General features: G+C 47.0%; 4 protein-coding genes and 1 long non-coding RNA gene across 8 annotated transcripts in view; 2 read left to right on the top strand and 3 right to left on the bottom strand.

Annotated features, from left to right (window-relative positions):
• LOC129381739 (uncharacterized) overlaps window positions 1-3,953 on the bottom strand; it is a 57,926-nt gene extending 53,973 nt beyond the window's left edge. Inside the window, exons 1-2 of one of the 3 annotated variants that reach the window (XR_008609861.2) lie at window positions 2,874-3,953; window positions 2,694-2,763 (exon numbers count right to left, since the gene is read on the bottom strand). This is a non-coding gene — a long non-coding RNA (uncharacterized lncRNA). The remainder of the gene's footprint in view (window positions 1-2,693; window positions 2,764-2,873) is intronic. The other 2 variants (XR_008609860.2, XR_008609859.2) reach the window with 2 other exon arrangements.
• A 2,419-nt stretch (window positions 3,954-6,372) lies between these two features.
• LOC126517795 (uncharacterized) lies at window positions 6,373-26,033 on the bottom strand. The gene is made up of 7 exons (XM_050167591.3): window positions 25,198-26,033; window positions 20,590-20,795; window positions 16,804-17,154; window positions 13,869-13,953; window positions 12,867-12,931; window positions 12,050-12,397; window positions 6,373-7,573 (listed from the first exon to the last, which is right to left on the bottom strand). Exons 1-7 carry the CDS (start codon window positions 25,574-25,576, stop codon window positions 7,406-7,408), a joined length of 1,602 nt encoding a protein of 533 aa, XP_050023548.2. The 5' UTR covers window positions 25,577-26,033; the 3' UTR covers window positions 6,373-7,405.
• Window positions 26,034-31,472: 5,439 nt separating this feature from the next.
• LOC126517358 (uncharacterized) lies at window positions 31,473-34,191 on the bottom strand. The gene is made up of 2 exons (XM_050167063.3): window positions 32,707-34,191; window positions 31,473-32,199 (listed from the first exon to the last, which is right to left on the bottom strand). The coding sequence occupies exons 1-2, from the start codon at window positions 34,093-34,095 to the stop codon at window positions 31,900-31,902; spliced, it is 1,689 nt and encodes a 562-aa protein (XP_050023020.2). The 5' UTR covers window positions 34,096-34,191; the 3' UTR covers window positions 31,473-31,899.
• Window positions 34,192-40,031: 5,840 nt separating this feature from the next.
• On the top strand, window positions 40,032-50,448 carry LOC126518105 (uncharacterized). 2 transcript variants are annotated; one of them, XM_055064837.2, is made up of 6 exons: window positions 40,032-40,294; window positions 40,736-40,901; window positions 43,905-44,127; window positions 45,898-46,198; window positions 46,749-47,029; window positions 50,289-50,448. In XM_055064837.2, exons 1-5 carry the CDS (start codon window positions 40,127-40,129, stop codon window positions 47,022-47,024), a joined length of 1,134 nt encoding a protein of 377 aa, XP_054920812.2. In that variant the 5' UTR covers window positions 40,032-40,126; the 3' UTR covers window positions 47,025-47,029; window positions 50,289-50,448. The 2 variants fall into 2 exon arrangements, with proteins under 2 accessions (XP_054920812.2, XP_050023918.2); XM_050167961.3 differs by lacking the exon at window positions 50,289-50,448 and adding an exon at window positions 47,741-48,355.
• Window positions 50,449-50,508: 60 nt separating this feature from the next.
• LOC126518305 (neprilysin-1-like) lies at window positions 50,509-67,533 on the top strand. The gene is made up of 6 exons (XM_050168149.3): window positions 50,509-50,797; window positions 53,453-53,836; window positions 54,389-55,524; window positions 57,325-57,536; window positions 61,866-62,218; window positions 66,774-67,533. Exons 1-6 carry the CDS (start codon window positions 50,528-50,530, stop codon window positions 67,077-67,079), a joined length of 2,661 nt encoding a protein of 886 aa, XP_050024106.3. The 5' UTR covers window positions 50,509-50,527; the 3' UTR covers window positions 67,080-67,533.
• The last annotated feature ends 2,999 nt before the right edge of the window (window positions 67,534-70,532 follow it).

The raw sequence follows: 70,532 nt of genomic DNA, 5'->3' as shown, positions 1-70,532 counted from the left end.
GTGCCATGCTTGAGGTTGATCATCATCATTGTCATGTACTCGTCCTTCCTTTTTTGTGCCACCGATACTGTTTTCAAGAGTATCACAGAGTACCACATGCTACAGTACCACATGTCCTGGCTTCCACAATAAAGGCACAGAAGCCACCACTCTCAGACTCCATGTGAAGTGCGAAACATTACAGTAATTATTCAGTGCTGTCACTCTGTAATGGTGCAGAGTGGAATTTATAAAAGAAAGCATTCATTAACTGCATTTTGCAATTCTGAAAACTTGCCTGTGAAAATGTGGTTGCAAAGAAAACGCATTTTTGTTTGTTCAATTAACTGCAGTCTATGTGATCTACCGGAGAGAAATGAACATTGTTTGACTAGCTGATCTCCTGTTTTGAAATAGCCTTCAGTGCCCTCTGAAGGGCTTCAGCATCAATCCCCGCACTGTGTTGTTAACTTCTCATGTTGTAGTTTTTTCTTAATGTGAATGTACAACTTGTAAAAAAAAAAAAAAATGCAGGGCCATAATGCAGAACAGATAATTTGTTTGTTCAAGACTGCATTTTCTTCAAATGACCATCTAAAAAAATTATGGAGAATGGGACATTACGGCGCACAAGCACCCCATCTTGGTGCTTACCAACTTTCTAGTGAAAAAAGTATTTTTGAGGAACTTCCTCGAAATGTAAATAGGTTGCTTTATGGTGGCCCTCGAGTACTTAGAGCCTGCGAGAGTGAATGTTACTAGTTCAAATGTGTGGCCATTGCATAATTGCATCATAGTGTCTGTAATTATAAGTGTCAAAGCTACCTGTTCACGAGGTTTTGCACAAAAAGTACCACTGTTGAGGAACCAAAAAAAAAAATAATAATAATAACTGCCTAATAGCTAATGCAGTGGGTAGCACTACAGTGAAAGTAACATTAATGCAGTCTCGATTCGAATCCCAGTGGTGGCCGTAGGGGACAAGTTCTTTTTCTTTGTGCTAAGGCAATGTGAAGATGGGGATGACGATCCTGACTACGAAAAAATGAAGGTCAATGACGACAGCGGTCATCTTCAGCTTAAGGGACTGCACAGACAGACATTGGAAACCAGCAATTAAGTGCTACCACACCAAAATTGCAGCTTATGCATGGACGGACAGACATGGGAAACCAGCAACTAAGTGCTATCACACAAAAATTGAAGCTTATGCTGCCTGTGCTAACTGATGCCCCGCTTCAAAAACTATTACACAAAATGCATGCCTACGTGCAGGGTCCGTCTGAAGAAATTCTCTTGCTTAATATGACATTGACCAGCACCTTCAGAACTCCCTAAATCCTTTTAATAATTGGCTGAGCGCAAATTGATGGGTTAGTTGGTAGGACGAGGACACTACAAACATTAAAGATATGCGGATCCCACGCACTGTGGGAATCGATGTAAGCGAAGCTTTCCGTGCTGGATGCTTTAATTGACGATAATTAGCAGTGATGTTGACGGCTAAAGCTTAATTTCTTCAATGTTTAGGCTAACACCGAGAGCGGTGAGTTGATGTTAAACATTACCTTGCGTGCATCACTGCTGTCTGCATAGTACACAGAACACACAGGGAAAGGTGTGTGCTTGAGGCGTTGTTGTGCACCACAATTTATAACCTCCGAGAGGCTTGAGCTTGTCATTTCCTCATATGGCACATTGCATTGTGGCAGAAGTATTAAGCTTGAATTGGATCATGGGGCTGTACGTTCCAAAACCACACTCGGATTACGAGGCAAGCCGCAGTGGTGGACTCCCGATTAATTTTGAAACCGTGATGTTCTTTAGCGTGTCCCAAAATCTAAGTCCATGTGCATTTTCTATTTTGCCCCGTCGAAATGCAGTTGCTGTGATTGGGATAAAATCCACGACCTCTAGCAGTGCCATAGCCACAAAGCTAATGCAGCGGGCACAGAAGTGTTGATTTGACGATCGACCACTTCCGCAGTGTCTCCTAGACCCTGCGGTGCGCTTTAATTAATGCGGCTCTGCTTTTGCATGCCCTGCGTAAGTTGCCCGCTTGACGTATTTGCATGGCATTTATATTTAAAAATAGCAACGTACTGTACCATACCTTGAACTTAAGCTTATCCTGTTTCCCCGCAACTGCTGTAGTATAGTAATGGTGTTTTCTTGCCTTCTCAAGTCACCTCCCCTCCCTCTCTTATTTTGGAACTGCCCCTTCTCCCTCTCCTCTCTACAGTTCTATCTGCCTCCCCTCTGGCCTCGCAAGTTAGTAAAAAAGGAAGAGCTGCAGTTTCTGCAATGCTTCCGAGGGGAGTCACGGATAGTTACAGCTATCAAGCGGCTCATGTGGCGACGGCGAGGGAGCTCCAGAAGGCATTGTGCACATTCGACGGAGTGGGGTGAAAACGAGTTTCTCCCGTCACCTTTCCTCTCTTACTCGCGCCTGTCATCTCTGAGCACGCTCTGAATCACCTCCCGACGCGGTGTGCGCGACAGCAGCCCACAGCAGCAGTGGAAAGTCGAAGGAAGAGGCAAAGAAAGCTTCGCTTTGAAGCAGATGCCACGCTGCGAGTTAGTAGCAGGTTGAAGTTTAAATAACTGCTAATAAAGCGCAACTGAGCGCTCTCCAAGCGTTCGACGTTTGCGAAAATTCACGAGGACGGAAAATACCAGTGTGACAGGGGAACCAGGGGGAACACGATACATACTCGCCTCTGCCAGGGACCACGGACCAGATGACAACAATCGTCCACGCCATTCCACTACGCCAGCAACATCCTAGAAGCAACAAAAGTGAAGTTTGTGGACGGCGCCTCATCCCAGCTAGCCTAGAGAGCATGCTAGAGACAAACGCATACTAAACGAGCAAAGTAAGTCCACCATAGTACCTAGAAAAGTCAGATATTCACGGAGTAAAAGCATTTCTATATTGTAAAAGCCCCCAGATTCACGCTCTCGCACCCGCTTTGCCCGCTTGTACTCTGCGCCAAAACGTCGGACGCATAGAGTATGCATAGAGTTTCTTACATAACATAGTGAGCACCTCTATGGTCGGACAATTCCTCTAATAGATGTCTCGTCAAGAATGCAATTTTCACGATTGTAGCGTTACCTGTTGGCAAAAAAGTTAAATATTTGTCGATAACTTTTTGTTATTTAACTGCACGGTCCTAATTAACACGCTTAGTAAAAAATATTTCAATATTAACTCGCTTTCGGATTTAAAATACAGGTTTGTTGATCGTAGCGCTACTTATTTGTAATAAAATAAAGTGTTTATCAATACTTTTTGTTTTACTAAACTGCAGTTCTAATCAGCACGCTTAGTACTACATCTTACGATAATTTCGGGTCCAATACATAAACCCCATAAACCAAATAATTGTTGCGCCGTCTATTGACAAAAAAAAAAAAAAAAAACTTACCGATATATATTTGTAATTAAACCGCACGGTCCTAATTAAAAAATTTAGCAGAACCTTTTGCAACAAAAATTAAACTCACTTTTGAGTCCAGAACACAAATTTGCATAGAGTTAGTAGAACAGTAGTAACTCTATGCAAATTTGATTACTGTGGCGCTACCTGCTGGCAAAATTATAATGTATTTATGTATAATTTGTTCTTACTGAACAGCACGGTTTTAATTAATACACTTATTAGCATCTCTTACATAAATTGAACTTGCTTTCGGGTCTAAGATACGGGTGTGTTGATTGTGGCGCTACCTATTAATAACAAATTAAAGTAATTATCTATATTTTCTTGTTATTAAACTGCACAGTCCTAATCAACACGCTTAGTAATCCCTGTTTCAAAAACTTCAACTCGCTTTCAGGTTATGGATATGGTTTTGTTGATGCTAGTGCTATCTATTGGGTAAGCAATATACTATTTATTGGCACTTTTCTTTTTTCACAGGATTGCAAGCGGTGTTGCGGTTTGCGGTGTGGCGGTCGCATGGGCGTGTGGTCGTTTCATATGGCGTAGCCATACTAACTCTATGGGTAGGGTGGCTAGAATGGGGAGGTGTGAAGAGCGCGACGCCGCCACCATTGCCTAACGAGGCCCCGCTGCGCGTTTCTGCCACTGGGGGAAAAGTTGGCGCTCCCGTCGGGGGCGCCGCCAGCTAGTCAGCCTCGTAGGCCACGACGCTGCGCAAGATAGCCCTCGTGGTCTACGTAGTGCAGCTGTGTTAAGCTTTTACAGTGGTGCATGAGCTTTTACAGCTTGGCAGAGAAAGAGCAGCACGGGAAGAGATGTGTTCCCTTGACTTTTTTTTGGAGTCCCTGCTTGCGGAGTAGCAGCTGCTCCGAGAAAATTAAGAAACAGCTAGCCTAGGACGACACTGCACGACCTGCCGAAGCAGCAGAAGCGGCAATTGACAGTTGCCTTGGACCATGTGGACTATATGGAGTAGCACACTGATGCACGCCTGATTTATTACATTGCCAGCTACGTAGCCAGGGAGCGCATCATTTTAACTGATACAGGGATGCCTGCCTTGTGACAGAGAAAGTGTGCCCCACCAATTGCCAGCAAAAGCTTGCAAACAGTGGGACATGGGGAGGGGAGGTCTTCTGTGCCAATCAGTCTGCCTCTACAGCCTTATTCAGACCCTCGAGAACAGACTCGATCGTGCATTTTGCAATACACGACTACATGCAAAAGTGCTCAGGGATTTTTCTGGTTCTAGCAGCTAATGTACGTGCCACAGATTGGCTGCACCGAGCAGTCCACTACTGTAACAGGATCGGTGGCTAGGTTTTACTGCATCACGTGTTCGCTTTTTGCTCAGAGGGCTATCCAGTGCTACTCACATGAACCTCAATGGAATTATAAGCCACATGTATTGTAAAAAATGTGGTGCTCTGCAATGACTGTACTATTAGCAATTAACTCGACACTTGAAAGCAATATACTAAAGTGTCACTATAACGAAAGAAAGTAGTCACGCAAACCATTTTTATTTAGCGTAGCTGTGTGCTTATATTTGTTTAGTACAGTACAAATGTGGTGTATAACCATTTATTGCACAGCGCCATTCACAATGGCTTTATGATCGCTATGGTATACACGGAGGTTTTCGGTTTTGACAGTTGCAACATTCTTCGCCAACGTTAGGTCAACCCACGAGGCACGGATGGTGGTTGGTAGTTTCTTTTCTGTGTAACACTTTAATACAAACTCCTCGAAGACAAAGTCTACGAACCACTTGTTCTCCTGTTTCGAAACATCGACGTTAAAGACCCTCACGTTGACGAAAGGCGAAGTCTAATCTCTCGTCAACACTGTGAAGTGCGTTCGCATTAACGGCTCTACGTCGGCCTTGGAAGTGCCCAGCAAAATGTACTGTGAAGATGACGATTCTATCGCGGGTTTTCACGGCACACACATCACCGCAGTCGACCGGGTCAGACTTAAACGTGTACGTGGTCACACACGCTTCTTTTCTTGCGTAGATGGCGACTCTGGCAGAGCGGTTGTCACTTCGTTTCGCGGCTGTTATTCCAACGTAGCCAGTCACTTCGGCGACTATGTCCATCCATGTTTACGAGAGACACAGCATCTGAACCTCGTTGAGCACGAAGTCATGCATTATATCTTTGGAACGAAGACCAAGCGATCTCACGTTGAGAGAGGCAAGCGAGATCGAGTGCGGTTCCCGCAACATGGCAAGGCACGCCTTCGTGATGGTGGCCAGGTGATGGAGCCGAGTTTTCTGTGGACCACCAGGAGAAAATAACCGGTTGGTAGAGGTAAACAGCTTCGCTGAAAAAAAAAAAAGTAAAATCTGCTGCCCTAGCTGTGGCATGCTTGATTCTCTGCAGAGCTAAAGATCGTGGGCTTGATCCCGGCCGCAGCAGCCGCATTCGGATGGTGCCGAAATGCAAGGACCATGCACTTGGATTTAGGAGCTCATTAAAGAACCCCTGGTAGTCAAAATTAATCTAGAGCCCTCAACTACAATGTTCCTCCTCAACTACGATGTTCCTCGTGATCTGATTGTGGTTTTGGCACGTAAAACCTCAGAATCGCATCTCTAAATTATACAGTAAAGAGCACCGTGCACATTTCTTGTGGTTGTGCTCTTGTACAGCAGCTGCAGTGGTCACAGAAAATGTGACCCTGCGTATCTTGTGATGTCATGATGCATCTACCTCCTGGGTACCAAAACAGGTACAGAAACTGGTACCCATGAGGTGGACATGACGAGATGCACTGGATCACCCCTTGGGTACCCCAAGGTATTAAGAACAGTAGTCCTGGGCACCAAAATCGAAACCCATTTTATAGGAAACTAGTTGGGGCACTTTGGCAACCTGCAAGGTTTAGATCAACGGTTTAGGACCTTCAATTACTGCAAAAGAATGAGAAATAAAGAATGTTGGGTCGGTACTCCTTTAATGCTATCTGAATGAGGAGACGAAGATGAATGCTGAAACAGCCATCAAAAATGTGCTTCAATATTAAGAAAAAAAGAGAAAGAAGTGATGACTTGCATGGCAAGTACACGGTGCTATGTACATTTAGTCAATATCCAAAGTTGCCGCTTTCCGAAATTAAGTACGAGTCGGCTGCCACAAATTCGATTCAGTTTTACCCCACTTTATTTGATGTCACAGAGTGCCATGAGCACATAGAGGAGAACAACAATAACTGGCTTGATGCATCTGTGTTATCATGTACAAGTCTGTAGTTCAGTAGTAATGGGAATAAAGGATGTCCGATTTTCAAGATGCACGCAACTGGTGCATAAGAGCACCGGGTAGGGCAAAAATGAAGATTTGCAAACTCCCCTCATGGCGAACTTGACAGTGCACGAGCTAGTTCACACAAATAGTGAACAGGGAGTTAGGCAATGTGTCAGACATGCTGATTTTGTTACTGTGCTCACTCCACTGTGGCATGCATAGAAAAATGCGACAACTGGAACTCAACACTCCAGATGTTGCATGATGCAAAACCAATGTCTTAGCTTCATCATTTTCTGCTTGGGGCAACGGGAGAAAGCAACCCTGAAGTTCTGACAAGTCCCCTTTTGGCACCAAATAGACGATGCGTGAAATTTGTTAAGCAGGTTTTCCATGCACATAAGCTTACCCTAAGCAAGACGAATAGGTTCTCTTCTAGTAGCACTGTTGAAGATGAAAAGTGTGCTTTAAAAATCTCGGATGTTGCGAGAAATGGAGGGCTGCAGGGTTGGTGGCACAGGCTGACCACTTTGACTGCTCATTTACAATTCTAGTGCGAGAGCTCAGCCACCTTGGTTAGGTCAGACGTGATGTATGGAAGAACACACTTGCGGTTTTCGCATGTCATCTATATTGAGCTGTGCAAGAGGACAGTGCTGCAAAGGATGAAGGCAGCAGCCATCTCTGGTCTGCCGCCACCTCTGGGGTTGGCCAGAGAGAGCAGATTCAGAGGCCAGGCATGACGTAGGCGATGTTGTTGAGAATCCTGGTGAGTGTTTCCTTTGAACATCCGTTCATCTCCTTTCCGACAGCCGTCAGACAGAGGAGTGGGCCTAGGGCACAGAGCGTTGAGTCAAGCAGGACGGAGAGACTCCCCGACACTGCTATCTGGCCCTGCAAGAGATAGGAGCAGGGTGTGCTCGTCAAAGCTGAGTGCTCGCCAACGCTGAGTGCTATAGTTTGGTACAAGGTAAGGAGTAGCAAACATCCACAGTCAAATCCCATTTTTCCTCCAGTTTCTTCCTCCAGATTACATCGTATTACGCAAAGATAGAACCACTGGTAGAGGAGGTGGTGTAGACCATTTATTAGAAATCATCTTGAGTTCACCATATTACCAGATTTTTTGCCCCTGGAATCGGTCTGGTCTAAGATAAGGCTTCATGGTCTTGTTGTTGCTGTTGGTGCCATTTACCATGCTCCTCACACTGACAGTGATGCCTTCAGTGAAATGAATGATTATATCTATGAAAATAGACTTAACTGCAGTAAGTTGGTTATTTGTGGTGACTTTAATGTGCCTGGGATAGATTGGCTATCGCTCTCTCCAACTGGCCGTGATAAGGCATTATACGATTCGCTCATTAGCACAGCACATCTTTTTTACTCGACTCAAACCGTGACCACGCCCACCCGTGAAGCCTCTATCCTGAACCCTCATTTTCATAGACGCACAACTAGCACAAGATGGTTATAGCTGAAGTGTTGTCGATGGACTATCTGATCACAAAGCTGCTTTGATTACGCTTAATGTCGCATGTGCGCCTGAGGAGCCATCCTATAGAAACATTCTTGATTTTTCCTGTGCCGACAACTCTATTACTGACATGCTTGCTTCATCGTTTGACGACTTCTTATCAGGTAGCAATTCTTGCAATGTTGACAGACTGCTGGCAATGTTTTGTGGCACACTAAAGCATTGCATACATCATTACGTCCCCTACAAGTGTATAAAGCGCAACGGTTGAAAACCTTGGTACACGCGAGATATAGTCCAGCTCAATCGCCGCATTAAGAGGCACCGGAAGCCCCGTAGCTTTCCTTCTTCCGATGGGAACTGCCTACCGACGTCCCTAAAAGCTACACTAAAAGCTAAAATCACTGAGGCAAAACATTTTTACTTAAACAATACTCTCGTCACTTACATGAAATAAAATTCAGCCAAGTTTGGAAAACAGTTGTTACTCCGGATCAGAAGCCCTCTTCATTTATTCTCGATGGTGTGCCTTGCTCTGATTATTCCACCATTTCCCAGGCCCTCAGCAATCACTTCAAGTCCGTTTTCACTTCGGACGATGGAACCACTCCCCCTTTTAATACCACCACAATATTATCCCCCATAGTAGCTTTCGGTGTGCACAACCTATTGCTAAATTAAGACACGAGCGAAGGTTCAGATGGTATTCCAAATATGTTCTTAAAACGTTATTCCGAGTGGCGCTCGCGATACCTAACAGTAATCTTAAGCAGTCATTGGAAACATCAACTGTACCTCTACTCTGGAAAAATGCTCGAATCATTCCAGTTCATAAGGACGGCAACAGGTATATCATAACAAACTATAGGCCAATATGTTTGATATCATTCTGCAAAAATTGTTAGAGCATTAGTACTTAACCTAACATAACTTTCTATCTCAGGCACAACACGGCTTTCGGTCAGGCTTTTCTACCAAATTACAACTAATTGAATTCACTCACGACATTCCTTCGGCATTAAACATAAGAGGACAGCTAGATGCAATATTTATAGACTACTCAAAAGCAATTGATACAATATGTCACAATAACCTTCTCTACAAACTCGGATTAGTCATTAAACAAGATAAGCTACTTGCCTGGTTAACTGATTATTTACGTTCAAGGTCTCAGTACGTTGATTTTAATCATTCACAGTCAGCCACAATCTATGGAACTTTGGGGGTCCCACAAGGCTCAGTCCTGGGACCACTCTTGTTTCTTATTTATATTAACGATGTTGTTGAGGCCATTGCTGACTCTTCCATTAAAATAAGATTATATGCCGATGATTGCATGCTTTATACCAGTATGAACATGAACTAATCAACAGAAACTAGATGAGGCATTTTCACTCTTCTGTGACTAGAGCGAGAAATGGCAGATGGCTATTAATTTTAAGAAAACTGTATCAATTACTTTTACAAATAAGTTTTACATATAGTTACAACTGTAATATGCTGGCCAGTACTAGAGAATATAAATACCTAGGCGTAACCTTCACAATTAATTTGAGATGGCCCAGGCACATAGATATAATTTGCGCGAAAGCACAGCAAAAGTTAGGCTACTTAAGGCAAACTCTTAAGAGTGCGCCTAAGGAATGCAAACTGACCACCTACAAAAGCTTGGTAAGACCAATACTTGAATACGCATCCACTGTCTGGTCCCATAATATAGTCTGTGATGTAGACAAACTGAAATCAGGGCAAAAGAAAGCTGTTTGATTTATTTTTCGCTGCTATGATAGCCTTTTCTCACCTTCCTTTTATGCAGCCGAGCTATCACTGTCACCACTAGCAATCAGACGTACAACATATTCGCACGAGCGCATTATTCTCCTGCACAAAATAGTTAATCAACAATCCCACATTATATCCCCCACTGTTTTCACAAGTTGTACACCACCCTGTACCAGGCGGACCCATCCCTTGAACCTTGTTCCCCTTAAACCATCCCTTCCTTTCTTCCTTCTTCCCACACACCATTGAACTTTGGAATAACCTTGAAGCGTCCTTGCGTGAACTGCCCCTTGATCAATTTGTTACTCAACTACCCAATTATGCGTGTTAATCTTTCTTTGTTTTCAACAACTTTGTACCCACTCCTGCTATGTCATGCTTATGCAGGATGGCAGTATTTGTAAATAAATAAATAAATAAATAATAATAATAATGAGGTTGCACATCTGACACGAAAATGCATTTGTTATATCCAATATTCATTATATAAGAATACACGCTGACAGTGACAAAAAGCAAATGGGTCGGCGTAAAATAAATGCAAATGCACTAATGCCTCGAATGGACCAGCGAAGGTCCATTCGAGGCATTGGTGAAGAAAATCGACCCTGAGAAGGTTAAACAGTAGTGTCGTTCAAATCCCCATCTCAGTGCCCATTGAACATAATGCATTTTGTATCCGCATAAACCGTACCAGCTTATTGCGCACGTATCGGTAAACGTGTAGTGTTTCTACTTTTGGTTGCAGAATCATGGCGGTACGTCGGCCCAGCAGAGCAACGAGCCTCAGAGATCGGAATGGCCTCCAAGCGCAAACGCAGAGGGCGCTTGGAAGGGTGAAGCCACATCAACATCATTTTCGCATCATGCCAGAGTCGGAGAGCATTGTGGCATATGGTTGTGGTGTCGTGTAAGCTAGAACAAAAACCGGGTGCCCAGCATAGAAGAAAAGTTGGACATTATTCGTGTTGTCGAATGTGGCATGAAGTCGGTCCTGGCACACGAGAGGGATTTACCGTTGACTACGGTGTGTAGCATTTCGAATGCGAAGGAGAAGTTGTTCAGCAGTGCTGCTGCGACCGTGAAAATACATCGGCTACGAGGTTCGTCTTTTCGAGGTTCGACTTTTCGCCATAGTTGCCTCTGTTATTGCTAAAGTGTCGCCTAACGAAAGTGACGAGGACGACATAGAAACCGACAACACGGGCAATTCAGGCCCGACCGTGGCAGACGCAGCTCGTTACATCGGCCTCATGTGGGTGCTTGCCGAGAAGAGGGGGCTGGCAGAAAAGCTGGCTCGTAGATTGAGTGAGTTTGAGGTCGCCATCATCGCTGCTAGCCTGCCTCAGCATCAAACGAAAATACAACATACTTTTGTCGCACTAAGTGAATAAATACTGCATGTTTCCTGCCCTTTCATCGCACTCTCTTGTAGTTTCGTTTTGGCAGGTAAGTGGATGATCTCGTGCTATTTCGGTACTACCATTTAGTACATACGCTTTCCGGCCTCCGGCCAACTACAGTTTAACAAGGTTTCACTGTACAGGGTATGTGAGCAATGTTACATTGCTGCAAATGAACGTAGCTTCGTCTTTAATGTGCAACTGTGCGATCACTTTTTTGGCTTCTCATTCATCATTGGAATTTGATCACTTTCTGAATTGCCTATTGGTGTGCAGAGGATGACAATTTTTTTTTTGACTGAATTGATTTGATGAGTTGATATTGATGAATTGATTTTGATTGAATTTGAATGGATTTTTTCGCAACATAGGTGGCAGTAGATATGCTATCATCTTCACTTTTGTTTGGCAAGGCTTTCTGCATTACATATGGCTTTATTCATTTCATGTAAAGCTGGCCATCACTATACTTTTGACGACACTAGATAACAGTGAGCAGCGACTTCTTAAAATTATGTTATTGAAATAATTCATATGATTCAAAACTTAGCCACTGTGGTACCGTTTCTTCAAAAATAGAAGAGTCCTTATGGGGTCAAGCCTTTGACTAACAGGCATAGTCAGCTTAAAAACTTAAAGTGTAATAACTATTACTGCTAAAAAAAATTATGTACCAGAAGCAGGGACAAAAAGAGGCATTGTATGTACCTCATGCTCAGTCAGTCGTTGACCAATAGTGCTCAGTGACTCGCCCAGGAGCTTCAGATGAGCAGCTACGTCGACTGGGCCAATGCCAAGTGACCGTGGGCCCTCTCCTGTAGAGGCCATGGCCCTGGCATCTTCCTGAGCCGAAACCAGAGTCGTGGCCGGTGTCGCGGCTCCCGAGGGGGCAGCTTTCGTGGCTCCACCTGAAGCCCGTCCCTGTGAGGCGGCCGTGGTGGTTGTGGAAGGAGCGGTGGTCGTAGCAGGCGTTGATGTGGCTGTGTTCGAAGGCCGTCCGGTGCTGATCAGCATTGAACCTTTGGTGGCCGGAACTTTGGCCTTACGGCGCCATGCCTACAGTCCAATGGAGAAAGTGAATATACCCAGCGCTAACAAAGTCCAAAAATAGTTAACATGAAAGCAGGGGCTGTATTATGGGCCGTCATTTGTGGTATAAGTATTACTTTCAGCAGACACTAATTGCTCAAGCAAACATTTGAAGGAGTATTGACACAAAAATTCTTATCTGGCTTCTTGTGCTTTATTAGGTGGCTGCTGACTCTGTAACGATGATGTGGTACCGAAATTTCTAGAATGCATGACAAATAATGAATAATACAATCTTTTAATGTGACCAATTCGAAATGCATGTCAAAATTAGTGCAGCTTCATTGCATAAGGCACATTGAAAGGGGCCTCTCCTTAGTTCATAAAAATCGGAACCGGTGGTAACATGTGATCAACTGACAATATGGCCCCAGAAAACATTTAACTACTGAACAGACTAACACTTCCCATGTCCTGAAAAGAAGGGAAAGCTTACAATTTTCTCTTTCTCTGGTAGCATCTTCCAGGCTTCTCCCAGCTTCTTGCTTATAGAGACAAAATCTGGAACATGCCCAAGCACACATTCTTTAAGTAATGGCATGCTCTGCACAGCTTTCACAGAGTGCAACTTTATATTTATTCAATGGCATTATGTTCAGATGATCAAAGACTGCCATACTCCACTGTAATTGAGATCTACATAATGTGAAGCACTGTGCATAGCAGCACATGATGCCAGTGCATATTGAGCAGGTGGAACCTTAGCGGCCCAAGATGCGCTTGGAGTTTTCCTGTTGTCCACTGTTTCAAGACTTTGAACAAGCAAATTAATGGATCAGCGAACAAATGAGCAAACATTTACCTTGTCAAGCACTCTACTACCTCATTTAAACTGTCGGGTACATCAAAACGCACGTGCCGCAACATCAGAATATACGTGGCACCAGAGCGAAACTTCATGCTGACTTCGCGCTGCTATTCAAGACTGCGTGTTGACACTGTTCATGCTCAATGTGCTTGGCTGGTCCTCCCCTGCTCTCTCGTGAGCAGCCGCCAGCCGAAGTGTCAGCTACTTCCCCATCCTTGACTGCAGATGGCAATAGTTGAGCCTCAAAAACAAGGAGGTACAAAAAAACTGGCTTGACTCAGAGAAGAATGCTTCACATTAACGCTGAATGATGTCTATTTAGTGCTGCTTTAGCTTATTTCGCTGGGTGGTCCTTCATCATAAGCAACAGGTATTCTGTTTTAGTACTCAAATTGCAAACAATAAAGTAACATAACTTTGTTTTGCCATTTCTTCTTATCTTGTTTAATAACTACACACATATCGTAAGGCAGGCTGCATTAGAGTCAGCTATCCCAATGAAACTTAAGGCAATGCTCCACAGTGTCTGCCGTACATTTCTCATCCACCCCAACCATGTCATAGATAGGCGCTGAAAATAATTAGCGTTCGATGCCAAATATGCAAATGCAGGTAAATTGGCATGCATACCCAGGTCAGGGTTGTCACTGACGATCCTGCGACGATATTCCTGGCACCACAACATGTATGCAGTCATGGGCCTCGTCTTTGCTTTCTGCAAAAGGAAATCATAAGCAAATAAAAGCTCGACTACAGTAAAATCTCATTCATACATTTTAGAAAAAAAAGACATGGCAAAGAAACATACTATCTAGCAAAACACACGATCCAATGCCACTAAAGAATGTTGCAGTTTCACCCGAAGGGCAAGGTATTCAACTAATACACAGAGTAAGGCTCATAGTTTTATGGGCAGTGTAAATCGTAGTAGACATCCACTTACTAAATAAAGTGTGGTGTTACGCTCCTTAAGACCTTAAGACACATGAACAGAGTTCACTCATGACTGCGAGTAGTTGCCGTCACAACACTGGCACAGTAAGCAGGACGCACGCGTGCACTTTTTCCAAAACCAACGTTTCGTTCTATCCCTTGCCTCAATATTTCAACATTTTAAGGCTGGAAACAGAGACAAGAACAATGCGTGAAACAAGAGCACAATACAATGGGAATGCACTGATGATTCCCATGTTGTTCACAGAAGTGACTCATGTGCAGGGTGTGGTGACAACTTGCATGCTCACACCAGAATTGGCTGATATGTACGGCCGGTCACCCAAAAAGACTTAATTTATTAGGAGGGGAAGGTGTGTAGTGGGTGACAATGAGCATCTAAGTCAGTTGCCAGCACCATGCACAATGACGATGGCAGTGACAGGCTGTGCTGGAGAGCGCTCTCATCTGGGCACTGGAATTCGAGTGTTGAACACGAGAGAATAAGGACATGTCACTCTCCCTTGCAGGATTGTAGAGACCTAACATAGGTTGAGAGGACAGTGTGCTCCTGCAGCTGTCAAATGCTCCTTGTTGTTGCCAGTCCTGCATGAAGGCTTTTTTTTTTTTTTTCCTTTTTGACAGCAGAGAAGTCCAAGGTTGTAGGACTTCGGCATGGTTAGGCACAAAATGAACAACACAGGTGGCCATTCACAGTACATTTTGCAATCACATTGTGTTTGTGAGACTTTTCATCGCCGAAGCAGCTTGCACTTTTGTGTCATTTGGGCGTGGACAAGCCTACGACCCATAAATGTGAGCAGTGAACACATGAAAGAGGCACTTTTTGGCGTCTAGTGCCACTCCAGCATTGGTTAAGCACTGCAGTACAGATTGAAGTGTCCAATTGTGCTCATGCTCATCTGAGCCCCACAGATGAATATCATCCATGTGGCAAACAACTCTGTTGATTCCCTTGCAGTATTTTATACATTTCCCTTTAGAAATACTCTGGAGTGGATGCGATCCCAAATGGCAGATTATTGTATAGGAAACGTCCAAAGGGTGAGGTGAAAGTGATTAGCTTCTTGCTTTCATTACTAAGTGGATTTTGCCAAATGCAGAAGTGGCATAAAGTTTTGAAAATACCGTAACAATACCAAGGCACCATGGATCAGTCCCAGTGTGCGCTCAACAGAAGGTGTTGGGTGCCATTTCCTTATTACATGATGGGTAGGTTCTGTAAAATCCATACAGACTCTGGAATATTCTGTTTCGGGAACAACTACCATTGGAGCACACAACCCCGCGAGTTCATCAACTGGTGAAAAAATTAAATTATTGGGTTTTACGTGACAAAATTTTTCTATGGGGCTGTGGCCTAGTTAAGCCGTTCCGAAAAACAGCTTTTTGTCACAGTCGTTCTTCCTGTATCATTCACAGAATGAAAATAAAGGTTGATTGATTGATTGATTGAAAACCACCATTTGCTTATGAGGCATGTATTAGTGGGAGACTCCGGAATAATTTGGACTACCAAGGGTTCTTTAATGTGCACCTAAATCTAATACACTTTTTTTTTTTTTTCATTTCGCCCCCACTGGCCATGGCTGGGATTCGATCTCGCGACCTCCTGCTTAGCAGCCCAACACCATAGCCACTAAGCAACCATGGCGGGTCACCAACTGCTGAATCGACTCAGGTGCTTTGCAACCGCTGTAGCTCTAGTCTGGTCTTCTCGTAGAGAGGTATGGGAATGTCAAGTGACCTAATTTAGTCCAGCGGTTGTTTTCGAACCTAATTCCCTCAGCATAGCAGCCCAATGGTCTCCCAATGACCATGAAAGTGGTTAGACACGGACAAAATGGGTTAGGTTAGGAATACCAAGGAATACCAGCTGTGCGACTGCATGGCAAAGGTACACTCTATCTAAAATGTTCATTCTGTTCACTATTCTTTCTTTGTCTAACCTGTATCCGCACAGGTTTTCACATGATCAAATGTTTCCATATTTCGTGCACTTGGCATATAAATTTATTATTATCATTTTCACATGGATGCTTTTAAATGCGGTTCTCTGGACTCTATCCAAAATGTTCATTCTGTTCACTATTCTTTCTTTGTCTAACCTGCATACGAACAGGTTTTCACATGATCAAATGTTTCCATATTTTGTGCACTTGGCATATAAATTTACTATTATCATTTTCACATGGATGTTTTTAAATGCTGTTCTCTGGACAAATTCCACTGTGATGGCTCAATCATGTTTTATATCATAATGCTCAGTCACATTCCCTGTGCACTGTCACACACCAGTGGTTCGTTGGCCCCATCAAGATATTTGACAAGGTTTTCTTGCCAAGGAGGCAACCAACAAATTTATACACGTCCAAAAACTAAAATTGAACTGAAAATTGAAACTGGCCTGGCGGCTAAACTCAACAAGCATTGAGGCGAGGAAATGGGGGGGGGGAGAGTTCTTTAAAATTCGGGACAGAATAGAAGCGCGATTTTGAATACAACTGAAGGTGCTCGATCAAGCTGGTACGTTCATAAAAATGAAAGAAAAGAAATGTGCCACACTGTTTTCGTGCAAGTGCAAATTCGGTAAGCAAGAGTGCAGGCTCACCTCTTTGGCAGGTGCCTTCTTGGATGCCGCTGGTGCCTTAGGTGGGGCAGGTTTCTTGGTGCCCTTCTTGGGAACGGGCTCCTCGTACTCCGGATCATCGTTGTTCTTCTTGACTGGGCGGCTAGCCTTGGCCCTGGAGGTAGTGCTCGCTTTTCCCCTTGCAGATGGTGCTGTCCCGCCCCGCTTGGGGGGTGGCCGCCGCTCCTCTTCCGCAATCACCAGGTGGGAGTCCCGTGTGTCGTCGTCGTCATCATCATCGTCATCATCGTCGTCGTCATCGTCGTCATCATCATCGTCACTTTCCTCGACGTTGATCATGTCGGCCCTGGGTTCCAAGTGGTGCATGGCTCGCTGCATCATTAGAGAACAAATGCAGCAAGCTCAGTCAGCAGCAGTGAATGACTGAAAAAATATTTTGAATATTTTTGTTTCGTGGCTGCACTAGTTAGAAGGAGGACTCTGGGAAATAACAGCTTTACTTGTCTTCTAGTGAAAGAATCCAGGAGCATTCAGAGCTAAGGGAAGATGAAAACAAGTTAAATTACTTCTTTAGTTTTTCTTTACAAGACAAAGGGCGCATAATTAGAAAATGTGCAGATACGAAGGTCTTCCCTCACAATGGGCAACGTGTTCCTGTTTTTACAACTGGCCCACAAATTTAATCCAGGGGAAGCAAATGGTATGAAACCAAACGAAAGCAATGACGCTAAATCACGCCTTGTCGCACGTCATCATAACAAAGTCACATCTGGCACAAAAATACCTTTGTTACATATTCAACCCCTTTAATAAACATAGGCACAGACATCGATAAAGCAGATTTTAGATTTGCCGCATTTGCTTGATTCCAATGCTACTTCGATTGTAATGCACACCTAACTTTTCATGGCCAGAAATGGAAAACGCAATAAGCTTGACCATAATGCACAGCCCAATTTTTATACTTGAATTTGGAATACAAGCTAACCCTGAAACACAGAAAGCCATTGCAACATATGGCAGACAAAGTGGCTTGTTTCGAGTAGTGTACAAGGGGTCGACCAGCCCATGCGAGAGCGGCGGAACTGAATGTGCACCTGAGTCTGCATAAAGCGGAAGATCAAAGACTGAGATGAAGATGCGTTTCAGCCAACAATCCGGGAACCCACATTCCTTTTCCTCCTAATCCCTGACAGCAGCCTAGAGCCGTCCCCTTCCTTTAAATGCAGGCTTTATTCATTCTTTATTCATACTTCCAAAAATGCAAAGTTCAGTACGATCAATTGTTCCCAGATTTTCATGGCAAGACATAGAAAAAGCAACTTCTGTTTGCTTGGAAAATAACACTTCAAAAAACTATGAGGTCGCTGGATGTGCAATTTGGACACCACGGCCTAGGAGATTGGAAGGTGGGATAGGAGATCGGGGAGTGGGATTTCCACCACCTATTACAGTTTTGCTATCACACTCGTATCTAACACGTTTCACACTTTAGCGAAACTTTTTGGAAAAAAGTGTGTTAGGATTGAATAAGTACAGCACTTTGTTATGTCTGACAATTTGAACTGACAGCAGTGTTGCCAGTTCAGTGTCGGCATTTTCATCAAAGTGTCCAATACTTGCATACAACTTTTCTTGACTATGAAGCAAAAGCTATGGGGGTACATGCACTCGTATGCAATATAGTCCTAGAGAGTTTAGCACCAGTTTTGGTTTCGATTTCTTTGCCCTTGCACAGCTCCATTACTTTTGAAGGCAAACACAACTTGGCATGAATTTCTGAAGCTGGTTGATGTTTACAGACATCTCGTATGTATCGAGTTCTGAACAGCAACCAAGGCAGCTGGCATCGGAGCCTCGAAGCGGCCATATGACCTAGCACAAATGAGAATGTGCTACCGTTGCAGGCATCTGTAGAGCCAGCGCAGCATAAGTCAGCTTGCTAACTCGTTTGACACAGCAACGGTTGCGATATTCAAATAGGTTTGCCTGCTTTCTGCATAGACATTGCGCACACTTGTTTTGTGTGCTTCGACAGCCATTTGTTGCTGGAGTTGGTCTTCAGTCTCTGAGAGCTTACAGGCAGGACATGGAGCGACGAACACTCGCGCGTAAAATGTGCGACGGTATCACGTGCATGGTAATCAAAAAGGGCAAACTAAAAATACAGAAGTTGACAGTAGTGAAGCAGGAATAGATGGAAAGACGGGGAGGTTAGCCAGTTCTCAGACCGGCTAGCTACCCTGTGCTGGGGAAAGTGTGTAAGGGGAATAAAAGATAATAGAAAAGAGATGTTATAAAGAAAAGGAAAGATGAGCAAAAAAAAAATTAACGAGGAAAAAGGAAGGAAAGCAGAATACAGCACAGTTTAAAGTCTGTCTCTAAGACCAATTCTCCACAAGAAGTACAACAATGCTTTCAAAGCCTTCTGGGCTGAGGACGGTCTTGGCCGGTCTCCCAGGACCCATTACTCCAACAAAGGGCGTTTGTCAAGACTATCTAACACTTTTGAAAGTTCTTTCCTGGGTGCACTGATGCAGGGACACTCATAGAGAAGGTAGGCGATTGTTTGCTTGCATCTGTTGGCCATTCTAATCCAAGATGAGTAAGCATTTGTGAAGGCTATGCCAAGCCACAAGGGACACAAAAGCATCTTATCAGCTCTACATAGTCCTGACAGAAGATGTAGCCATATATTTGGATCCAACTTGTGGAGACAAGTGTTGGTAAATTGCGTAGAGTCCACTGTGCAAGTGTAAGTTCATGTGCGAGCGTCCGAAGCTCTGTAGCTGTGCCTGTTGTGGATAATGGTATAGCTACACAGTGGAGGCCATCATGAGCAGATTGGGCGGCCTCATCTGCACGGTTGTTTCCGCAGATAATGCAATGGCCTGGTATCCACTGATAAACTATGTTGTGTTTTTTCTCAATTGTGTGGTGAAAAGTTGACAGTCACTTTAGCATTTGCTAAAGAGGACAAAGGTGAAAGCCTGCCCATTCATGAGACATTACATTAATTTATATTTTCATTCCAATGTGGGGTTACTTCCTACGACTTGTTTTCTCACACCAAAGGTTGTGGGTATGAGTGGCCTAATTAACTATACTTTAATTACATGCCTCTTAATTAACTTTCATCCTAATTAACACCAAAGGTTGCAGGTGTGGCTACCACCAAAGCATGTAGGTTCAAGTGTCTTAATTAAGTATACCTTAATTAACCATGCCTCAATTAACGTCACCATAATTAACACCAAAGGTAATAGGTTTGACTCTTGTCCTTCACGATGTCAAGTAGAATCCAACTTGGAGATATGGCTGGATCGCTCGTGGTATCCCCATGTTGGGTTGAGGGTTCGAGTGCCTTAATCAGCTTCGGCTCCCACCAAAGGTCGTGGGTTCGACTCTCGATCTTCACGATGTCAACTGGAATCCAACTTGGAAATATTGCCGGTTCGCCCCTATCTCCAAGCGGGTTCGACTCCCACCAGAGGTCAAGGGTATGTGTGGCTTAAGTGACTCTTTCTTAATTAAATGTGGTTTGATTCACAGGGGTTCCGAAATCTTAGAAAAATTCTTTGTAAGGTACCTGTAGTATGCACAGAGGCCCAAAAGCCTGAGCACATCACATCTGTTGGCTGGTCGTGGAAATGCGACAATATGCAGTCTTCTGTGAGTCTGGTCAAATACCACAGTAACTAACAATGTCAAGGTTCAAATGTAAGTTCAGCCTGTCACCCCAGAATGCTATGCAATGAGTTCCTGCAAAACATAGAAATAAATAAAACAATTTGAGTGCATGCTCACCTGTCTAGCTTGCTGGCTGGCCTCAAAGTCGGTGTTACCAGCCGCCACGGCTTTGGCCTGGGGAAGCATTTGAAAAGTCGGCTTTTTGCCCTTCTGCTGCTGCATCTGAAGGTGTGGAAGTGGCCTACCATACTCCATCGAATCATCCGAATCTGAATCTTCCTCTGAACTGGTCTCACTGGACTCCGACGACGAACTCGATGAGTCTGGTGGAAAAGGGGAGGATCAGGGCCAGGTCAGAATCGCATAAGTCCAGAGAAATCCATTTGCTTTGGCACCGGTCATTAGGAAGCAATCAAGGGCTTGCTTCTACACCACCATACGGAGCATGTGGTTTAATGGTTAATGAAGCTTATCATTGCTTATAACCAGTAAATTTAGTCATACTATTTATTTTAGCTCAATGCTAAGGAGAAGGCAACTCACGTTCGCATCCTACAGTAACCTTCTTCAACCATCTTATTCTGCTGACAAGTCATTTGCAGCCATTGAGTTTTGGAACAAGATCCCATTAGGTATCAAGCAAATAATGATTTTTAGAATGTTGAGAATCTTTATTTCGCATTCAGTACTTATATATAACAAAGACAATTGATCATTCATTATTGCTTTTTAGACAAAAGCTTTTTTTCTATGTATGATGATGATGATGTGTGGAGTTTTATGGCGCAAGGGCCAGGTGTGGCCAAAGAGCGCCATGTCTGTGGTAATCAGTTTGCGGTGTAATTATGATTGCTATGAAGTTGGTGTGAGGTGGCTGTAAAGAGGCCTTAAAATATACGCTCTAAAGTGCGTAAAATCTGTATGATAAAATTATGGCGATGACGTATGACTTGTACTATGAAAATTTAGATGCATATAAAAAGAATGATACGATAGGTAAAATATATCACGATTATAAGAAATGCCAGAGCACTACTGCCTCCTTAGAGCCCTTGAAGCACAAGGGCCTGGAGGCATGTGCTACGCAAAACAATTATCGCAGTGGCATCCTCTCGAGAGAGGAGGCACTACGAATTCATGGGACTAATAACATGTAAGACGACATCTCTGAGGAAACCAAGCACTGAGTCTGTATTAAAAAGCGGTACTGGACCGAGAAACATTAGAGGATGAAGAGGAATGTGCTGTCGGTATGCTAATGAAAAATGTTTCTTTCTCTCAGATTCGGCTTCCCGACACTCCAGGAGGACGTGGAGTACGGTCAGCCTCTCCCCGCATCTACCACAGGTTGGAGGCTCACTTCCGGTCAGTAGAAAGTTATGGGTGCCATATGTGTGTCCTATTCTGAGACGACAGAATAGGACATCTGTTCGGCGCGATTTTGTAGTAGAGGGCCAGAATCCTAACTGTGGTTTTATCAGGTGGAGCTTATTATCCGTTTCCGCATCCCACATGTGTTGCCAGTGATCTCGCAGCCTCCTTCGCAAGAGAGGCCTCAGATCTGTGACAGGCACCGCAGCGGTAGGGTTAACCGCTTGCAATGTGATTGATGTGGCCATCTCGTCCGCCAGAACGTTACCTTCGATTCCCCTATGGCCAGGGACCCAGCATATTATGATATTCTGGTTAGATGAGTACGCTTTGCACAAGACCGAATATAATTCATTAAATACGGGATTTTTATGCTTGCTGAGTGACATTAAGGCCTTCACGACACTGAGAGAGTCTGTATAGATCGCCGCTTTTGGAAGTTTCGATTTTCTTATGTGCTTTACAGCAGAGAGTAATGCGTAGGCCTCGGCCGTAAAAATACTTGTTTCCGGATGCAGTACATCGGATTCCGAAAACGATGGGCCGACGGCTGCATAGGATACCCCGGCATTTGACTTCGAAGCGTCTGCGTAGAACTCTGCGCAGGAGTGCTTGTGCTGGAGTTCTAGGAAATGCATTCGGATTTCGGCCTCAGGAGCGTGCTTTGTAACTTTTATAAAGGATATGTCACATTGTATCACCTGCCACTCCCAAGGAGGTAAGAGCTTGGTTAGGTGCATTAAGCGATGCTCGAGGAGTGGGACATGCATTTCATCGCTAAGCTCCTTCACACGCAGCGAGAAAGGCTGTCTTATGGAGGGACGATTGCCGAAAAGTGTAGCGCACGTCATATCAGTAACGGTATCAAAACATGGATATTCAGGATTAGAGCGTACTTTAAGGAAATATGTATAGCTAATGTATGATCTCTGTAGGTGGAGAGACCATTCATTTGATTCTACATATAGACTTTGTATGGGACTCGTTCTGAAAGCGCCAGTGGCCAATCGGATTCCTAGATGGTGGACAGGATCTAGGATCTTTAGTGCGCTCGGGGCGGCAGAGTTATATACTACAGCACCATAATCCAATCGAGACCGAATTAGGCTCTTGTATAGGTTCATTAAGCACTTCCTATCACTACCCCATGTAGTCTGGGATAGAACTTTTTTACTAACACCTTAAAGGTTTTGTAATCCAAATGGTATCTTTAGTTTTTGTTGCGTTTACTATTATCCTTGTGCCCTTTGTTACTTGATTACTTGTATAATATGTATTTTACTGGTATTTTCCATATATTCATTTTGTTATTATTTTATCTTATATGTTATGCTGTACTGTTGCACCATAGTCTTAAACTAAGTTTTTGTATACTATAACAGGAGGTCTTCTGTATATTCGTATATCTGTCCATGTATTTGTACACACATTGTATGACTAAACGAATGATTAATTGATGCCACCTTGCAAATCTCATGCCACAAAAATTTTTCAAAACCTTTAAGTGGAGTTATTACACTGATATGTGGCTTTCTCTTTTTCCGCCTCTGCTAGCACACTGGAAGCTGCACAGAGAAGAAGCCGAAGGGGGCAAAGCCCCGCCAAAGAATTGAGTGTCCTGGTGGTGAAAAGGCTCATCGCAGCACCCCAAGGTAACCACCGTAGACTAAGCTACATGCCACGCCTATCTTGGAGGCTATGCGCAGCCAACGTAGCTAGTAGCTAATAGACAGGCAGTGCAAAGGTGAAATGATTTTTCTGTCTTTTTGAGATTGCTGGACATGCGTATGTTTCATTTATTTAGCTAAAGATGGGCAATTATGAAGCACTGGGAATGTTCCCACGGTTGTGAAATAAGCCAGTTGCTGTGGGTGGGTGTAGCTGCTTGCAGTGACGCTGTGTGACGACATTGCGGAAGTGAGATCAAGCAATTTTTTTGCTCTTTTCAACACGGAAGTGTGAATTTCCTGCTACATACGGTGCACTAATATTTGGCTCACATGTTCACAAGAGCCTCTTGTACAGATCGGCAACATTCTTTCACTATGTTTAAAAAGTGTTTCACGGAATGAAGTTAATTTTGACGCAATTTCTTCTTACTTGTGTATATGCACCTGATGAAGGCCGCTAAAATTGATGCGTTTCTCAATTGCCTTTTGGCATTGCATGACCAAAAGTTTAATGTTATGCGGGGTTATATATCCTTCAATTGTACTGTCATATTGCTACATTAAAGATGTTTTAAAATCAAGTAAAGCAGATCTTGCACTCCTTATTTACTTCAAAATGTCTTCCAGATTTGAAAACTAGAACAAAGAAAGCAAGCAAAATTACTGCAGCAGGTTGAACATCCTCGCACCAAGCAGGCGAACTGAATGCAAGCACGTGTCTGTCTTTGGTGATGACTGGCAAATGACATGCACGGTACCTTCAGTTATGCTTTGGGCATGCACTCTGCTGCTTGCGTTTCATTCGACGCAGATAGTACTTTGAATGCTACTGCGCTGCATGAATTTTGGAATACGACAGGCCAATGCAGACACATCAGGATTGAATTGCCGCCGGAATGCTTGCCCCCACTGGATCAGCCAATGCAGGCCCAATACACTGCAACAAGAGCTCCACGTACTTTCGTTGCAAACGGGGCCTGAATTTCCCTCCATCACTTCTGACGACACTTTCACTTTGGTGCAATGCAGTGTCTGGCACGATGACTCACTATAGTTGTAGCGGGCATCCTGTCAATTGGTTAGCAAATCAACACGCAGTGAAAGTGGCATCCCCAAAAGTGATTCATGGAGAATACAGCTGCAGCTCAATCAGGTGTTGACGACAAAATGGGACCAATATCAGGCAAGCAGACTGGAAATGCTCCAGCCAAGAAAATATATGTGACCAGGTGCTGGTGCATCCCTGCTACGTTGCAGTAATGTGACAACAGATATATAGTTTGCTGACGCTTGATCACAAGAGGAAAAGAGGCAAATGGGACACATTCACTTTGATCCTGATTTGCTCACTCTGCTTTCTCCTAAAGCGTCAGTTTCATGTAACGATCGCGTTAACCTGGTGCAGCATGCTAGGCGGGCGGCCCGTCATAATCTCTCCACATTTCGTAAAAAGGTTACCCCCTCTCTCTCTTTCTAGCAAAGACGTAACCCCCTTTTCATCTTGCCAAGAATCGTGTCCGCCCTTCACAGTGAAACGTGAGTGTCTGTGCTCGCATCCTAATCGCGGCCGGCGAGATTAACTTAAAAGAGGCTTTGATTAATTCATTCATGTGGTTTAACGTCCCAAAGCAATTGTGGGGCTCAAAGAGGCCACGATGAGGGTCGCGGCTAGCAGAAAACGTACCGTCCGCGACGTTGCTGGAGCCATACAACTGCTGGTGCTGAGCCACAGGCACCGCTTTAGGGGCCGTCGGAACGTTCAGGTAGCCGGACTCCTGGATGTTCTGCAAGTTCTTCAGGTGTATCACCCCGTCCACGGCCCTCGCCTTGACTGGACTCGCCGCCGATTGCGCCGCTTTGGTCGCCGCAGCCTTGGTGATCTTGATGGGAGCCACTTTCTTCTCCGGCGGCTCGACCAGCGGATCCGGCTCGTCAGACCGCGGCCTCTTCTTGCCCTTCGAAGGTGCGTCGTTCAGGTCGAACGCGTCCCAATCTTCCATTTCCATTAACTTGGCCGACTTCTTGCGAACACGACCCGATCTTGAGATGCCGCCGCTAGCCATGGTTTCGTCTTTTTCTTCCTTCCTCTGGAGGATGCTTGACGAACCGGCTAGTGGTCACCCGAGAAAAGTGAAAGTCGCCCTACACAAGCAATTTGAACAAGTTTGCGGAAACTGAGCCTCGTTTAATGATGTCGCCCGACGACGCTTTCAGGTTTTCTTCGAGAGAGTCCCAGACGGAGGGTGGAATGATTTTATGAGCTTCGATGCGACAGACTTGCGGACCAAACTCTTGTAGTGCGCGCCGCGCGCAGTACCTGATGAGTAGGTCGCCGCCACAATGACGCCATAGGCACTCGAGTCCCGCTAGCTGGATAGCTCGCTCACAGGACCTTTGAGCAGAGAAAAGTAGCGTCCGTGGAGCGGTAATCACAGCAGGATGTTAAAGATGAACTGCGCGACGACGCGCCAGGACGATTTGCGACGCTGAATTCTTGTCAAAACAATAACAAAAACAAAACCGCCATGCGCCGAACGACATGGCCGGAAAAATGAAGCTCGAAGTTTCGTATATGCGGAACGTGTACAAAATTTTTAAATCTAAAGCGTCGTTGCATTTCTTCACACTTTGCAGCTGAAATTTTAGTGCAAATACCTTAGTATTGCATTACAGACTTTTTGCGCTGTAGGACGAGACCTTCATTTGAGGGATCGCCAGCCATTTGTGCGCAGGCGCGAGTAAGAGCGGGCGCGAAAGAGAAAATCTGGGGGCTTTTTTGCTCCTTGAATTTGCGAGTCTATGCGACTCTGCCTAGGCGGTAGTGCTGAACTTAGCATCGTAAGTTGGCGGCTCGACGCAATTATATTTATTAAATGGTGTTGTTTGGTAATTAAAAGAACGTGTCACTATTTCGCATTATTGGCGGCTCCTCCAGGACACCAAAGCGGCAACGGGGACATCAAAGCTAGAAGCCGGACTGGTCCGTGGGTTAGGGCTCGCAGAGGCCTGCGCGTGCCAGGGGAGTATCGGCGGACAGCCAGTTTTTTATGCGAACATCCCCTGCACGCTTCGGCCTCCGCGGCCCCAACCCACGGGCCGCCCTGCTTCCAGCTTCGATCCCCCCGCTACCGCTTGGGTGCCCCGGAGATCCTGCGCCGCCAGCTTTAATATAACCTCAGGTGCTCTCCTGAGGCCTCGGTTTGCCGGTTACATGTACCCGCCTGGAGCAGTGCTTGTAAAAATGCAATCTATCGTCGCGACTAACAAAAGGACCCGCGACTTATACAACACAGTCAGAACCTTGCCCCTTCAGAGACAGTGATCACCAAATGGGGCGTCCGCGCCTACTGCCTCGCCGCGCGGGCAGTCAGCGGCAGAGCGTAAACTCGGTCCCCCTCCGCCATGCCGGCACGCCTAGGGACAAACGCACGCTACACGCGCAAAGAAACTTCTCCACCGTAGTGCCTAGGCAGAGTCACATATTCAAGGAACAAAGGCCCCCATATTTTCTCTCTCGCACCCGCTCTTACTCGCGCCTGCGCAGAAACGTCGAGCGCCGTCAAAAGCGCCACGCCCCGCTGTACTTACTAGCAATTGTAAAAACACGACCCGGTCAGCGCCAAGTTGTAATAGTCTTTGTTGTTGAAAAATTGCTGTGCTGTTTCGGTACAAAACGCGAACTGCAATTTCTTGCATCAATATTCGATCAGGTAACGTACTCAGAATCGCTAAAGGCGGCTAGCCACCAGCGTTAGTTGATGCTCTGTCTATGCGGAAGGTATGTCGGGAACCGACATTAGAAAGTGCCTCATTAGAAATTGAGTTCTCGATCGTATTGCTGTTCAGCCTCGATGTTAAATAAACTAATATTTTTGGAAACACACACGTACATGAATGAATTATGGGGTTTTACCTGCCAAAATCACGATTTGATCATGAGGCACGCTATAGTGGGGGGGGGGGGGGGGGGGGGGGGGGGGCTCCGGATTAATGCAGAGGACACAGGCGCTTTTGCATTTCGCCTCACCGAAATGCGGCCGCCGCGGCCGGGATTCGGTCCCGCGACGTCGTTTAAGAACAGCGCATGAACATCGCCGCTAAGTTGCCACGGCAGGTGCATATATATATATATATATATATTGCAGTGTAGGAATTATGCTGGCCCCGTAGGAATAACTTCATTAAAGAGCACGACGTATATTATTGCTTCTGCTGGTGGACCAGCTTTTGTGAAGGTTATACATTGAAGTACAATATATATATATATATATATATATATATATATATATATATATATATATATATATATATATATATATATATATATATATATATATATATATATGTATATGTGTGTGTGTGTGTATAGACACGTGTACTTGTCTTTATCGGGCGACACGTTTCACCGCCTAACAAATGTTATCGCAAAGCGCAGGACGCGTCTGCATGTTTCTGAAGTTTCTGGAGTGTTATCGGTGCTTCTATCCGCTGTCTGTTGTCGCCGAACCTTGTGTTACCCGATTTCATCGCGTGACGCGAATGGTGTGGAACTTTGTGGAAGACACGCGGGTCCCAGCGATTAGTCTGGAACTTTCGACGACTGCTGTATAAAAGCCGTCGCGCTTAATCCGCTGATCAGATTTTCGACGATCGCAGACTGTGTTCGCCGCTGTCACAGTTCTTTGAGTGTAGCCTGTCTTTGAGGGCACAAATTCGCCCAATAAAACGCTATAGTTTCGTCTTTCCCAGTTTGGCTGCTTTCTTCACCGTCACCACCACGTGACATATATATATATATATATATATATATATATATATATATATACGCACGTGTGTGTGTAGAAAGATTTGCGGCGATTTTTAAAAATAAATCAAGAAAATTGTCGCAAATATGCAACTTTCTTGCATAGAAATGGGCATTCTGCTCCAATGTACGGAATACCACTGCACGAGCCATTGGTAGTGCATAGATTTGACTCTGGCGAAGAACGGGACCAACGTTGTACCCGAGTCGATACCATAGCGGCCACAAGGCTATCGTCACCACCACCATCACGACCAAAACATAACGACCCCGCCGATCAAGGCATTCTGCGTGCGTACCTTTCGTCACGACGACCACCCATCAAGACAATGAAGTACCTTTGTTAAAAATTCCGTGTCACCTCTGTGTCGTGTGCTAAAGAGCTCCGCTGGTTGTCAACCTTCTCAGAGTGGAATGGCTCACGATTTTATTTTTCTGTTAAATTTGATTCCTGTGTCATTTAATTGAAGTTCTCAGCCAGGATAAAAAAACTGAACTCTGCGCCACTCGAAGACACACTTGCGTGCGTAATTACACGCACTTTCAGAGCGCTTGCACTCGTAATTTATTGTAAAGGCCTCAATTAAACCGCCCGCTTTGAACTTTGCCCACACACATATATATAGCTTATTACCTCGCCCTAATTGCTTTCACCAAACATAACCAAGGTGCCTCGATCGGTTATTTCCCCGAGGGCGCCGGAAGAACGTCAACATAACACATGGAAATACCGAAAAAAGGAAGAAGAGAGGATAGAATAGTTTAATTATGCCACAAACTTTAGAATTTGTAAACAGATTGTACTTCACATGGCCCTCATTTTAACTGAATACAATGTTTTTGTAACGCAAAGTTATCTTGGGACATGGGGGAAGTACAGCTGAAACGGCTGCGTGATCGATACGACCTAACGCTTGTTATGACGCATGAAAATAGGAGAAAAAAAAAACGAGGGTGCAATAATAATTTGCAACGCTTACGATTGAGCTGGGAACGCGAAAGTTTCGCCCCACATTACGCTTGACGTATTTCCTATTCAACGAATTTGAAGTTGGCGTCTAGGAGTGTGGAGTAGATTAGGACTCGGTGAAATATTGTGGATAATGGCGCAGCATGGCACTATGCAGCGCTGTAGTAAACAACATTTTACACAGGCTGTAATTAGCCTACACATATTAAACATTTATCGTTCGTCTCTCGTAACTTGCTTCTTATTTCAACGAAATATAAACACCGTTCCTCCCATAGTTCACTGAGGAGACCGGGGAACGATTACATGCCTCGTATAAAAACCTGCCGGATTTGGCCCTTCCAGGAATGTTGGGCAACTTTTTAAGTGTTTCTTATAACGCCTCACAACGCGGTAAAAAAAACGAGGTTTAGCAATGTTAATATAACCCTCTAAATGACATACACTACAAAATTTGTCTGTATACAGGGTGCTTCACGTAACTTGTGCGAAGGACTAAAAAAATAGTGGTTAGCCGAATCTGAATGAAGCCAAAGGCATACGGTTTGCCGTCGTGTGGCGCTCCTTAGAGAATTGTTTACATTCCGCTTAATTAGGTGATTAACGAAAATCAATTATGCGAAATTTTTAATATTCATTTTAGGGCCAAGTGCGTTGCGTTGTCGAGGGGTTTCAGAAACGGCCGATCCTTCTTTCTTTTCTTTTTTTGGGGGCAGCGCGCGCATGTTGCGTGTCGAGTATAAACCCCATGCAAAGAACAACGACAAGCGACGCGATGGCTGTCGCGTTCGCTCGTCGCCGACAAATCGTACCCCACACGAGCGACGTCTCCCCGGTGTTGCCTGTATGAGTGCAGAAAAAAAACTAGCGTGACGTGTGCTTTAGTAACTTACGTAGATGGTGTCTCACTGCAAGAAGCAGCATATAACATATTTCTGAAGGCCCTCCAGTAGGTTCCCATCCTTGCACTATAAAAATTAAATCGTTTGCTCGTTCCGTGCCACAGTCGGTACTTCAGTAATGCATGTACACCCGGCCACAAAAGTTTACGGACCACAGGATCTCAGAAAACGCTCAATTCCCGACCAGCTTGTAGCAATAGTCAGTAAAATTGTATGCGGCAATGTTGTTAGCATATTCTAGTAGAGGTCCTATATGCAAATACCAGGCTGCTTTGTGAGGTTACGGAGATATTCAGCTTTCTGTCAGATTTCATGGTCCGTAATATTTTGTGGCCGGCTGTACGTACGTAGTACATCCAGTTCCAGCAGTTCCAGCTTCGCGCTGTTGGCTAGTCGCTCATAGCACTTCCTGGCGACGAGCGACGAATTGTAGATTTGCAGCACCGAGCGGTCGTGCGACCAGATCGAGCGATCTGTTCAAGCGACGGCCCGATCCGTCGCTCGAAGCAGGCGCTGTCGCGCACGAAATCGCGCTCATGGGGTTTAGCCTTAAAGAAAGCCCGCAAAATATGAAATAAAGCCACGTGACTGCGCTCGTGCGCTATTGTATCGCAGCGTTCTCAACCGTGCGTCGAGCCTATCGCTTGTCAGGGACGACGGCGCTTCGTTTCCCACCTCCAAAGATGCTGACGCACTGCGAAGCCGACGACGCACTGCGAAGCCGACGACGCACTGTGAAGCGGCCGCTTACTTCGCCACGGTCCGCGTGCACAGTCCTTTCGCACGGAAGTACTGCGCAAACCGCGCACGGAAACGCTGCAAAAAGAAACGGCAATACACCCAGCGGCGGCGCGCTGGCAAAATTACTACTCCCATTACTCTAAAGCAATGAAGCATTGCATACCCCTTTCAGCAGTTGTAGTGGTTTTCAACAGCTTCGCTGGATACTCACTTTCGCAAGGCTCGGATGGCAAGTGATTTGCTTTGCTTTTTTTTTGCTGGCCCTCAAAATATACGCACAGCCACAGAAACCAGCAATGACTGAGCGTAACCCGCATCGATCAGCCTCATGCCTTGTTCGTCAAAACTCGAGGCAACCAAATGGTTGCACGACTTCTTTTGGTCATTCTCGAAGCACAGACTAGCAATTTAGAGCGCGCCGAGTGGTGAGGGGAGGAGGTGTTTACGTTGCACGTGGGTCATAGTGCCAACAAGAGTGATCAACACACAGCGACATGCGAAGTTCCAGAAAGCGCGGGCTTTCGAAAACAAATTCGCCGCAATTGTTGAAGGTAGTAACATTTATTGGCCTTAAAATGAACATTTCGGGGTTAAGAAGCGGGCAATCTTGGCTAAAAACTGGAGCGGATTTGCGCTAGGACAGCATTTCGTAGTAGAGGCGATTGGTTGAGGCACGCGTTTACACAGGCGGAATGTTCTGCGGAACTATAGTGAAACAGAGTGACCGCTCACTGAATGCAACGAAGAGAGCGAAACAGCTCAGACCCCTGCTCCCATAGTCACGCCGACGCCTCTCAGACACCAACCGACCCTGAAGCTAGGAAGATGTGACGTCACTAGCGGACAGTTTCTTTCACTGCAACACTTATATTATTGCGACAGACACAATCACTATTTCAGTTCGACCACAGCCGTCACTCGGATGAGCGGAACCAAAGGCCCCCAGGACCGAGCCACCGAGGACCGAGTCTACAACGCCTGGCGACGCGGTTTCGAGAGTGCGATGAACGTCTGGGTGGAGCACATGATGCAGGGTTTGCCGGCCATAACTTGTTCCTGTTCCGAGTTGCTAGCCGCATCTTCGAGCAAGCGAATCCACGTCAGGCGTGCCTCTTTGCCCTCTTCGTCCACGTAGTGAATGTGCAGGTAGGAGATGGACGGTATCTGGGAGGCCAGCGCTTTGATCCTCTCCTCCGCGCAGCTGGGCGGCAGCCGAGTGTTGGACAGCAGGCACAGGCGCTTCAGAAACACCGCAGGGTACAAGGAAGTCTGCAAAAGACGAAGTGCGAGCTTGTGAATTGCCGGCGACTGTGGAACCGAGATAGTAATGAAATACAGCGTTTCACAGACGAACATTCGCCACATCTTTCAAGGTACAGCGACGGTCGAGCCCGCGGCATGCTACGTTTGACAATGGTCGTTGGAAAAGGCACGTCACTCGGGATAACACTGCAAGTGCGTTCACACTTACGAAGACAAAAGGTGGCCTAAATTAAAAGCTAGCAGGTCGTAGCGACAGGAGCGCTGAATTGCCAGCATCGCTCCATGCAGGACGCTATATATATATATATATATATATATATATATATATATATATATATAGCGGACGCGCGTACAGCGTTGCTGAGAAAGAGGTTATCGCAACTATCCTTCATTTCGCTCACGCGTTTGTTGAGCTTTCGTGTAAACATCAGCTATATCATGCACGTAAAACAATTCTGGGCCAGACGTTCGTGCTCAAAAATACGCGGTAGTGAAAAAAAAAAAGAATCTTACCACGAAGTTTGGGTCGTAGAAATCGATGTTTGCGAACTTGACTACGAGGGAGCGGATGCAAGTGTTAACGTTGGTGCACAGGGCTTTCGCGACTGACACGTAATCGAAGCGCGGGTTGTCACTGACGTCGACGAACCGCAGGTAGGGCACCTGGCAGTGCAGGAGGAAGTCCAGCGAGGCCAGGTCCGGGACGTTGCAGAGAGTGAGACAGCCGTGCCCCTTTCGGACGCGGAACACGGTCATGTACGTAGTTTCGAAGAGCAGCTGCTTGTTGCAGGAATCGCAGCTCTGGAGGCGATCGCCCCCGTTAAAGCGGATGTCCAGGTCCTCGATGTCGCCAATGGCGGCCGCCAGCCGGAGCACCGCGCCGCTCTGGCGCATGCCGCACGGGGGCAGGCACAGCGCGCGCAGCCGCTGCAGAGCGCGCGTGGCCAGCAGCTGCGTGAAGTCGACGCCGTCGCCAAAGTGAAACGAACTAACGTTCAGCTCGGTGAGGCGGGAAAACCGGGAGAAGAACTTGCGCAGCACCGCGTCGCACGCGGTGCCGACGGCGGGGTACACGGTGTCGTCGGGACTTTGAGGAAGAAGCATGATGCACAGGCTCTGCAAATCGTTCCAGTCGTACCGGGTACCGGCGTCGTGCAACTGCTCCTCGAGATCCGGCGTGGAGAAGGCGATCAGGACGACGGGGTCGCCGTGGAGCACCGGGATGGGCGATCTGAACAGGTCCCGAAGGAGGGCGTAGTTCAGGCTGTTCTGCCTTTTACGGTACACCACGTTGCCGAGGATACCGGCGCAGTACGCTAAGTTGAGGGGCCAGACAGGTTCCGGCCGCGTCGGTAACAGCGCTTCGCACGTTAACGTGAACACCTCCAGACTGCGCAGGCTTTCGACGGCGCGCACGCACGTCGCCATGTCTACGTCGGAGCGAGCAGGATGCACCACGTGAACGTGAAGGTCGGTCACGTGTGGACAGTACGCCAAGAACTCGGAGAGCACTTGCATGTTCTCTTCGCCCTCAACCTCGACAAACACCTTGCGGAGTGCGGTCTCTCGTTTCCTACGCCCGTTCGCCACGTGCTTGATATGCCTGATCTTGATCAGTTGCTCTTCGGCATCCTCCTTGCAGTCGACGAGCGAGAATTCGAGGTGAGTCACGTTCTCCAACGACCTGAGCAGGCTGTCCAGAAGAAAGTTCGCACTTAGGGGACACGCAATACTCCTGAGAGATTGAAGCTTTTGCAGGCCGGATATATACCACAGGATGTCTCCCGGCTTCGCGACGATGCAGTTAGATACGTTCAATTCCTTGAGGTTGCCCTGCACTCCTTCTATGTTGATTCTAAGCATCCCCTGTCTGGCGTTTGCGGGCAACTCGTATGACGCCATCGTGGGCTTGTGGGGATTACGACTAGCTCAGTGAAGCGCAAGTCGGATACTGAGCGCACCGCATGGCTGCCACCGCAATATGTACACGCTGTGTTATCACAGACCAGCCCTGCAAGGTTTGGGAGGGCGTGTCGGTATCAAAGAAACTGGGACGTAGCGTTTAAACACTATCGAGAATGCTTACGCGCTATCGATAGTCTTTTATTTTAAAAAGCTATCATTGGTCATAAATATTTTTGCGCCAATGATTGCCCGGTTGATAATCGTCCCTGATATGCGGGAAAGCACTCGTTGTGAATTGAATTGTTTTGTTCATTTCTTTAATTAAATTTGGCACTTTACGTGCCTAAACCAGCGCGAACCAAGTGAAAAAGAAATTACAACTTTGAATCACGCAGTAGTGGGGGACTATGGATTTATTTCGACCGCCTGGGGTTCATTAACTTGCACCTAACGCTCGGTATACGGGCGTTTTTGCATTTCTCCCCCATCGAAATGCGGCCGCCGAAGCCGTGGTTTGACCCCGCGACGTTGTGCTTAGGATTGCAACGCCAAAGCCACTAAGCAACCACGGCGCGTCCGAACCGCACGAAGCAACAACCAGTGCATGCTGAGAAAGCACATGATTGCACCTGATTGTTTTGTTTAAACAAATTTCAGAAACAATAAAGCAAATGGAAATGAGAGTGAACGAAAAGATAACTTGTCGCAGATGGGAGGCGTACCCGCATCTTCCGCAATGCGCGTGTGGTGTGTGCTTTGCGAATCAAGCTACCGCGGCGGCCATCCTACTGCGCACTTTCTAGAGTCCTTGTGGTTAGCCCTATGTCTTTAAGGTTAGCCCCCACGGCACGACGCTGATCTCTACTGGCATAGCCTTTGAAATGTGGCAGCCACAAGTATAGTCACCTATAGACTGCTTGAGATATAATCCGGTATATAACACTTATAGGAGTGTTATAGGAGCCATCACGTGAGCCGCATCCGCGGCCGCGTCACAAAGCTGGCTGCAGCCGATGCTGTTCGCGAGCGTAGTTCCGGGGACGACGTAGCTTTCGTAAAACTCTTGCTTGGGCTAGTTGGTTCATGCTTGAAGTAGTAAAGGCAAGGCGCAGAAGACCAGGACTCAGGAAGAAGAACACAAACGACAGGACCAGCGCCATAGAAAGGGCCCAATGTAGAAGAAACGTGTTTTTCCGGGTGCTTGATGCGTAGCTTGCAGCAGAAGAACCGCGTGCGCTGCGCTTTAAACATGAAGGTGGTACGAGCACGTGCGAGAGTATAGTGTGCGAGGGGTAAGTTCGGCAGAATCTTCGGTACCAGAGGAAAAGGCGGCGCAGCGAGCGATGAACGTTTTTCTTTTTCATCATGCGCGGCCTAGGAGAAGGATCGCAGTTTCGACGCGCCTTTGTCTCTACCGTGCTATCCACGTAAAGCACAAAGTACCAAGTTCGTTGAACTCGTACATGGAGCCGGGATGCCGCTGAAATTGCAGCGGAGGGAACAGAATGCGTTGTGGATTGGAAGAGGAAAAGAGAGAGCGAAGGAAGTGAAGATTTGAACGCCTGTGTTATTGTGCACTAGTTATTATCTTGTTCTGTATACTTGATTCAATTGTTCGCTTGTCGACTTGGCACCTTCGCTGTGCCTTGTAAAAAGGGGCTCGAACCCTCGTTAAGTGGACTAGCTTCCACTTTTTGTTCGGGCCTCCTTCCAAATGTTCGTTGGAAAATAAACACGATTTTGATTTAATTTTGATCCAGGATGTAATTCTACAGCAGGAGTACGAAGTCAGTCATCAATTCAAGGGTGAGTAGCGCTATCGCCACGCTATCTTCGTTTCCAGTACAGAGCGATATGCACTGATGTGTAGAGCGCGCGAGGCCTCTCTGGATGGATGGATGTTATGAGCGTCCCCTTTGGAACGGGGCGGGGCGGTGCGCCACCAAGCTCATGCTATTATACTGCCTAATGTCCTAACTAGGTAAAAAGAAAGAAAAACACGATGAACTCCCACAACCAAATTTCCTGACAACCTATTGCGAAGTTCGCTTTTGTACGTCTCCGTTTTTTGTCGTTTCCGTACTTTTCTTCCCACCAATCTTCCAATCGCCTCTACATACTAATCTCTCTTGCGGACATGTTTACTTCTGCTCTCGCTGAACCCAAGGGTTGTTGCTGCGTCCGAGATACAAGCATCTATGATACAAGGCGTAGGAGCGTGCGCTGCGCGTCCTAAGAGACATGAGGTCTACGCGCATTGCTTTAAACCAGCCGTGATGCTGGTAAGCGCTTTTGTTTTGCCTGATGTGCGCATGGCCTGAGGACCGGCGCCTTTTCACTGCGTCCTAGGGCAATCCCGTCACGCACGTGGGATGGTGACGCGTGCGATTCGTCGCGTCACTTGGTGTGAAAGCACATTCTCTTCACTGATCTCAGATGACGTCATCGGACAATAAAGGGACTGCATAAGGCTGGCAGTGACTAGAATAGCGGTACGTATACCAAGCACCGTTGCTGAATTCCCAGTTTGGCCATGGCTTCTCGACTCGCAGCGAAAAGCGAACGGTACGTATCTCAGATACTTAATAAGCGCGCACTATTAATGCGTTAGTATTAGTTGGCGAGTACCCCGGCGAAACCGTGTCTGTCCTTTCACGCCTTGTAACTGGGAATCAAGTGCGTAATTGGTCATGTTGAGACATTTAGTCGTTAAAATAGTGTAACTGTACATGATTGGAGGAGGAGTCGTCGTCGCCTCGACATAGTCATTTGCCGCAATAAAAATTATGCGTGGCTCTGCTATCGCACACACCAGAGACCAGCGGAGCTGGGGGTAGATTAGTAAAGTAGTGCCAAACCGCACACTTAGTCTAACTATTTCTGGGCTTTTCCCAGCTCCGCTGGTCTCTGGTGTTTGCGATAGCAGAGCCACGCGTACTTTTTTTTCTCCACTGCAAGAAAGAGGACCGCGGAAGCGAGCGTGCAGATCTTTATGGGAGAGCAATGAAGTCACAACACCTGTGTCTTCGCCGCGCCGCTTTTTCTCCCACGCTAGGTTCCACCCACCTTCGCCGCGTCGGTATGCTGCGCGATGCTATTTTTATACTCTTTTTTTCACTCTCTCTCAGCTTTCTCTCCCCCAGCTCGGCGAAGATGCGGACGTCAAGAGAAACCCGGCGAGGTTCTAACAGTTCCACTGTAAAAAAAAAAAAAAACTATAAAATGATAAGAATAACTGATTGGTAGATGTGGTTTGGCAATAAACGCGTTGCGGTAACGGTTAGGCTCAGTTTTTAGGATCGCCTTGAAGTGGGTTGGATGTGCCGAGGGCCCGAGACGAGTTCATGCAATGGCACCAAGGAAACGTACGTTTGGTGAGACGGAGAAGGGGCGTAGGAACGCTAAACGACAACGGGAATATCGTAGTCGGCAGAAGGAACAACGAGAACAGCGACAGGAACTAGGAGATAATCAACAGCAAGAAGAGGAAAGGACGCGTTCACAAGCGGATCGGAAACGACGTTATAAGGCGACGCTCGACAAATAAATGCTACAGAAATTCTGAGAATTGCCTACTAATATCCGTAAGCATTCTTTGGCTCTGGAAAAAGCGACGGGTAGACATGCATAAGCGAGCAACATAAGTACGCAAAAGCGCAGTAACAGTCGAGCCAAAGAATTTCTAGACAATTCTCAAGATTTCTGTAGCATTTTTTGTTGCAAGGGGATCGGGTGTATAGCCCACCCGCATCAATCTATGGCTCGCGGTGCAGCGAGCGCCAAAAGGCCGAGTGCATGTGACCTTAAACGAAGGCGCTCATCAACGTCGTCATCCGTAAAAAAGCGGTTCTGCGCACGCTCCTAGACGTACAAACTCGGACACCTTTCTCAGCATATAGTCATAGAGAAATGATAGAGCAGTTGAAGTTCAGCGTCCGCTCTCTTTATTTCTTCTCTCTCCTTCCAAAGTATTTCTTTCCTCGTAGCGCTAATATGCATTTCTTAGTATACTAATACAACTCGCTCAGCAACAAAGTTTACGGAAAATATTATGTGGAGCTAGATTGAAAGATTATACTGCTGTAATAGCGAATTCATCTTTCGTAGCGAGCAGAGAGCTTAGCGAGGAAATGACGAATACGATGATGATTGGCATACCCTGTCATACGAAGCGTCGACAAATAATCACCTATATATCCTTCTTGGTTTAAGGAGGATTTACTACACCTATCGCTACCTAGTCTTCTGCCCATGAAATCTCGATCTTTCATATTTAAAACGTATTACAATATATAACCGTTACGTACGCTTGCACTGGCTCCGATTCCACCAATACTATAAACGTCACTTACTTATTTTGACTGCTGACCAGTTAATCCTTCCATCTTTGAATTCCAACGTTTCTGGAAAGTGGACACTATATCTACGGGACTCGCTGCGTGAATACATTCGCGTTCTATTAGGATCCGCTGAGTGCGTCTCCAGAATTTTTCTATAGAAGACATGTGCCTTTTTGTTGCGAATGCTTACTCCGGTATACTTTTTGTCCTTAGGCAACGAGCTCGAGCTTTAAGTAGCAAGGCTCTGCCTTTTGTGTCATCGTACACATTTTCCCTTCTAATTTCTTTCTTCCCAAACTTGCAAATCTCCGTGGTCTTGTTTTTGTTTATATTCTTGACATCCAATTGGCTGTCTCAGTTTCTTTTAACTTTCTTTCTGACGACGCCTGGTTGTCTATTTACGCTTTCGATTATCCCGCACTTGGTTTAAAAGCACGGAAGCTTGAGCCAGTTTGTAAGACATGATGAAATAACTGTGCAGCGGTGAAGAACGAGGGCAGAGGAAACAGGATCCTGTCCTTTTCGTCTATGCTCGTTCTTCGGCGCCGTACAGTTATTCCGTCATGTACTTGGCTGCCAACTTTCTTGACCTCTTACTCCATTAATATATCCAAAACATATCTCACTGTATCACGTCATAAGTAGCGCACGTACACCCAGGGGTGGTTGTCTGAAGTAGAATGACCCGCGCCACCGCGTTGTTCCCAAATTGTGGGAAAAATGGTAATGTGGATAGGATAGGATAGGATAGGATAGGATAGGATAGGATAGGATACACTTTATTGCTCTAATTTAGAGTCATTCAGCGGTCAGACCGAGTGCTTCCATCTTCTTCTTGCCGATGGTGACTCCCATCTTGCAGGGTTGGCGCCTCTATTCCAGGGCACCACTGAGCGTGGCTGCTCGTCGGGCATGGTGTACCAGCCCCCGTTGGAGGCATGGGTTGCCGCTGGAGGGCACACTCTCCCACTGCTCCGCACTCGGATTTTCGATATTGTGGAATGTTTTGTTTTTGCTGCATTCCCACGTGATATGATAAAGGGTGGGTTTTACGCCACACCATGGGCATATGTCCCTGTATTGTAATGTGGAACACTTCGTCCGGTTGTGCCCACTGTTCGGCGCGCAACGGAAGGCGTTGCTTCAGAGCCTACTGAAGAAAGGTCTTTCACATGCGAGCCTTCAAGACGTAGCGTTCCCTCAAGGACCCCGAGTAATCTGGAAAGGAGTTTTACGCCTTTTGATTGCCTTCCTCCGAGAGACTGTGTTGACCGACGTTTGGTAGCACGCCAACGTCAACAACGCGTCACATGGTCAGGCGACGCAATTGCCGGCCAAGCGTGCTATAGGATAATCTAATTCGATTCAACACCACCACCACTTTGTTGATGTTGATTTTCTTTCAACGTGGCACACAACCACGATGGGAATTGGCCGCACAATTCATAATCTAAATGATAAAAATAAATAAAATGAAAATATTTAAAAAAAGACGATCAGTATATTTAATGAGAAGATATAACAGTGAAGCTTTTGCGACTCCAGTCAACTTGAAAAGAAGAAGCAGGTTGGCGAATGGACCTCGCGAGGCTCGTGCGCACGTTCAGAGAAGAAGAAAACGCCACGCGGAGTGTGGCCGCGTTCCGCCCCGCTGGAACCTCTGGAGAAGCCCAGCCCCCGGTCGCGCCATGGAGGACAGCCCCTTCGCCGCCAGGGACTTCGTGGTGGAGAGCGTCCTCGACTACTTGGAGACCGAGGAGCTCTTCACGTGCGCCGAGGTGAACCGGCTGTGGCAGTCGATCGCCCTGTCCCTGCTGCGCAGGAAGCTGGTCTCCGTGTCCGTCTGCTGCACGCCGGTGAGCAACGTCACTTCCGTTTCTGCGACCAATTCTCCAGCGATACGCCATTAAGCAGTCTACGGATATGTATAACAGAATGAATCCGCTTCGGATCCACGCTGGTGAGGGCATTAGCTGGTTGCGACCGCACTCGCGTAGCTCGGTTACATTATTAGAGCAGCATTGTAGAAGTGCCAATTTTAGAGTATGTATTGTAGTAGTATTGTGCCGTCGGAGTACCAGTGTTGTATACTATTGCAGTATTACTTCTCTCCACCTCCACCCCTCATTTTTTGTCACAGCGTCTTGTGCTCAGCTTTGAGCGTCAGAGCTCAGAATCTGTAAACACACAGTTGAATGCGAGGTTATACTGTAAAACTGGATGTGGAGCACTAGAAGCACGTGTGATAGTTCAAAGAAACGGCAAGCTGCAGTGAAAACGTGAGCGCGCCGTCGCAGGACTCGGAGCGGGCGGCCCTCGCCTCAGCGCTGGGCAGCTCGCACGTGTGCGTTGACATCTTCTGCTCCAAGTTTTCGCGCTTCCGAAACATCGCGCGCATGGCAGGACTGCGACCATCGCTGGTGTTCCTCTCCCACCACGTCGACCTCGGTGAGGACAAGCGAGGTACGCAACTTATATATATGGCGCCGCGAGAGTGCTGGAATCGTGACAGTTCCGGAGCTTACCGTCGGGCGTGTAGTGTTTAAATAACGCGGCACGCTAACTGGCCGTCACACCGATTGCCGCGTTGCTTGTGAGCAACGGAAGGAATTCTAGGAACAACTCAAACATAAAATGTACGATAAATGCATTCTCTTTTTCAGAACGTAGGGAGCCAAAGCGGAGTTCACAATGAGACCTAAGAACCTAAGGACCGCCAAGCAGCCTTGGTCCGGAAAAAATCTCAGGCGTAACTCGGAGACAGGAAGACGGCTGTGTTGATGAAAGCGAGGGAGTGCAGCTAATATTTTATTTAGATTAAGACGAGCAGTTTTGGGCAAGGCTATTAGAGCAACAGAACGCAGAAGTGGTGGACGCAAGGTTAGGTGGGGCCATGAGTTCTGGAAACTTACAAGCATAGAACGGAGTCAGTTTTCGTATAGGACAGGGGTATGTAGTTGAAAAAAGCTAGAGACAGCTTCACCCTGCAGTGGAGACAAATGGCAATGACGACAAAGATGACGACAAAATGACGACAAAGATGGCAATGGCACGACAGCTCGCAAGCTGTGGAGGCTAGGTGGGAACAACTAATGTACTAAAGCGAACAGCTATCTTCGTTTCTTTCGCCTGTTTCCGTGCTGGTCAGCGGACTTCTTCCGCTGCAAGCATGTGCCCTCGTGCGACCCTGTATCCGATCGAGCTAATGCTAGGCTGAGTAGGACTCCTTGTTGGCCTAGTTGGTGCAGGTTGATCTTGGTGGAATTGGCACAAAACAAGAAGACTAATTAGCATACACGAGAGGACATGTGCCTATGCTGTCGTCTACTCTTGTTTGACGTCTTTTGTGCAATGTTTAGCAATTTTAGACGCAGGTGCCACTTTGAGACGTACCACTCTGAGACGTATCACTCTGTGAGACGTATCACTCTGTGAGACGTATCACTCTGTGAGACGTATCACTCTGTGAGTCGTATCACTCTGTGAGACGCATCACTCTGTGAGACGCATCACTCTGTGAGACGCATCACTCTGTAAGACGCATCACTCTGTAAGACGTATCACTTTGGGACGTATCACTTTGGGACGTATCACTCTGTGAGACGTATCGCTCTGTGAGACGTATCGCTCTGTGAGACGTATCGCTCTGAGACGTATCGCTCTGAGACGTATCGCTCTGTGAGACGTATCGCTCTGTGAGACGTATCGCTCTGTGAGACGTATCGCTCTGTGAGACGTATCGCTCTGTGAGACGTATCGCTCTGTGAGACGCATCGCTCTGTGAGACGCATCGCTCTGTGAGACGCATCACTCTGAGTCGTACCAATATGAAACGCACGCGCTGTCGCGCGAGAGCTTTGTGGCGACTAAACGTGTCGATGACTGAGATCGGCGGTGGTGCTGTCGCGTTTCTTCGTAGCAGTGGAGCGCTGGGCTATCGAAGCACCTCCCGACGGTAGCGTGGCGCGTTTGGCGTCATAACCTCGTGAGCGTGTCCTGTCCAGTCGTCTTGCCCCGAGCTTGCTCTGAAATTCAATGGTCGGAGGAGTATCGGGCCCTGAGTGGAGTAAACGAGAGAAGGAGAAAGGGGAGGTGCGCACCCGTTGTGATGCCGTCTTCGTCATCACGCTGTCGTCATTCCGTTTCATGCCGATGTCGTGGCGCCTTCGTCGTCGTCACGCCGTTGTGATTCTGTTGTCACGTGGTCTATGCCATACCGCCGTCGTTGCGGTGCCGCCAGTTCCATTGTCGTAACGCCGGCTGACGTAACAATGTCATTGTCGCACTTTAATGAATGTCGTCTGCAGCAAAATATGCCGAACATAATTTGTGCCGCTACCGTCAAACACTTTATTGACGCTAGCCAATATACTGGATGCATTTTTTAGACTGTACATAATTATTGAAAATCATCTGTGGTTTATACCACAATTCTAGTCCTTGAGATGGATTACTCTAGAGGCATTACTTGCGCACGAAATCGAAGTGCATAAACAACGAATTATCGAAAAAAATTTTCTTGATTGCTTTACGGCACATATTAGGATTTATGAATTTTAGCCGGTGAGTTGGCAAGTCTTATGCAATTGGAAAGAATTCCCAGGGAGACATCACTTTCGAGCTATTCATTCCCATAATGGGTGACGAAATTTGGCGTTCCAGTTACTTTTGTGCTTCAATGCATGAAACGGTGTTTGTAAATAGAACAGTGCAACAGGACATCAAAGCCGGTACGATACTCGGAATTCGTTAAACTCACCATATAGAATGTGTAAATTGCAATACGTGTTAAGTAATCATAGTAAACGCTTTACTAGTTAAATTTATTATTTAGACGATTACGCATTTTGATTTCTCGTTTAAGGTCCACCTCTTCGAGTAATCCAGTTCAAGGACTACAATTGTGCTGCCTGTAACTGGCGATTTTTCAAACTTTTGTATAGTCTAACGAAAAACAGCGCGCACTTCTGAAGCATTTTTAGTGTCGCCATTTGTTCTTTGCGGCCCACGTAAGTTATCCCCTTACTTAGACAGTCATCTTCGATGATTTCTACAGCTTTCTATATCGCGGCGACGCCTGCCAAGAAATCATTACTGTGACGAACAGTTTGCTCTCATCTGACTGACGCCTTGTAACTCGGGTGAAGCAACCCTTTACGGTTATCACTGAAAAACAGTTGCGGGAATCTGTGCGGAACAAAGCGAATACGCAATAGACTGATTTCCGGGTACACCATCGGAACCAGCGCATATTTGAGAAACGTTGCGCACAGGCGTGAGAATAAAAGTACGGTTTCTCTGACGTCTTTTCCGTTTCGCCGCATTGAGCTGCGTACTAGTATTACCCACTGAGATGAGTAGCTCTTCATTGGAAACATGTATCAGTCGAGGAAAAACTCGACGCGAGAACTTCTCGTGAAGTATGAGCATTTGAACGCGAACGAGAACTGTGCGGTCCCCGCGCAGTGGTGGAGCGCCTGCGCGAGTTCCTGCCCCCGGACTCCATCATCGTGTATTTCAAACTGGAGCTCGTGCGAACCGTGAACGACTCCGAGGACGCCACGCACGAGGGCATCTTCGGCGAGTTCCTGTTCCGCGTCGAGGATGACGTGTCCGCGAAGGCGCCAGCCACCACCTCCGAAGAGGCCGATGACCAGCTGTGGCAACAACCGGATGGCGCCATCCCCGGGTGAGTAGTCATGGTAATAACCGCTACGCCCTATGTGGGCCCCAAAATAACTGAGCCTGATGTCCCTCAAGTACTCGCAGCCCAGTGGATGATGGTACTGTGGTAGAAGGTGACCAGTGCCGTATCTACTCGATTCTATCGCGCACTTCTTTTCCCATAAACATGGCCAGTGCGTTTAAATGGGGTACGGAACAAGACTGTGATAGTGGCCAGCTATTGTCATTGTCGTTCGAAACAGCCGCAATCCAATCCACGCGTGTACTGCAGCCGGGAGGGGGCGCGGTAGCTGCGACATCGTTTGTGCCTGCTTTGTAAGCTCGTTAGGCTACCATCGCCGGCAAGGCGAAATACATTTAAAATGCCACGGAGAGAACCGAACATGAGAAGCTACGGGATAATGATAAGGAGGCGTACCACAGCGACGATGACCGATCTCTTGCCCGCTGTGGCTGTAATGCAATAAAACTTATATCAAATTATGAAAAAAAAATTGTTGCTGTCTCTTCTACAACAAAAATCTTGTCGTTAGGTCAAGATAAAGTAAACCTAAAGGTCAAGTCGACGTTAAAATCTGGTTAGTTGGGTCAATGTTTGCGTTACAATTAACGGTAGAATTAAGTGCTCGTTAGAATCGAGAAAATGTGGCACAGTCCCGCCGGTCGCCTGAAGCTATCCTAAAGTCTTGAAGCGGTCACAAGGTCTGCCTAATGTGGGGGAGGGCGTGTCACACCTCAGTCCATATCCCGAATTTTGACGTCACTTGACCAAAGGAAACCTAGTATTCCTGATACCACTGCCGAGCATTTGATTTATCTATGCATCTGCTCAAAGGCTAACAGGTAAAATCACGGCAGAACTAGTTGACTCGACAGTATGTACAGGTAAGGTACTGAAAAGGATACGTGAAAGAGCTTGCGCTGTATTTGGCTACTAATCATGTCCTTTATTCGTAATGTAGAATATAAGAAGCAAAGCAAGTATAATGGGGTTTACAACGATAATGGGGCTCATTCATGAGCTGCTTGAATTGCGTGTTTACTAAACAGAAATGCAACAAGGCTTCCAGTTCTCGCTACATCACTTTGTATGACGGGATATCCCAAACGTGAAGATGTTCGCCTTTACGCTTGTCAGCAAAAGTATATGCAGCAACGCGGTTATTAATCTTTACGAGAATTTCGAGGAGAACATGACAACTTGCGAGGCACGTTCATTCACACTCCAGGACTGGCACACTGATCCCTGGATAGGATCCACACTCGCACAACACGTAAGGCGAGTGTCGGTACACGATTCGTGAACTTGAGAAGCCAGTGGTGATTTGAACACGCTCCATCCCTGCGACCACGCATGCGATGAATCGCTGAGCCCGCCGAATGCCGCAACTTCTCTGCGAAGTTCAGATGATGGCCAATGTTAGTAGTTTCTTATGCACTCCTTCAGCTGATGTTATTATGAGTTTATTTGCCGTCAGGTCAGTAAAAATAAAGCAAGATCTCGAGGCCGGCATCAGGAGCCTTAAAGAAAAAGAAATATATAGGGTTCAGTTGACAAGCTTTATCGTCCTTGGACGAAAGGTTCATTTGTACGGCAAAGTAGACAACACGTCCGACTTCAGCCGCTTGAACAGGGTGCGCCTGAAAGGACAAGCCGTCTTGAAACACTTTACAAGACGACTTTGAGGTCGTCCCTGCAAGAGACTAAAGAGACTTCGCAAAAGGACTAGCAAGTAGGTTGACCAAGTAGCAAAATGCTTCAATGCTGTTGCAGGCCGTCTTCTTCGACATCTGGCTCGAACCGCGAGCGGTGGCGATCCCGTGGCCTGGACGCGCAGTGCGCTCTGCCACCGGGCCTCGCTGCAGACCTGCCCGGCCCGTCCACCGCAGCGGCACCGCTTCGCCCGTGGCCTCGCCGTCCGCGTCTGGCGTCGGGCGGCGAGCGAGGTGCGTTGTTTCGCAACGTGCTCCCTGGCGTGCTCGTGTTCCAGGCGCTGCACGTGACCGCGGCCAACATCGAGGGCAACGCGGTCACCTCGTTTTTCACGGAGGAGGCCAACGGCAGGACCGTGCAGGTATCGGCGATCGGGACGAACGGTGCGCTCCAAGAGATGGTTCCGCTGAAAATTCAGTCAGGTCGAAGGACGTGCCTTAGATATTCATCAACAATGAGCAAATGACGGTCACACCCAGTTACGCGCAAAGAGCCAAGATCGCTTGTAGTGGGTACGTTGGAGAGCTCACATCACTAATGGGGTAGGTATACTAGAGGGCAGGGACTTCACTCATCATTTCTGCAGAGTAGCTGCTCGCTAACACTACCGGCTAGCTCGCTGCCATTTTACGGCTCATAAACGGTGGAAAGTACGACGAGCTGGGGGCGATATTTTTCTTTCATATCGCTTCTACCTCAGCCGCGGACCCTTTCAGATAAGGGTGCTTGTGTTAGCACCGAAGGTTGCTCATCCGGCGACAAACTGATTTACACACCTAAAGGTGACAAAATGTTTAGTCTGAACGCCCTAACTCAAGCGCACGGGCACATTAAACACTGCCTCTTGGTCGTCGTTGTTACGAGCTGCAATGAAAACACCCGCCCACCTCGGTTTTACCCCCTCCTGGCAGGTGACGTCGGCGGCTGTCTTCAGCGTCATGCCGAGCAGCCAGCTGGAGCCGCTCATGCGCCGGCTGAGCGAGGAGTTCGGCTCGACCGACGACGCCATCGCCGTGGTGTTCCCGCGCAACCAGGACGAGGTGCTCGGCGAGCTGGAGGCGTTCGAGCGACACTTCCCCTCCGTGCCGGCGCTGGCGAACCAGGCCACCGAATTCAACGTGGACGGCCAGTACGCGCCCATGAGCAGGCTCAAGATGATCCTGCTGCTCATCAAGCTGCTCGACTGAGCCAGGTGAGCGGTGTACATCCGGGCTGTGAGATCTCGGTATTCGCGCTCTAAATGTGGTGGCGCAAATATGCACATTTTCAATACTTTTTCTTTTACGTTTAAACTGCGTTTCTTTACTGTAAAGAAAGGCGATGGCCCTCGCAGACTTGGATCTTCTTACAATTTTCGCAGCATCGCAATATCACGATTTGATCACAATCTGCAGGGGGAGGAATGCACTGTGAATGCTGTAACAACACTATCTAGAGCCAACTACCATCATTTATAGCGTATGAATTGCTATTTCGTCGAAATGGCGCCGCTTACCTATCGGTGAAATTCGCGCTGTGGCAAGTCTATACACGCATGCGTCGCACAGCGCACATTCTGCAGATGCATGCACGTGTACGCATACCATTACACTTCGATACTGCCTTGTCCACCTGTATATGTAGTACATGTGCACACTGAGAAACCATGGTGATATTTTGCTATTGTAAGCATTTGACTCCTATAGTCTTAAATGACGTGCGTAACGTGACGTGACGCTCATTTCGTCAGATTTGAGATGGCCTCATGAGCTAACGGGACGAGCTGTGGATATAAATCTTTCGAATGAACAAAATTGAACATTCAAATATGTTATCGCAAACATTAAGGATGTTGTTTAGAGAGATTTGCAGTGCCTCTCCGGTTCTCTCACTCAAAATGGTAATAACGGTCGTTTTTCTCCAGGTATCGCAAGTGGGACAGACCTTCGTCACCAGGCCCTACGCCGCCCGCGGACCGCGCCGTCTGAATTGTATATAATATGTAAATTAGAGGTTGCCATAAAGGGAACCGCGCATCAGCGACGTTCGATGGATTGTTTGCCTACTTAACGAATTCGCGGATACGTTATACTTTTGCGAGAATTTTGCATGTGTGTGGTTAAACAAGTGTGCTTTCAAGTACGGGTCAGTTGAACCAGTCATGGCGACGTCCACGGAAGTGTTCTTGGGTCTATAAGTTCAGCCTATCACGCTTGTCTTATGCTGTTCTGAGAGACGCCCGTTTCCTGCAGTCAACGCGGTCCGTGTCAGCTGTCAGTACAGGGCTCTCAGTTCATGTCCATGAAGATGTTTACGAGTTGACGTGGAATTTATTACGTTCGCGCTGTAATGATGTTGTACTGAACGTCCGTTTCGCACAGCTGACACGGGCTGCTGGTTGTACGTCCGTTTGAAAGTCAGTGCACCAACTTGCTTTTTCCTAGTCTTTGTCAACTGTCTTGCTCGTTACGGCGCAGTCAGTATTAGCTGTGCTCTTGTATTGTTCTCTGGCTGAATAAAGTTGAAGTTGGCAAGTGCACGTTGGGTATGGTCCTGTAGAGTTCTCATCCGAAGTTGACAGGGGAGGATCACGTGTGTGCGAAAGCTCCTTCAACAAGAGTAGCCATACACAGAAGGAGGCAACCTGGCTTATGTTGAGTAAATAAGTAGATTCTTGCGCGAAACACGCGAATGGCGCGGACTGTCTAGTCTGCACTCTAGACAGCCTAGCTCACTGCAGAACTAGACTGTCTAGAGAGAATTGCTTTCCTTTTAAAATCGCGGAGCAAAGATATCGCGCTTAATGTTGTCTCGTTCTTGCTCAAGTTTTTCAGCAAGATCGCATTTTTGATGCTGATGTAATGCATGATACCGTCACTTGCCTTATTTTGGAATGAAAAAGAAAAAGAAGCCAGGTTACCTTTGTCGGCGCTTCCGTAGGCATCTTCTGAGCGATAATGAAAAAAAAAAATTCGAAGGCAATGGAAGAAGTGAACTTTAACCATGCCGCGCGCCGGAATAATCTTGTGCTTGCGTTGTACCAGAAGGTAAGATTCCTTCTGCAGTCGAATAAGTGGTAGTACTACTAAAATGCTGCGTGTGTTCTCTACAGCGTCTGGCATTAGAAAGTGTGCGCAGATTTCCTTCTGCCTGTTCTGTTTCTTATTTAACTTCATGCATTATCAACTGGGTCAAGTTAGCGTTCTGGTGGTGGTGGTAACAACTTTATTGAGATTCTGCTCAGTTATCTGGCAGGCCCGAGTCCTAGGATGGGCCCTCACGAGGAGCGACCCTTTCGGCCCAGGCAACGAGGGCTTTTTGTAGTTTTTCATCCGGCGTTCTGAGCAGCTCCTCCCACGTCTGTTGTGAGGGAGCTGGCAGGAGCGACCTGGGAGGGGGTAAGCCCTCGCACCCCCAAAGAATGTGATTTTGGGTAGCCAATGTTTGATTTGTGCAGTTTTGACATATTGGGGGTTCCATTGCCCGTTGGTCATTATGGCCAGCCAATGTGGGCTGGGGAACGACTTAGTTTGGATTCGACACAGGATTGAGGCTTGCGCTCGCGTGAGGCTTGCGTTTGGAGGCGGGTAGATTCGCCTTTCTTACTTGTAGTAGTTTATCTCATGGTATGTCGTCGGTGCCTCATCCATGGGATCCTGGTGAAACTGTGTCGCGTTTCGCCACCGCCTTCGCTGACGGTTGCGGGGAGCCTTCGTGACAGAAATCCGCTGCACGCGTGAGCGCACACAAGCTATCATCATCAGGGGGCTAATACCCCCGTAAGCAAGCAAAAAATGCACTGGCTCGCAGCGCCGTATAAGGTTCATGGCTACTCGCTTTGCGTACGTTAGTTGCGATGACACTACTCCTGTGGTCGTCGTCGGCGATTTCAGTGGGGATGTGTCGGGACCAAAAAGGGAGCAGTTTACGCGTTTCGTGTTGCAGACATATCGCTTGTGATTCCACACCGATCTGGCCCCAACCGACCACCCAGCGGCGTACGTGCATCGATCTGACATTATCAAAGAACGCGGTTGCCGATCAGTGTATATCAAAATATATGCCGATCAGTATATATCATAGCGACCACAAAGCCGTTGTGACTGTCGTCACTAAGTGAGAATGAGTGATTCAATAAAATCTTTACAAGTTTTCTTACCAAGATGTTTACAGCTTCGCGGGTCATCCACCATCGCAGGGCTCAATGACCTTAAATTTCTTTCTTTCTCTCTCTCTCTGTTCAAACAAACTAAAATGCGGCCCGTCTTATTCTTAAATAACGCATATTCACCCACTTGCTTTCATTCATTTATCACTAGAATCGACCGGATCATCGTTTTTAATCCCTCAAACGCATTTTTTTACTCCACCCGATTCCTCGCCAATCTCCCTTAGTTCATACGAGGACGATCCTGCACACATCCCCAACGAGTCATCCGCCAAAAAGCTTTACATGCGCCACTGTCTTTCAGATAACCAACATCGCCACTATTCTCTGACCAAGCCCGCAACGTGAGCGCGTGATCACGCGATCCGTGCAGAAGAAGCAACCTCTGGCTCGAGCGCCCTCCATCATCGACACCATCGTAGTTTTCACCGCAAAGCTATCTGACGCTGTCGACAGCTCTGCGACAACGGCTTCAGTGCAACCCAAGGTTTCGTCGAAACTGACTTCGGCACTGTGATAAACGCACGGAAGACGTCAAACGCCATGGAACCTGAGCCCACAGACAAGACTCCTAAGCAGGAGCCGCAGAGCGCAAACACCCTCGAAGCGGGCAGCAAGGACAAGGCTTCACTCAAGACCCCGGAGCCCAGGAGGGCGTCCGCGAAGTCGGGGAGGTCGACGCCCAACCGATCGAAACGCTCGAGCCAGCAGCGACAACTGAAAGCGGGAAAGCCGCAAGGAGAACGTGCCTCTTCAGGGTCTGCCGAGCAGCACGGTACGGTTCGCAAGGAAACAGCTGGCGAACAAGACAAGGTGAGAGTGAATTCATTGCGACATGTAGCTTTACCTGGACTCTTTATTTAGGCCTGATTCACGCAGTTCTCGTACGTCCCGTCCCTTCACCTTTACGGCGCCGGCGTTTGTTAGGGGCACCGCTGTCCCCTCGCGTATACGGGACGTCGGCGATGACAATTATAATCATTGGCGAACGCTGTAATATCCCGTTTTGTATAGGAGAACCCGGTGAAGAAATTTTCTGTGTAAGCTATACTGCCACGTTGCCGTGACGGTGATGACTGAGACACGACCAGATGTGCGCCCTAAGAAGTTCACTTTTCATTGGTCGAGGTTGGAACTTACCCAGCGAATCAAGTAACACTCAGACCAGAACGACGACAGTGTTGCAATTTTAGCAATTTTGTCTCTCCATATTCAGCGACGTTTTCGTTCTGTTTAGCGACAAATGTTTTCTATATAGCGACCAGCGACGTTTCTTGACGACATGACAGAACGATTGGTGACTTGCTTGCACAGAAAGTTGCTTCTTAAGTGGCTTTCTAAAGTACACTTTAAAGTTCAAAATCTACAGGTATAGGTAGAAGAAATAGGCGGTACGGCGTGTGGGCTTTGTGACCAAACGCTGTGGTTAATTGCGCCGAAGGATTTCAACTGCGCTCTTTATTAAACCCATTGCCCAAATGCTGCTGGCATTGTATTGTTTTACTAAATACGTTCCATTGGAGGTCATTCGCAAGCGTGGCAGTAACTTATCGAAATTTACTGCAGTGAATTTTATGGCAGCATTTAGATCAGCTGCAGAAAGGCGTACATATCGGAGCGACTGGGTTGGTTCACGGGAATCCGCACGCACTGCTTCCATTCCGCACGGCTTTGGTACAAATCAATAATGCAGGGTAATCGGGAGGACAAAGGAGCAGAAACGTAGTGTTTGACCTTTATAATGGTCGCGTAAATATCACCGCGTTACGATAAGGAGATGGGTGTCGTCGTGGATTATCGATGTTCTTCAACGAATGCCGACAAGTATAGAAATTTCGGGCATAACGTAGAACAAGTGCTTCATAGCCCTCGGAAAACCAGGTTACCTGTGATATTCTTCTTAAACCGTGCTGGGGGTATTTGCAACCTTACAAGGCGGTAGCAAAAGCGTAATTTCAATTGTAACCGTCCGTATGTCTGTAACTATAGTATAGTAAGACCGCCCCGGTGGCTTAGCGACTATAATATGCCGTTACGCTGCCAAGGTCGAGGGTGCGATGTCAAATACCGGGCGCGATGGCCGCCTTTTGATGGGGGCGAAATGCAAGATAGCCTGTGTACCGTGCCTTTGGTACGCGTTAAAAGACCCCAGGAGGACAAAATTAATTCGGAATCCCGCGCTACGGCGTACCTCACAGTGATATTGCGGGTTTGGCACACAGAACCCAACAATTTCATTTCAATTAGTGAAGTAAAGGTCCTCTGCTACACCCTTCTTTTAAGTTCGACGTCAATTCCTAATCATCTACACGGACACTATAGATGAAAGTGACATGATTAGGTTGATGCGTCACGTCATGTTCGCCCATATAATGAATTGTTCCAAAGCGCCTACAATATTGAAAATTCACGCTACACGGTTCAAGCGACAGTGGCTTTACAGCAAGATCTCGCGAAACTTTAATGACTTCGTCGTCTAAGTTTGGTGACACACTCGAAAAAAAAAAAAAGAATGGCAACGCTGCTCCTAGGTTCCAGCGTAATCGCTTGTGCTCGCAAATGCGTTCAAGAATGTACAACACTACTCGCGTCACGCGCGCGATCTGGTGAGACAGGGCTATTCCTCACTATATAGAAACGTAGAGAACATTCGAGGGAGTACCGATACATTAACGCGCGTCCTTCGCTGAGCGATTACATTATAACAATGATTGGCCGGTGAAAAACGATCGACAAAAGCCATTAACGATTTACACGCGCGCCTAAACGATCTTACTGCCTATTTTTCCGGGATTTCGCTCTTCGTTAGAATTGTACGTTCGAAAACAGAGCATGCTCCGTGCACTCACGTTTACACCCCTACACTTGGCAATTTGAAATAAATAAATAAATGAATAAATAAATAAATAAATAAATAAATAAATAAATAAATAAATAAATAAATACCAGGCGCCAACCGGTACGTTACGATTGTGGTGAGCAAAAGCCAAATGGATAACGAAAGACAGGCAACCTTGTGGGAAGGACAAGGCTCGAACCTAGGGCGAGGTGGTAAGTCACATTAAAATAGAGGACAGTCTAGAAGACCTGAAGAAAAGACGCATACGGTGCTGGCTTTTGTGTTTCTAGCGATGCAGGGATCATATGTAGTAGCTTACTTGGAAATGAAAAGAAACAAAGGTGTCTTATGAAACAAGACGGCGGGAATATTTAGTGACGATTCACGAGGCGCATTTGAAATCTTGAGAATTCTGATTTATACAAGGAATCAGCGCAACGACATTGATGAGTTAGTCACGCACTCGGGAATGCAAGGCTGGCTATATTGTATTTAGTGTGTTGAGTGTGCACACACAACGTACGTGAGCACTGGGTTGCCTTCTTAAGGTGGTCGTGTGACAAACGGGTTGAGACAGTCTTCCTCCAGCGCTGACAACAGTGTACGGCGGTTTTTTTTGCTACGACCAGGAGGCCACGCCAGTGACCCCGCAAGACCGGCTTTCCAAAGCACCGACACCTCGACCGGAAAGTGGATCGCCACCAAGAAGTCGCAGTCGTACACGGAGCACGACTCCGGTACCGACTCCGGTACCCGGCAGCGCGGTAATCGCCAGCGACAGCGCCGCCGTAGCGTCCAAAGAACCCCGGCCTACCTTTACCGTGGAAGATACGCATACTCCCGCCACTCTAGTCGCTGGCCAGCAGGTTCTACCCGAGCAGGACCCGAGACCCGAAAGTGCAGCCAAGCCAGCTCCTGGCACGCAACAAGGCCCACAGATCCCGAAACCACCCGTGATGGTTGCGGTGATAGATCCCAATGAACCGGGCAGGCCTTCGGAGAATCCACTCAGGGTGAGCTACGTTAATTCGCCTGCACCGTGCCACTATCAGTCCTATGCGGTGCACTCGAGCAACGACTCATTATTCGGCGCGAAGGTTCGGAGGCGAAGGAGATTTGGAGTTCTAACTGTGATCGATGCGGCTCGACGTACAGCCACTTCTGTTACGTGTAAGGCGTTTCGTCACCATCGTATCCCACGTGTTATTGTTGCGTTAAGCCTGAAAGACGGAAATGCGTGTAGTGAGTGAATGCTGCCATGGAACCCATGGCGACCTCGTACCATGTGAAAAGTACCGCCAATCAAATAGCAATCAAGTGCACTTTTGTTCGGTGATGTAACTGTGAATTTTGAAGGACTGCGAAGAGAAGATAACGAAGGCTAACGAAGGCCCCCGCTATCACGTGGCTTGGAAACTGCAGTTTAGAAACGACTGCTTTCGTTGAACGGGTATTCTTCGTAATTTACGGGTAAGCACGGCGCCAAAGCCAAACTGTTCACGCTTTCACAACGCCCGGCCGCAAGCTCACGTGCGTCTCATTTCGGAGTTTCCCATTTGTTTCAGTGCCTGTACACGCCCGAGGGTGGCTTGAAGCCGATGGCCTACGCCGTGTTCGCCTTCATCTGGCTCGCCTTCATGGCACTATTGTTCTACTTCTTGATTCGGCAAAGCTCCGAAAGGACTGGCCCCGGCGTCTGCGATACGGCGGCGTGCGAGGCCTACTCCAGGCTGCTGCTCGCCTCCATCAACTCGTCGGTCAAGCCGTGCGAAAGCTTCAGCCGCTACGTCTGCGACGGCTGGCGCAGCGGCCACGACCTGAGCGTCGGCGAGGACACCATTCTCGCGGCACTCGACCGGGTGTATCGTTCGGCGGCGGACAGCGAGGTGCCGGCCAACGGTCAGAACGCGATGCAGCGCGCGACCGCCTTCTACCTGAGCTGCGCGTGCGTCGGCAGGGGCGAGTGCGACGAGCTGCAGAAGGTGAAGGCGGCGCTGCGAGAGGCGGGCATCGTCTGGCCCCACAGGGCACGCAGTCCGGCTGTAGTGAAGACGCTCCTTTACACGTCCATGAGACTGCGCTGGGCCAGCCTCCTCGACCTCGAGGTTGTGCCGCGCAAGACGGACACGCACATTTACCTACGAATACCGGCATCGTTCTTTAGCCTGTGTTCCAAGCTCGCGGAGCACCAGCGTTCGCCTGGCGCTCGGAAACGATACTACGACGTTCTGAGATATAACTTCAAGAGCGAAGGAGACATCGTTACGGATGAAGACATCGTGGCATTTGAGGATACCCACAGCGTGGAGCTTGGCATTGTGGGCGTTTTAAATAGCGACATGAGCACAAAAATCGGCACGACAACCAGTGACTTGTACATGTACGGGCCTTCCAAGGGCCATCAAGGGATTTGGATTGACGCTTTGCGTGACTACGGCGTCAAGGTGGGCGAAAATGACGACATCGTGTTCATGACCAATACTCCCACTTTCGTGACTCATTTCATCGCGATGTGGGATCGAAGCCGTGAGGAGAACATGCACATGTTCCTTTCCTGGGGCACCGTCCAGGTGGCGGCACTGTTCTCGAACCAGATGTTGCAGGCCAACTTCTACGGCAGCGCGTCAAAAGCAAGGGTCGGTCATGGCGCGTACTGCTTCAGCAAGACGCTCCTCTTCGTTGGCGACGAGGCACTTTACGCGTAAGATAATTTGTGTGGCTCATAGAAGTACCGGGTGTCTCAGCTAACTTGTGGCAAGCGTTTAAAAACATCACGAATGCGCTACGCGTAACCAGCATTGCTTGGTGTGTTATTTAGTGACCCCAAGCACTTTTGCTGTGAGCTTATGTCAATAATTAACAAATTTTTATCTAACCGAAATGAAAATACTGATATAAGCTAAATATTGCTGCAACATAATTGCTACGATACGATGATAAGATTACTACACATATGACCTACGGCTTGTTAAGGGCAAATGTGCGGCACAATTTCATACGTGGACATATGTTGCCCTAAAGTATGGTCATAGATGGCTATGTGAAACACCTATCTATTTGAAATGTATTTAGTTATAACTAGTGTTTGCAGATGCTTATTTTTCACGTAACTTTCTATAAACGAAACAAATTCGCATGGGCCGCATTGTCGCGCGTAGTTTTATACCAACTCATGAAACATACTTTAAGGTACACGTGACAAGTTTCGACAAAGGAAACCTGTACGGTTTCCCTAAAGCTTTCGCTTCTGAACGAAAGTTTATTCTGGTATGGGAATCGAACGCTGCACTATCGCATGCCAAGGTAGTCGCTCTGCCTTCCACCAAGTTTCTCGAGCATGCGGATTTTCCTATCTCATTTATTTGATCTTTCATATGTAAAAAGGAGCGGTGCAGCGGTGGCGTAGAGGTAGAACACCCGCCTCGCGTGCAAGAGGTCCGTGGTTCGACTCCCGGTGCCGCGCAATTTTCCACCGGATTAAAAAAAAAACGCGTGTTGATAAAATTGCATAAACAGGCCTGGAGTGTGGCCTGATCCCGGTGGCCAATCCTGCTCACCAGAGCAGGATTTGCCACCCTGGTGCAGTACTTGGCCACAACCTCCTATATGAACTCAACAATCGAACCCCGGCCCCTCAGTCCCCAGCAGCTGCGAAGCAACTGGCCACGGCGGCGGTCAGACCTACGACGCAGCAGAGGGTGCTAAGAAAGTACATGACCGGGGGGTAGTTGGAGAAGTACGGGAGAGGCCTTTGCCTGCAGTGGGCGTAACCAGGCTGATGATGTAACAAGGTGCCAGATCTTTGAAATGGTGAAATTGAAATATTGCTGCATAATTCAAAGCATACTTGGCGCTGGGGTATTTTAATAATATGAATAAATTTTATCTACTCGTTCGAATTCATTACAATCAGCAACGCGGTCGGGCGTGCCGTCGAAAGGATCTTTATTTCCTTTTTTTGCAAACTGAAACACAACCTCGGTGACCTCATTCGGTGCCAGGCGTCATGTTTGTGACACAATTCTTTAAACCGTCGGATTTCAATAGCCGATTAACTTACATAGAAAAAAAAATGCACAAGAAGGATCTTGTTTTCTACATTATGTACTTTGATATTACCATTGTCACATTGAAAGTTTGTTACAGTCTATTGCAATTATTGCTACCCTAAGTAACAATTATTAACAGCGAACGTGTCAACCTGCTCCCACCGCGTACTTCCACGCTACGTACCCGTGTCATGCTCTCGCCAGGTAACAATTAACGCAGAATTCCGTCAGATTTGGAACGTGCCTTCAGGAAGCAGGTTTTCTTTGCCGCCGGCGTCTAGCCAAGAACATCAGTCAAGATTAAAACAAAATTAGCGTTTGTTAGGCATCTAACATGATTTTACATTAGCTTTGCTCCACCCGTTGGGAGACGATGCAGCGGTAATGGAAGCCGTATAGCTGTCCTGCGTCCAGAATCTGAGCACGCTCACAAAAACGAAGTTGCCGTTCAGGTACCGGGGCGAATTCCTGCCAGAGGAGTCGGGTCACGTGGCCGAGACGGTCGTCTCGGACGTTCGCCGTGCCCTGCAAAGCCGCGTTCGCAATTGGAGTCGATACAACGGCAGCGCCACCATCGTCGGCGACTGGTCCTCCACGAAAACAGCGCTCAAGTACTTGCACGAAGAGGGCAGGAGCAACGCCCGCGCGGAGGCCCTGCCAACGAGTGCGTCACCGTTTGCCTTGATCTCGGAATACTGCAGCTCAGCTATGAATCCGTAATGGTAACAGCGCGAACAGTGCCCTTTCACTCCGTCGCCATATTAACGCGACAGCGTTAAGGAGCTCGTGTCGCAGAAAAGCCAGTGTCGTCGGCGTCGGCCGTGAGCGATAAATCCCGGCAGGCACTTCATGAATAAAAAACAACTTGTAAGTTGGGCCGGGTGGGAATCGAACCAGGGTCTCCGGAGTGTGAGACGGAGACGCTACCACTCAGCCACGAGTTTTTTTTTTTTTTTTTTTTTCTTTATTGCCTCGCCTTTCACAGAGTTTACGAGATCAGAAGAACAGATTAACAAGATAATAGTGCCGAGAACCGTCAGCTGTTTGCTGACTACAAGCCATCAGTATTTCGGCATCTGCAACAACATTTCTAATCTTGGAACCCACTCTGGTACATACGACTGCACCTTCTGCACTTCGACAAAATGGGACACCGATTCGCAAAAATATTCGCGAACCGGTCTAGCGTCAATATCCGCATTGTGTACAGCCGTCCGAGTTCGCCATATACTGTGCAGGCCCAGAAGACAAAAAAAAAAGCCACGAGTTCAATGCTTCAAAGCGGTACAAAAGCGCCTCCAGTGAATGCGATGTTGCCTTAGAAACGAGCCGTAGATAGTTATACTGCGGTGTATATCGGTAATTATGAACATGTAACCTACAGAAGTCGCAGTTACACGAGTAGCGAAGTGCGTTTCCGCTGCATTCCTTCTGCGCTTTCCGCACATGCAGAGCCATCTTGCGACAAACACAGAAGACCCCCTCCTTTCCATGTACGGCGCTGCCCCGACAGGTGGCACGCCACGCGCACATTGGGGTAGAGTCACTGGAAAAACATTGGGGTTGTGCGGGGACAGGTGCGAGGCGCGTCGCGGCTCGGACCCCCTCTCCCCTGACGACATTTCTCCTTGCTCCCTCACGGGTTGCAGAATCAAGCGTCCTTCCATTCTTTAGATCACTATCTCTCTGCCCGTGCCGATCACGACGTTTGGCTGGCGTGCATCGTTTCCCCCTCCGAGACACCGAGTTCTCTGGTTCGTTCCGCTTGCTCAGGCGCACGTTTCGTTGCCGCGCCGAACGCTGCGTTGCTCGACGCTCACCGCGTCCGATGCGGGGCGCCTCGTAAGTGATCGCTGCGCCGTAGCTCATTGTCTGACACACCTTGGCGGGTCGACGGGAACGCTGTCGCGTTCCACTCTTGAAGGCGAAGCTTAAGCGTCCTCCAATTTTTGTTCGCGCTGTTACCATTACGAATGCACACCAACTCGGCCAACTTTCCACTTTGATACAGCTATGCGATGGCAATGGCATTATGCATTCTACGCGACATATAATTACCTTGAACGGCCGCGGAGGCCCAGCGGTTTAGCCATTCTGCTGCCAAGTTGGTGGTCGCGGATTTGATTCACACGCGTGGCGGCCACGTCTCAGGAGTGGCGGAATGTAAGACCCCTCTTGCAGCTAGGTTTAGGTGCCCGTCGGAGAACCCTGGGTGCTGACAACTGCTGACTCAGAGCCCCATTCTTGGTTCGTAACATCAAAACGATTCGGTTAGTCTGGACGAGTGTGAATTATTACGAGTTTGGTGCCAACCCCTGCGCAAACGTTTTGCCAACGCCTGCACGACCACGCCATATCATATAAAAAGCCATGTCAAGAACTGTCGTACGGTTTTATGGAGGCTCATTACACAACCAACTGCGTAAGAAATCGTTATGCAAAGTATGATTGAAAATTTTTTATTAGAAATATAGTTGTGCTTGTTGGGGCACGAAAGAAACGCGAAAGTTCGGGTTCTGAGAAAATGTGCAATAAAGAATTGAAACACCTCTAGCAGCTTACAAAAGAAAAATATAAAACAGCTAAATGCCACCAACTTAGTAGTATGTCTCCTCCTGACTCTTGTTGTTGTCTAATATTGTCCATCGAACACATCATTTAATTTTCTAGGTTGTTTATGAAGCACCAGCATTGTAGCTGCAGACCTTCACATTGAGCGGCTGGTGAATATCGTACGAAAAAAGATTTTACTTTGTAAAGGCCATGTTCTATTGTAACTGGTTTCAAAACGTCAATTCTGTCTTTCTCAACGTCAATGGAATGACAGAGAACGTCAGATACCGTAAACAGGACAATCTGAGGTTTCGAATGTGTGCCCTTGGTTTCCCTTTGCCAACTCGTACTATTGAAGCACTTACTCAGGGTAAGGCAATGTCTAACACAGTGCCAAAATCTATCATTGTTACCTTCCGTTGTAGATACTTATACCAGAATACCGCAGGCCCGTTTTCTACATCAATGACCAACCTTCAAAACACTTCCTGGAGCGCTTTCGTCACCGCGTCCTTGGCGCACGCTGACTTCCGTGTATTGATTCCCGATAACTTATGTTTCCCTCACCTTCACACTCCCATCTTTTGCCATAATGTAGCTACTCGCATAGATGAGAAAACTACACCGTACAAACATCTCAGAGAAAGGCAATTTGCTATTCATTTAACCCACACAAACGCCAGGCTAGTGTAGAACATGTTTTAAACGTAGTGCGTCTCCGTTCTGAGAGTTTGTTTTGAAGCCTTATTAGTTCTTTTAACATGATGTTAACGTTAGAAAAAGTAGGAAATGCCACACAATCCGATAATGTTTTTTTTTGGTTACACATTTTACCGCTGCTTTTCCTAGTATACATTAATGATATAATAGCATGCACTTACGACAGCGTAAATATTAAATTGCTCGCGGGTGGCTGCTTACATTACAAAGTGATTAACGATACTAATGACGAAGTAATTCCGAATAAAAGTCTTACAGCGATTTCTGACTGGTGCGATACCTGGGACGTGAAACCTAATGAAGAAAAACAGTTTTTATGCGCATAAACAACAAAAAACATACTCTACCATATCAATACACTATTAACCAATCAGCAGTCACTGAAGCCGACTCTTTTGAATATTTAAATGCAACAATCAACAATCGCTTGAACTGGTCGCAACACATCGATGTTTGTGCGTCTGCTTGGCGTAAACTTGACCTGCTAAGACACACGCTGGAGCACTCACCTCCATCCGTGAAACTCGACGTTCAACACACTGGTAAGGTCGAGGTTAGAATATGCTTGCGTCGTCTGGGACCCTTTCACGAAAATAAGCATTAACAGACTGGAAAACATAAACAGACTTGCCGTCCGCTTCATATTTAATTGCTTTGCAGGTCGCGACTGCCCATCTCATTTGATGAATGAAAATAACATTGCCATCCTGGAATCCCGAAGAAAGGTAGCACGTCTAAAATTGATTTCCCGCCTCTGGAAATGTTACAACTTGATCACTCATCTTATCTCCATTCCCTATCAGCCAGACCTACTAGGAATCATAATTCCGGCAAGATAACCCCTACTTTTGCGGGCACTAACTGCCTCGAGTTTTCCTTTTTTTTTTCAATAGCAATCAACGAATGCAACTCCCTGGCAGCCGATGTATTTCTGTCCAAAAACGTACCATATGCCGCGGAAAAACTGCATTTGTAGTAAAAGTAGGTGCGTACGCAAGCACCTAACATGCGCGTCAAGAAGGATGTTGTCTATCCTCGCTGCGTTAAGCTTGACAAGTCTGCATTGCTTGTTGCAAATCTTTCTTCGCTCTTACTTTTTCCACAAAAATTCTCATTTCTATTTTATGCACTTCCTTGCACTGTACATCGATGTTTTTATTACGACGACAACGTTTTTTTTTATTATTATTATTTTCCCTTCTCCTTAGGATGTTTGTATTTCGTATCAATACTGTGTAAACAAATACACTCCTGCCTGGGCCACGTGTTGGCCTGCAGTATTCTGTAATAAAATAATAAAACCCACCCGCATCTTAAGTTTTGATTTCGCAGACAGTGGGTGGGGTGGGATGCTTTCCTTGGCTTGATTAGGTGTTGCCGTCCTATGGCTGTGATTATATATATATATATATATATATATATATATATATATATATATATATATATATATATATATATATATATATATATATATATATATATATATATACATCATCAGGAAGTGTTTCGGAAATTGGTAATTGATGAGGAAAATGCCTGCGGTATTCTGGTATAAGTATCCAACTGGATACACTGGAAGGAAACAATTGTAAATTTTGGCACTCTGTCAGGCATTGTCTGACATGACGAGCTTTCGAGCGATTAGTGCGGTGCAAAATATTCGCGGTTTCGCTTCGACGGGATGTTTACGCTGTGTTCTTTGACGTCGTTGTCTCCAAAGGCCTACTCCAGGCAGACATGGGCATGTCGCTGGTGGACAACTGGCGTCTGATTCCGCGGGCTGCTCTGTCCGACCCGACATTCAGTCGGGTGTCGAGCGCCGTCGAGAAGCTGCAGGTGTACGTGCTCCTAAACGGCAGCGTACCGCAGGGACCCGACCTGTCCCTGTTGCCGTACGCGTTCAGCTTTCCATACTTCGACGCAAAGGCCTCGGCCGCCTTCAACTACGCCGGAGTGGGTAGCCTTGTTGCGCAGGGGCTCGGCGAGCTGCTCCTGGATGCTTACTCCAAGCCCGAAATAGACCCCGCCGTCAAGACGTACCTGGAGTGCATGCAAGGCGGCTCTCTGTCTTCGGTGAGTACGGAATGAACTTTCAGCGAGGGTTATCGAACAGCTGCCACGAGTGGAAACCGCTCGAATCGGTGATCGTAACATTTGCATACCTTGCACGCGCCGCTGCTCTCCGCACAGTACAAACGGAGAGACGGCAGATAGAGGCGAAAAGAAGAAAAAGAAAACAGCGCATCTGTGCGACCTTGCAGAATCGCAATCTGATTCCGTGAGAAGAAGAAGAAGGAAAACTATTAAAAAGAATGGTCCGGCATCTTTGATTGTGGTGGCCTCAGATAGCGGCTCGAAGTCCGTGGACTCGGGCGGCGTCTTCGGCTTGCTGAAGATGCCGCCCGAGACGCCGCCCGTTGCACGCAGTAAATGGAAGCTCAGAAATTATTTGCAACAATTGCAGTTGGGTCTGAAACGTTAAGCCTGCTTGACTCATCACCTCTAGCATATTTCCGCCGAATGTGAGCTCAATGCACCGTACAGTTCTTCTAGGGATCTGGGAACGGCCGTATGACGCTTTGTAGAAATTGTTAACATTTTCTACAAATCCCGTAATTACCTGACGCACCTGAAACCTTGCCCGCCCATCACGCATAATATGCTCCTTGTTCCCGAGGACATCTGGACAAATTCCTTCGTGGGTCTTAAAATACGCTTGTTGGCTGTGGAACGCTTGAACAGGTAGTCTTTACAAAGCTGTAAGTTACGCAAGCACACCTACTATAAACCTACTTCGCGCCCCGCATATAACGCACGAATAGAGGAAGAAATCGAGTATTCAAAAATTTTGAAATTTGGTATTTACCCTATGCACACTTCAAGCTTTCATTACTCGTTATCCGTAATAACGTGGCCTCAATTCTCTCGAAGTGAACAATTCCTCGCATTTTCCCTTCCGTTCTTCCTGAGTAACGGAAAAACGATGTACGTGTTTCACGCAACGATTTTAAATTTTTTCACGCAACGACATTCATTAGGAGCTAAGCAATTACTGCTTAGCTCCTAATGAGGCCACACACTTCATAATTTGCCCGCGCGTTGACCGTAACATGTCTCACGCACACACGCGAGCAAAAGTACACGGACCACAGGGTCTCCGAAAAAACTAAATTTCTTTGTATTTAACATGCATAAACTGAAATTGACGAGCACGTTGGAAATTTAGCAATGCCAAGTCTGGACTGCAGTCCTCAATTTCAAATTGCATTCACAGGCAGAGGGAAAGAATCGGCTTTATCGCGCAATCCCTGGTCCGTATACTTTTGCTCACGGGTGTACCTACTAACGTACACGCAATGAATGATCTATATTCTTCAGGACATCGTGAATAGACGCGGGCAACGTTTTCGGGCATTTCTAGTCGCACAAAAACCATTGCTGTAATAGTTTATCCCCTGCCGGACGTGGGGATGGATGCCACACCCCAATGTAAACATGCATTGCAACCGAACCCGCAAGCCATGGAAGTTAAACGCGTCGTTCGCAATTCATGCGGGATTGTTCGGCACACGCCGCCGTTCCGAGGTATGGACGTCAGCGCCAGAGTTGCGGAGTGGGGCTTTTCATTCCATCCACTCCATTCCGGAGAGTTGAGATTCCCATAATTCCACTCCTTCTAACTCCTCGCCATGCTTAAAGTTGGATCATTCCCACCCCTGCAGTGGCTTATAGTTAATAAATTCCGTACCTCCAAGTTTAATAAGTGTGAAACAATTTCTCTATAATTACTTAACACTTGAGCCTTTGCGTGTGTAGTAAGTGAAAAGCATACTTTGGTGTCTTAACAACGTTTCAAATAATGATCCGTACTATTTCGTCGCAAAAGAAGCAAACGCGCTCAGTGCACTTTACCTTCGCAGTGCGTTGTTGCCTGTAATAAATATCTACTGTTATTGACAGTAGATACATGTGTTCGGTGCGCATGTTGAAGTCTCGAATAAGTGGCGTTATTGCAAAATGCGTTCAGTTCTTGCGACCATAATACACGCATATCTACAAAACATGCCAGTTTCGGAAAAATGGACCAGCAGCTTCTCACGCGGTGACTTTTTTTCCAAGTTCCTCCCACCTGAGAACAAGTGAATAAAAAGAAAAAGAAAGAAAGCAAAGGCACAGTCACTTTCTAGGCTTCTTCAAATCAATAAAAATAAAAATTAAAAAAGCTCTATAGTGACTGACGCCTTCATAAGCACTTTCGTTTCATGGTGCTTACACAGTTTTTTTTTATATTTAGGATTAAGCCTAATGTTTTCTTTAGCCAAATAATTTTAGACAGCAAGGTGCAGCGATCTGGCAAATACTATTAGCCTACAGCTACCGACTCGTGACCGCTGAAGTTAGCGTCAATTTAGCTGCTCACACGCTTGGCGGTTCATGACAACATCGCACGCGGCGACACAAGCAAGGTTTGCCTTCTAAATAAAATCCATCCGCCATATCCAAAAATCAGTACTACTTATGCAACAGTATTTATTCGAGTAAAGCAAAGTACAAAATAATATTACATCGTTGTGCGTGTCGTGCGTCCAGCCAGATTAATCTGTCGCTTATATGGCTAAAATAAAAGCGAAACACATTCACATATTTTTTCTTAAAGAGGCTATCATTTGTTTAAACTGCACTAGCATATTAACGGTCACCATATATTCTAGCACACCTCTCTGACCACCTGTTATCTCGCCCTCTCAGTCCTATACAGTGTCCAATCGCTTGCTCTTGCTACAATAATTCTGCACAACTAAAAGATGCTGTGTTTAAAATCACTTCAACATTGTAACGCAGAAAGGCTTCTGGGTCTTCGGAAATGCAGAATACTGTGTCGCTTATCTTTATCGTGACTGAGGTCACCTATTGGTAGATACCGGAAGATACGGTTTTTCGTAAGTATTGAGAAATTTAATAAAATTGACCTAGTCTACTTTATTCTAATCCGCAAATTCACCCGCTTTGAAGACTCGCTTACAATCACATTTAGTGCTCCACGAATGTCTGCCCATTCCAACTTCATCCCAGAATCCCGGGCTCTCATTCCATTCCCATTGCATCTTCCCGACTGATACCGTGACACCATTTCCATTCCATCCCGGGTGTTTAATATGGTGGAATGGTTCTGGAATAATCGCAACTCCGGTCAATGCATGTATTTCAGAGGTCGCGGCAGGCAATAGGATAGATTTAGATTTTGCGCAGCCATAGATATGGTACGAAAACCGCCGGTCGTATAAAAGAATGCGGAAGGAGTCAAGAAAGCAGGCTGGGCTCGGGGCTCAGGGTATGCAAATGCACTTGGTTGTGCTATTGCTAAGACAGCGCACACGGACGACGTTGTGCATGTCGCAACATGGCCTCAGAAAAGGGGCGGCGCGTGCTGTTTTCCTAGCGCTCCGACGTATCGGAGGCCATCATCGCAAAAGAGGCTTTGGGACGATGGCGGTGTCCACTACGAAACTTACGTGTTGTCGATGTAAATGCGTTAAGAGCCGGGCGAAAAGCTAAGGTAGGAGATTTTCTTTTACGCGCAAGCGGACATGCTCTGTCTGTGCAATCGGCGTGATTAAGCCGAAGGCCGCCGAACTGGGAGAGGGAAGCGAGCGCCGAAGGAGGAGGGCACCTGAAGGTGGAGAGGAGGAACGCGCACGGAGGAAGAAAGGGAGGAGCGTGCGGTGAAGGGGGAGGAGGCGGAACGTCGTGGAGGAGGAGGTTCAGCGGAGGCGCGCTGGGTTCACCGCCTCTGGCAATTATTACCACCGTAGTTGCTACGGACTCTATGTACGCTATGAATGTGCCGGGTTGATCTGGCGGTTGAGAGGCTGAGTGTCTAGCAAGAAGGACGGAGCAGCAACGCAAGCGGCGGCAGGCCGAGCGCGAGTCAACCGACACCGAAGTCGTCAGCAAGCGCTAGGCACAAGCTGAATGAGACCGACAAAAGGCGTGGGCTGAGCGTGCCAAGGAGACTCGCGAAAAACATGCTAGGTAGCTTGCGACAACGCGGGTGTGCCAGGCAAGATGGCATAGCTTATAAACTCCGGAACACCACCCATACGTTCGCGCATAACCCGCGTTCGCGAAGTTAAACGTCGCCATATTTCCTCTTTATTCTGGTGCCACTGGATAGCCGCAAAAGCACTTACACATGTTTCGTATCCTCATCTGTGCCATAAGCTTCTCACCACTGTTCTTGCCGTGACAACCATAATGAACGGCCCTCGTCCACGTGACATTGCAGCGTCGACGTCTCAAGCTGTGCCTTCGCCTGATTCGGCGTTGCCGTTTCACCATAGCTCGTGAGATGTTTAGTGCATATTTATTACAATAATAAAGTTGCTACCTGTGCGGTGCGTAAACCTTGATATTGTGTGAGCTTTCACGTTGCATAAGATGGAAATGACACAACTGTATGCGTCGCATTTCGTTTCGCAGAGTTTATGTGACCGCTTCACGAAAACGTCGCTTCACGCAAGTTTCCAGTTGAATATGCGTAATGTTTGTCATTCTCTTCTTCACATGTCACCGGAAGACTTGTCGTACAAATGCGCCTCTTCACAGCCAATTCTGCTTCTGCATGCAGCTCAATAAAAGCAGCTGGGCTCGATACCTGGATCCCATCTCCCTGAAGACGAGCCTGGACGCGTACCGGTCCAGCAGCGGCGCGTCCGACGACAATCCTGCCGAGGGCCTGGAGTTCCTCTCTCGAGACCAGCTGTTCTTCGTGGCCGCGTGTTACACGCGCTGCAGCGGCGGCGCCTCACGCTCCGGCGGCTTCGCGCATGCGCAGTGCGACGCTACCTTTAAGCACGTCAAAGAGTTCGCCGACGTGTTCGGCTGCCCGTCCCAGTCGCCCATGAACCCGGAGCAGAGGTGCACGCTGCTCTGACCGAATGGCACTGACGACTACGACGACTTGGCTTTTCAGCGAAATTGGTCAAGTTTTGTATACTTGTGACAAATCTAAAATTTCCGTATGAACGCTATCTTCGGTACGCTTCGTGCTGTCAGGAAGATAACGTTGTGCTACACATTTTTTTTTTTTGCCTTCTCATTAGGACTTGTGTTTCGCAGCAGCTCGTGCCGACAGCCTTTCGGACGAAAGACATTCAGGCTTCGGGAAGGCGTTCGCTTGTATTGTAACGAGAATTATCGTTTCCGGTCGGGTATATTGGCAGGGTTTATTTTCGGCATTAATAGTCACTTACGCAGGGAATGACTGCTCATACTGCCAAAATGCTTGCTGTGGAAAAATATTTGTCGAGTTCCTGTTATCGTTTCCTTTTTTTTTCTGAGTGCAAGAGCTGACGTCGAAGTTAAGTAAATTAACAATGTGCTGCTTCGTCCGGTGTTTAAAGCCTGACATTCATTTTCAGCTGAGAAGGGAAATTCGTACGTCAAACACAGCATAACGGAAAGTTGCTGCGAGACTATACCCCCCCCCCCCACGTCGAAAAAGGAAAGTGAAAAAACCAATTCCCTGAGTTTGCTGCTTGCACAAGATAGTCCCATTAGCACCAAGGCAAGAGTTGCGCAACGACTGCATAGCATAGCATAGCACAGCATAGCATAGCATAGCATACGCTTCTCGAAGCTGAAGTTATTAGGCAAAGTTTAGGAAAGAAGGGTGTAAACGATGAACTCATGACATTCCACATAAAATACATATGTATACCTTCGCAAGAAAATGAATCCAGGTGGACCTTTACGCTGGGCCTACGTGTATGCTAGAGGGGTGTACTTGATCTCGAAGCACGCACGATGGTTTATTTACCTGTTTTTCATGAAAATATTTTTGTTTTGGCTGGTTACAAGAACTTCATAAACTGTTGCAGGAAAGAAATGTGTTTAGAATTACACCAACATTGCTATTATTCCTCCTGGTTCCTTTCTTGCTGCCGACAAAGATGACGATGCTCTTGTCTTCTCAGACAACAAGGTAGCGAGCAGTGTTAGAGTAAATTTAGATAAATAGAAACCATGTCGATATCATATGAGGATTATTCAAAAAGATGATTCATCCATAATTTATTCCAAATTTGGAAAATGAGTGGGAGGGAACACAAAGCAACACTATGTATATTCCTATGCCATTCAAGGTGGGTTATGCAGTAAAAGTAAGGCAACCTAGATTGGTGAACCAGGCGTAGACATCGCATCTTGAAACGACGGAAAATTCTGACGAAAATTACACGTAGAAATCGTACAACAGGATTGTAATGCAAGAACCGACTGTCATTGGAGGAGGTGTCACCAGTCTTTTGAATGTTTCAATTACCACTGAACGTAATGTTAAATGCTTTAGTTTTGAATGCCTGTATACATCGCCAATCATCCCATCTAGATCTGCGTCAGTAATATATTTGCGTTGCGCGCGCCTCTGAAAGCAACAGCAAAGCCCTTATTTGTTACTTGATGAAGATCAAGAGCGAAACGGAACAAGCACAGACAATCCTGCGGAAGGCCTACAAGACGGCACTCCACCTAGCAAGAAACACACAGAACGACAAGCTGCTACAGCTAGGGATTAGCAACACCTTCGCCGAACTGGCAGAAGCACAGCTTGGAGCACAGTTTCACCGACTCAGAGGCACGGCTACGGAAAGAGCGCTCCTGACAAGGTTAGGTCGCGACCCAAGGAGGCATCTCGATCGATCCGCCGATATACCCGACGAGAGCCGTAAGACCCTGCAGGTCAATCCCATTCCGAAAAACATGGATCCGAATCTCCACGCTGCCAGAAGGCAGGCGCGGGCAGATTATGTGGAAAGGCATTTAGCCAAACTAGAAAACAAGGTTTTCACGGATGCAACACTGTATCCATGGAATAGACATACAAATTACATTAAGGCAGCTTCGGTAGTGGTTGACAACGCAGGCAAGCTAATCAGCTGCGCAACTACACGTAGCGCCAGGATAGTGGAAGCGGAGGAGGTCGCTGTTGCGCTGGCGGCGGCTGAGGGCTATCGAAAAGACAAATCAATGGTCATTTTAACGGATTCAAAAGAGACATGCAGGAACTACACAAAGGGTAGAATCTGCAGGGCTGCCTTAGCTATCCTCCGCAAGGCAGAACACCCCAGACACACCGCAACCCACAAACTAATCTGGATTCCGGCACACACGGGGATAGAAGGAAATAAAAGGGCAGACAGCTTGGCTCGCGAGATCACGTACCGAGTCGAGCGGCCACACGCCCTGGGACAGCACTTCACGGTGGAGATCGGCTATTCAGAGTTACTGAACTACCACAGAGGCAAGAGAATTAGATACTCCCCGCCACACAAAGCCTTAACGCAGCAAGAAGCAGCTAGTTGGCGGAGGCTGCAAACGGGAACCTTCTCTAACTTACATATACTAAGCAAGATGTATCCTACACAATTTAGGAACACATGCCCGTGGTGCGGGGCAACCCCCACGCTTTACCATATAACCTGGGAGTGTAAACGTAACTACACATTCCACCAACACAAAACCCCGAGTGCGGAGCAGTGGGAGAGCCGGCTCACCAGCTGCGAGCTCGCCGCCCAAAGGGCAATGGTGCATGCAGCACGCAAGCGAAGCAGCGCGGCTCAGTGGAGCCCTGGACTAGGGGCCCAACCCTGCTAAGAAGGTCAAGCGTCTGCAGCGATGAAGACGAAGACCGAACGCTAAACCATTAATGGACCAAATAAAGTTTTCTCTCTCTCTCTCTCTCTACACACACTTGATAAGTAAAAACACCTCCCATAACAAACAATATTTTCCCACTAAAATGCTAATTTTGCTACCACCAGAAGGTTATGCGGGCCCGCCCAAAATTTCGTTTGACTACGCTGCACAGCCTTTTTTGTTTTTGGAAGCTCCAGGATATAACATACATCCATTTCGTGAACTACAACAGGTTTTGCTCCCATAAAGGCCCAGCGCACTTTATAAAGTACACTGTCGTAGCGTTTCAAGGAACAAAGCGCTCTCACAAAACTTTCACAATGTATTTGCAGTGTGAAAAGATCATCTGACACGAAAAAAAAATGTAGCTGGTAGATCTTTCTTGGGCTCTAATGGGTTAAAACAGAACGAATGCTGAATGTTTTCGATTTGAGACTTGCATCAGTCAGGAAAGCCAATAAAGATCGCAAGAAATTTTAAAATTTACTGTAATATATAAAAGTACGCATATTAGATACTGAGGAGGTTACTGGACGTATAAAAAATAAAGGGCATGTTGTTGCTATTTGTGGCATAATCAACAGTCGACCAGTCGGTCAAGGATAGGCTTGAGCTTGTAAAGTCAAGTCTAGGGCAGGAGCAGGCTGACCCTCTGACCAAAGTACGTTGTCCTGAATTTACACATGTAAGA

This window comes from Dermacentor andersoni, chromosome 11 (genome assembly GCF_023375885.2).
Source record: "Dermacentor andersoni chromosome 11, qqDerAnde1_hic_scaffold, whole genome shotgun sequence".
Classification (NCBI taxonomy): domain Eukaryota; kingdom Metazoa; phylum Arthropoda; class Arachnida; order Ixodida; family Ixodidae; genus Dermacentor; species Dermacentor andersoni.
The sequence above is the reverse complement of the archived record's forward strand: the minus strand, read 5'-3'. Positions and strand labels throughout refer to the sequence as shown.

What these genes read in the sequence shown, in the direction of transcription:
- LOC126517795 (XM_050167591.3), bottom strand. Translation starts at nt 25,576, where the DNA reads ATGGCTAGCGGCGGCATCTCAAGATCGGGTCGTGTTCGCAAGAAGTCG. An exon ending in AGAAGGCACCTGCCAAAGAG is followed by an intron (nt 13,954 to 16,803) that starts GTGAGCCTGCAC and finishes TTCCTTTTGCAG; the next exon opens with AAAGCAAAGACGAGGCCCAT. An exon ending in TACCAGAGAAAGAGAAAATT is followed by an intron (nt 12,398 to 12,866) that starts GTAAGCTTTCCC and finishes ATTGGACTGTAG; the next exon opens with GCATGGCGCCGTAAGGCCAA.
- LOC126517358 (XM_050167063.3), bottom strand. Translation starts at nt 34,095, where the DNA reads ATGGCGTCATACGAGTTGCCCGCAAACGCCAGACAGGGGATGCTTAGA. An exon ending in TCTACGACCCAAACTTCGTG is followed by an intron (nt 32,200 to 32,706) that starts GTAAGATTCTTT and finishes CGTCTTTTGCAG; the next exon opens with ACTTCCTTGTACCCTGCGGT.
- LOC126518105 (XM_055064837.2), top strand. Translation starts at nt 40,127, where the DNA reads ATGGAGGACAGCCCCTTCGCCGCCAGGGACTTCGTGGTGGAGAGCGTC. An exon ending in TGTCCGTCTGCTGCACGCCG is followed by an intron (nt 40,295 to 40,735) that starts GTGAGCAACGTC and finishes GCGCCGTCGCAG; the next exon opens with GACTCGGAGCGGGCGGCCCT. An exon ending in CCGGATGGCGCCATCCCCGG is followed by an intron (nt 44,128 to 45,897) that starts GTGAGTAGTCAT and finishes ATGCTGTTGCAG; the next exon opens with GCCGTCTTCTTCGACATCTG.
- LOC126518305 (XM_050168149.3), top strand. Translation starts at nt 50,528, where the DNA reads ATGGAACCTGAGCCCACAGACAAGACTCCTAAGCAGGAGCCGCAGAGC. An exon ending in CAGCTGGCGAACAAGACAAG is followed by an intron (nt 50,798 to 53,452) that starts GTGAGAGTGAAT and finishes TGCTACGACCAG; the next exon opens with GAGGCCACGCCAGTGACCCC. An exon ending in GGCGACGAGGCACTTTACGC is followed by an intron (nt 55,525 to 57,324) that starts GTAAGATAATTT and finishes GTTGCCGTTCAG; the next exon opens with GTACCGGGGCGAATTCCTGC.